The 72,089-nt window shown below is 35.2% G+C and overlaps 3 protein-coding genes and 1 long non-coding RNA gene across 5 annotated transcripts; 2 read left to right on the forward strand and 2 right to left on the reverse strand.

Annotated features, from left to right (window-relative positions):
• Nucleotides 1-12,003: 12,003 nt before the first annotated feature.
• On the reverse strand, nt 12,004-15,889 carry LOC112292689 (uncharacterized). The gene is made up of 3 exons (XM_024541434.3): nt 14,661-15,889; nt 13,523-13,731; nt 12,004-13,238 (listed from the first exon to the last, which is right to left on the reverse strand). The coding sequence occupies exons 1-3, from the start codon at nt 14,929-14,931 to the stop codon at nt 12,462-12,464; spliced, it is 1,257 nt and encodes a 418-aa protein (XP_024397202.1). The 5' UTR covers nt 14,932-15,889; the 3' UTR covers nt 12,004-12,461.
• A 6,822-nt stretch (nt 15,890-22,711) lies between these two features.
• On the reverse strand, nt 22,712-26,181 carry LOC112292572 (uncharacterized). Its single transcript, XM_024541175.3, has 3 exons — nt 25,454-26,181; nt 24,213-24,421; nt 22,712-23,928 (listed from the first exon to the last, which is right to left on the reverse strand). The coding sequence occupies exons 1-3, from the start codon at nt 25,722-25,724 to the stop codon at nt 23,152-23,154; spliced, it is 1,257 nt and encodes a 418-aa protein (XP_024396943.1). The 5' UTR covers nt 25,725-26,181; the 3' UTR covers nt 22,712-23,151.
• Nucleotides 26,182-53,795: 27,614 nt separating this feature from the next.
• LOC112292668 (protein RGF1 INDUCIBLE TRANSCRIPTION FACTOR 1) lies at nt 53,796-56,184 on the forward strand. Its single transcript, XM_024541393.3, has 2 exons — nt 53,796-55,286; nt 55,500-56,184. Exon 1 carries the CDS (start codon nt 54,221-54,223, stop codon nt 55,049-55,051), a length of 831 nt encoding a protein of 276 aa, XP_024397161.1. The 5' UTR covers nt 53,796-54,220; the 3' UTR covers nt 55,052-55,286; nt 55,500-56,184.
• Nucleotides 56,185-59,137: 2,953 nt separating this feature from the next.
• LOC112292233 (uncharacterized) lies at nt 59,138-61,984 on the forward strand. 2 transcript variants are annotated; one of them, XR_012219018.2, is made up of 3 exons: nt 59,249-59,730; nt 59,981-60,184; nt 60,413-61,984. It is a non-coding gene; the product is annotated as an uncharacterized LOC112292233 (long non-coding RNA). The 2 variants fall into 2 exon arrangements; XR_002972651.3 differs by having other exon boundaries at nt 59,138-60,184.
• Nucleotides 61,985-72,089: the final 10,105 nt, after the last annotated feature.

Below are 72,089 nucleotides of genomic sequence, written 5' to 3' on the forward strand. Positions count from 1 at the left end.
ACATTAGAGGCATCAACATAAACCTCAAAAGATTTTGTCCAACGAGGAGCAACCAATATTGGTGCAGAAACCAATTTTTGTTTTAATGTTTCAAACGCAACTGTACATTCCTTGGTCCAAATTGGTTCGAGGCTGTCCAGTAGTTGCTTTTTCAACAAATTTGTCAATAGAATACAGATAACAGCAAATAGATAAATAAAACGTCGATAATAGCTAATATGCCCAATAAAGGTGCGAACACCTGTCACTGTATCGGGTATTTGGAGTTCTAGTATAATTTTTATTTTATCCGGATCGGTGGCGATACCTGTTTCCGATACGATATGACCTAATAATTTTCCTGAGGGTACCCCAAATTTATATTTTTCTGAATTCAAAGAAATTCCAAATTTAGCACATTTACCTAAGCACCAGCCCAATTTGTCTAAGTGTTCTTCTCTGGTGCTGAATGTGCAGAAATTATCTAAAAAGATTTCCATTGAAACCCATAGCTCATCTTGGAATGCTTGCATCATCATCCTCTGAAATGTAGCTGGCGCATTACAAAGTCCGAAAGGCATGACCTTATAAGCAAAAGTTCTCCAATTCGTAGTAAACGTAGTCTTTAATTGATCCCCCTTTGCAATTTATACCTGATTATATCCGAAAAAACCATCAAGAAACGAATAACATTCGTGGCCTGCTACTACGTCTAAGATACTATCCGTAAATGATCAAAGAAAGTAATCCTTCTTTGTAGCAGCATTCAACTTTCGAAAATCTTGGCAAATTCAGACTTTCCCGTTCTTCTTGGGAACCATAACTATCGACGAAACCCATTCACTATGTGGTACAGGATATATAAATTCCACCTTCAGAAGCTTATCCAATTCCTCCTTTACCATCAACGAATATTTAGGATTCAGTTGATGTTGCCTTTGTCGTACTGGTGTAGCCGTGTCCTCCAATTTTATTCGATGCTTACAAACTTCAGCTGGAATACCCTTCAAATCTTTATAAAACCAAGCAAAAGCTGATTTATGTTTTATAAAATAATCTGTCCAAAGCTCTTTAGTTTTACCTATTATACCATCATAAATTTGAATCAATTTGGGATTATCCTTTGTGCCTAGATTTATTGATTGACACTTTGGTCCATTAAGAGCTTCAGCGGTAATCTTCTGCTCTGTTTCGGGATCTTTCATAAACTCGGACAAATTGGAGCTTTCCAATTCGAGATCTATAGTACCAACTTGATTAACATCTCTTCGCTGCATCCAGTGTGCAATCATATGATCTGAATCATCAATAACGTTTGGAGGAACAAAATATTCTCCTGGTCCTCCACAATGGTAAATATTCCTATTTTGTACTGCAACTTCCCGTGCCTCGACAGCCTTTGATTTGGAAACAACTAGTTCTTCTTCCGTATACTCCTGTTTGCAGTCCGATGTATATTCTAGACTGGTAATTTGAGTTTCTTCGTGATATTGGACAGGATACATTTGGAGCACTATTTTATCCTTACCCTTTCCAATTGTTAGCATTCCACGACCCCAATCGTTCCGAGCTTCAGCTTAATATAGCCACGGTCGACCCAACAAAATTGGATATGACAATACTGTGCTTTGCAATCGAAATACAATATAATCAATTGTGTATGTAATCCCCGCAACAACTGTATCAATTCCTCGTAAAGTACCCATAGGTCGGACTCGACTTGAATCTGTCATTCGCAAAACAACTGTAGTTGGTATTAATTGGTCCAATGCCAATTCTTCCATTGTATCTACATTCATGAGGTTAACGCTAGCCCCGCCATCCACTTGTACACCCTGAACTAATATTCCATCAATTGATACATCAATAGTCGGCGCGCCTAGATCCGGATTCAAACTTACTTCACGAATTTCTTTTTGACGAGTTCTTCGTCGAATCAAAGAAGAGTTTAAGGTGTTACGATATTTTGGTGCTACTGCTAATAATTACTTTATTGTGATTGTTGGTTGAATTGAACCTAAATCCTTCAGAATATCATAGGGTTCCATATTGGTCATGATTCCCAATGTCTTTTTTTTCTTACGGATTTCGGATCTCGGTCCCCATATATTGGTACTTCCAATATCAGGAATTGGTACTTCCACGATTTCTGGTTGCAACTGCTCCTTGAAAATTGGATCCTTTAACTGGTGCGACTGTCCACCGTATTGGTGTAATATTGGTACTTGTGAAATTAGTGGACGCACCAATATATTGGTCGAATTGGGTTGTGACGGTGACGCTTCGTCCAATAATGGAGCAGATTTTGGTATTGATCTGTTGACCAGGGCTGGTATCGATTTCTCCAATATTTGGATTGGTTCTTTGCCTTTTTGCTGATTTCTTGTCAATACTACGTGAATCGCTTCCATCCGATGTATCGGTGATTCCTGTGGTTTGTTTGTTTCTTCTATAATTTGCACTGTTGATGTCATGTGCTGGTCCCTACTATTTGGATTAAAAGGTACATTACATTAGTAGTGGTAATGACCAGATTGCTTACAATTTGTGTAAAGAGGTGCGTATTCTTCGATAAATCTTGGGTTGTTGCAATCACTTGCATAATGACCCAATTGGCGGCATCGAAAACAACGAACTGGTTTTTTTCTTATCCCGTCAGGTACATTGGGAGTCTCCGTTGGGACATACCTTCCAGGTCGGTTCCATGTTGGTACAGTAAAGGATCCAGGTTGACTAGTTGTCGCCATTGGTGAATTGGTCTGTTGTATTGGCATCGATGGTTGATTTCCCATTTGATTTTGGCCACCATTCTGCATATTGGTCCCATAGGGCTGATTATAGTTAGGATTTTGGAAATTTCTAAAACCACGATTTACTCTATTATTTCTATTTCCATTTCATCCACCCGTATTTCCTGTTTGCACTTGATTTACATCCCATACAATTGGTTGTATCATTGTTTGTTGTTTTGGTAAGTACCAACAATTGGCAGTGTTATGCTTTCCTCCACAATACATACACTGTCCCATCTTCTGATGAGCCAAGGGGCATTCCGTATCAAAGTGTCCCTGCCCTTTACAGTTGTTACACCATACATTAGGTCTCATATTAGAAGGTTTATGCCTTTTCTCTTTATCTTTAGTCATATGCACGGCTAATTCTTCCATTTTCTTCATTAGATTTAATAATAGAGCTTCGTTAGAATCGTTAATTGTTGCATTCATCGGTACTTCAGGTTGTCGATATGCCATCGGTGAAGGATAAGTTGCCACGGGTGATATCGCCTGCAAAGGAGTGGCATTAACTACTCCTTGAGAATTGGGATTTCCCATACTAGGCGCAATCATTCGTGGGTAGCTCCCTATCATCGTATTCGTCATTGGAACTTGATTTCCTATACTAGGAATCATTGTGGTTCCCACCATCAACAGTTGATCATAATGGCACTCCTCCCACACCTTTGCACGTGCTAAGGAGGCAGCTACCGTAACTGGTTGAGACTCCTTAACAAACATCTTCAATTCTGGGGGATGCAACCCATTCACTATTATTGACAATATAAACGCGTCTGGCATTTGATTGTTTGGCCATTTACGTAATATATCTGCAACTCGGCCATAATACGACTGCACCGATTCTCCCACAAATATTTTACTGTTCAGCAAATTTTCTCGAAGACGATCTTCGAATCCTATTGGTCGAAAATGAGTTAAGAAAGCATTTTTCAATGCTTCCCAATTAGGAAATTGTCCCACTGGTTGTCGAATATACCATTCAAACGCTGTATCTTTTAAGGTCACTGGTAGCCATCGCAACCAGACATATTCAGTTCTGCCATTATTAGCTACACACGCTGTCAAAAATTGGGACATGTGTTGATCGGGATCAGAACTTAGCCATCCATTAAACGTGGGTAATGGAGCCACGCTAGTGGTGCGATCTCCAATTGCTCCCATCTGTACCGCTATTGGCACTACGGGTGCTTCTTCTGCCATTGGTGCTTGCGCTGGTCTTCTTGCTATATTAATATGAATTCTTCTTTTTGTTCCAATTTGATATTTGTTCACTCTTCTTTCTTGTAAACTATCGCTATTATTCATTTCTTTTGTACTTAAACTTCTTATAATTACTGAACTTGACTCTGACGCTTCGTTACTCGCGGTATCCCCTACAAGCGCTCGCGGTAATTTCTCCAATGGTATATAATGGTGTAATATTGCACTTCTTTCAGAACTTGGATATGCTCGAATACTCGCACATGCATGCAGCCACGGCTTTATCCAACTCCATCGACGTTTCTTATGTTGAATCCCTTCTTGTTGTTGTCGTAATAAATTTCTGAAATAAAATCGCTCCTGTCTTTCTTTTACTTGTTGATTCCTTCTGTGATTATCATAGTCGTAATCACCACTCATACTCCTTCGATCTCGTCTTTTGTACCATCAATTCTTTAACATTTCATACTGTTGTCAATCCCCGGAAGCGGCGCCAAAAATGTAATTGTCGTTTGACTCGGACTCAAAACACCAAGATATTTGATCAGTATAGGTGGGTTCGATCTCGGGGAAAGACTCGTTGTATGAATTGGATATGTTATGTCACAATTGATTATGTATTAATTATCTAAAACTTCCAAAGTTCTCTTCCTCATCTCAATTCAATCCCTTCACAATCTCTACAATCGTTCACTGCCCTGCAGCTACTCAATATCACTGACATTCCTGACATCTACAGGATGCTTAATCTCTTTCCACAGTACTTCAATTCTCAATTCCTTTACTTTTATTCAATCTTCCAGTGCTACTATCACAATGCAATAATCTCTATTATCACAATCACACTTTCTTTCTCCAAATTAATTAATTCGAATTCATAATTTTCAATATCTCAATCACAGTTTCAGCAATCCTTTTCTTAAATCTAATACTAAAGAAAAACACAAAAACAAAGAAAACAAAAGGGTAGCTCCAAGCTTTACCCTAGCTCACGACTATCACAGTCTGGCCCCCATTCCTTCTTCCTCAACCTCTTTATCCTACCAAAATATGAATCGTCATTCAGCAGATTCCATAGATTGTAAAACTTTGGCTTCTTAACCGCATATGTTCCTAACTTCCTACTATTAACAACTAATCAAACTAACCATTCATCTAAATTCCAACATTACTACTATTTAATCGATAACGAACCAAAAAAGTTATTTATACATTCTACACCCACACGTAGAAAAACTTGCCTTGTAAGTCAAGGCATGTGCCCTACAAAGTCAACACATATTGGAGGTCCTATAGAACGTCGCCACGTAGCTCTTAGTTAGATAGTATATATAGAGACAAGAGTGAAGGCTTCTTCACTCTTGTCAACTCCTTTCTTGCTTCCAGTCTAGTTTCAAGGGTCTCTAGTTTTGTTGTCTTTTGGCAATAGCCATTCCAGTTTCTCTTTCAATATACATATTTGTTTATTTATATTTTTTTACCTTTTTTTTTGAGTGAAGGCTCACTTGTTTGAATTCCTTTTTCATCGAGTTCTTGTCCTTGACAGCACCTCCTCTTGCACATTTGACTTATAAAGACAAATTTGAGTGAAGTAATGAAGCCAAAATATTATTTGATGCTTTGAAGAAGGAATTTATTTATATACCAATCTATTATTGTGTCAACTTTTTGAAGGTATTTTTTATATAAATAAATGTATCAAACTTTATTTGAGATGTAGTATTGTCAAAATTGGGAGCATATCATAAATTCCATCTAATAGCTTTTTAATCCAAGAAATTTTCAGCAACAAAGATCAATTACAAAATCTATGATAAAAAACTTTCTGGAATTTTTGATTCTTTTAAAAATGGCATGATTATTTAAAAAGCACTTTTAATCTAATCACGATGTATACATATCATAAGAATTTCAAGTACTTTATATCAATACAACTCTTGAATTATACCTAGATTTGTTGCATCATGTCATTATCAATATTTTATTTTAAGATAACATATCAAGTTGAAAAACAACAAGGTTTATCAAATGCACTTTTTAAACATTCTTATTTTGTACCAAAAGAAAAAAAATGGAGCTTTTGATCAACAAAGAATATTTATCTTGAAGCTTGAGTAATTTCATCTCCAAATGATAAAATCAATATTGACTGTTGATTCAATCTTTATCAAGAAAATTCAATCAAGTATGTCCTTTAATCCTCTTGTTCATGATATCACAAATAGTTCTTCTAAGTCTCATGATACTTCCAAGTTAAAGTTTAAGAAAAACCTATTCTATTTCAAAGATCACCAATATATTCTAATAAGAGAAACATGTCTACGTGTTCTTCAATTAAGTCATAATTTTTTAGTAGCATGATATTTTGGATACAATAAGATTTTGGACCTTATATCTAGAGATTTTTGGTGGTTGCAAGTAAGGAAGGCAGTGAAATACTTTATATGGTCATGTGACATTTGTTCAAGATCAAAAATTCTTTGTCATTAATCCTATAGACTTCTCAAATCTTTGTGTCTATTGGAACAAGTATGGTCTTCTATTTCTATGGATTTTATTATAGATATTCTAAGTTTAAATTCATGTGACTTTATATTCGTAATTGTAGATTGCTTCACCTAAATAATAAATTTTGTATTATATACAAAATCTATTTCAAGTGAAGAAATAGTTAAGCTATTCTTTGATAATATCTATCACTATCATCAATTATCAAATGATATTATATCAATTAGAGAGATACAATTTATATGAAGATTTTGAAAAATTATTTTAAAAATATTAAAGGTAGACATAAAATTATCTTTGGCCTTTCATCCTAAAATTGATAAAAAAAAAACAAGATAGGTGAATCAAGTTCTAAAGCAATATTTAAAGTATACCATCAACTATCATCAAGATGTTTGAACAATTCTTTTGCCATTGGTAGACATTACATATAATAATTCGATACATTCTTCTACTCAATAAACACTTTTTTTTGCCAATTATGGTTATCATCTATGACTTCATACTTTTGACTTTTTAAATGTTAATAATCTTACAACAAAAGATTTCACAAATCATTTGTCAAAGCTACATGTAATAATGAAGGCGTAATTAAAAGAAGCTCAAGAATGACAAAAGATCAATGTGGATGCCTATTGCAAGGAGCAACCATAATTCAATGTAGATAACAAGATATGATTATTTTGTTGTAATATTAAGACTACTTATCTTTATGATAAGTTGAACTATCATAGGCTTAGACCTTTTTTTATTTGTGAATAAGTCAATTATGTTATTTATTAATTGTATCTACCAAAATCTATGAAAATCTATCCTATATTCTATATATTTCTTTTTGAGCCATATAAGATAGTAAATATGTCAAGAAGAAGACAAATGCCATCTCTTCTTACAAAAATGGATAACAATCAAGAATTTGATGTAGAAGAAGTCTTAGATTCAAGGTGCTACAAAAATAGATTAAAATATCTTATTCATTGGCACAAATATGAGTTTAATGAATGCACATGGGAGCCAACAAAGAATCTTCCAAATGCAGCAAAGAAAATTAAGACTTTTCATCGACAATCTATCAAAATCAAGTTAAAAATAATAAATTCTATAAAAGATGATAATTGCTCTTCATACAACTCGTTCCTAGAAGGAGAAGATAATATTACAAACATACATATTTATTCCAATAATTTCTTATATAACTATGTAGATATAAAATAAAATAAAAAATTCATAATATCGTCTAATAGAGCTTCCCAAAAGCTTCATAGATGCAATTTTGACTTTGCACTTCTTTGTAGTTGATTAGTAGGTTAGAAACTTGATCAATAAGTTAATCATGTGTGACACATATTCATAACTTATAGAATAAGCTAACTATGTAGCATACATATACAAAACTTGCCTTGCAAGCTATGATATGTATCTTACGAAGTCAACTTGTATTGGAGGTCCTATAGAACATTGCCACATAACTTTTAGTTAGATAGTATATATGGAGGCTAGAGTGAAGCCTCCTACACTCATGTCAATGTCTTTTTAGTTCTTAGTCTTATTTCAAGACTTTCTAGTCCTTTTGTTTTTGGCAACAATGATTCTAGTTCAATATATTACCATCTTTGAATGACACAAGAGTGTAGAGATTTTTCTTTTCTTTTTCTTTTTTTTTTTTTTTTTTTGAGATTCATGTCCTTGACAAGAGGACAAAGATGGAAATGGATGGAAGTAATCATTTTGGAGCAAGGGGGTGTGAAAAAATTGGGGGAAAAAAGAAGAAGAAAAGATCCCTTCTACATGTGCTAAAAATAAAATAAAATAAACAATAAATAATAATAATAATAAATATAAATAAAAAACAAGGTTATACAATACACTTGACTTCAGCCCATTGCAATAACAGGCACTAAGGGGAGTTCGAAGGACGAGCGATGCCAGCTCAGCAACCGAGTGCCAGCCTGGACAGAGTGACGTGTAAAGTGGCTGAGCTGGACCAAAAGGAGGAAGACCACAAGCCTCCTTTCTGACTCTCTGCAAAAGACAGCAGCGCGACAGCCACACGGAAAAGGTAAAGGAGAGGAGGAAGGATCAGGGAAGGCGGGAAAGGGAATTGGAAGGAAAGGCAAAAAGTGAAAGGAAGGGAGGGCAGGGGGGTCGGTTGCTTGGGATGCTGTTGTCAGAAGCCTGAACCTCCTTCCGTCAGTCCGTCCGTCCGTACGTCTATCCTTCCATCCGTCCATTTGTCCTTGTGTTCCGTCCATTCGTCCTTTTCGTCCGTCCATGAAATGCTACCTGCCCCTGTACTGCCCTCCCACCTTCCAGTTGGCCAGTACATGTGCTTTATCCGATGTCGTCATCCCCATCCATAATGTCCTCCTTCAGGTGTGAACATGCCAAAGGAAAACGTTTATCTTTTACTTTTACTTTTTTTAAAATCCATTTTCGATATTTCAATTGGCCTTCTAAATACATGAGTTGAGCAATATTTGGGGTGGGTATGGGTTCTATTTTTTTATACGGAAAAAAACATGGATTTCTTCTGAAGAGATTCATCCAACGGATGTCATCTTGGGTTTTCATCCATTTGTTTGTTTTTTTTTGTTTTTTTTTTTTTTAATATTAATTGAAGGCTTTGAACACATTTTTATATGTTTTTGGTGGGAATTGTGTCAATAGGCATTGTCCAATGAACATGTTTGACATGTGTTGATAGTTAAGTGTTAAGTGGCATTTATTCTTCAATTTAGTTTCAAAGCACAAACACACCTTATTTTAATATTTATTAAATATTGTTTCAAAAATTAATTTGTAGTTATGTTTTGGTTTGCATTGTGTGATGACACAGTTGTTTTAAAATTTAAATATATTGATATTTATTGGTATATATATATATATATATATATATATATATACATATATTATTATTATAGTGTGTATCATTTGAAAATGATTCATAGGAAACATTACCTTTTACACATGAATATATACACACAAAAAAATAAAATGCAATTATAGCACTAATTATTTTTTATTTCTTTGCATTGCTCAAGATGCATGTGGAAGTAAATAAATAAATGAGATTATTTCAGTTAATAGCATACAAATTGGATATATTTTGAACCACATAAAATTATAAAACAAAGATTGCTTGTATAATCTACACTATTTCTTATTTGTTATCCCATCATCATCCTTACTACTTTATTCTTGTAATCTGTTCAATAGTATATTTGAATTACAAATAATGATAATTTACACAAGAAAGAAAATACACAGTTTTTACTGTTAGCAACATAATGTGATGAACATTCCTATAAATCAATTGTTATAATGGCTAGCAATTCTAATATGTCAAGGAATTTTGTACAATATTCATGTTTACGGTGACTGTTTCATGTGTGTGTGTGGATATATATGTATGTATATATATATATATATATATATATATATAATTGTATTTAAGTATTGACTTTAATATTATTGATTGGTTGTTACAAAACTTCTAAAAATAATATTATATTTAAATATACAGAAAAAGATCATTAACATTATATAATTTGCAAAAGAACAGTGTATGCAATAGTGTAATTCTACACTTGCTTAAAGATTGTTAGAACCACAACATCCTACTTAAAGTATATTCCTACACATCGTAAAAGATGATTAGAGCCACAACAACATCCCATGTAAGAATATAATCTCACACACACTGGAAAAGAATTAAAACCGCAATAACATACTGCACAGTAATAAATCCTACACTCTCTAAAAGATGATTACATTAGCATCAACAACAAAAAAACAAAAACAAAAACAAACAAAAAAAAAACAAAAAACAAAAAACAAAAACAAACCAGACTTATACTAAGGGATTAAATTAAATTATATTAAATTAATAACTAGTACATCTACCTCAAAAATAAAGTAGATGTGCTTGTAACATTTAATAACCCATGCAGCATGTTTAACATCATACAGGCCAAATAATGAAAACAAATTAATGAAGAAATTTATAAGGAAAAGACATCGAAACTTAACAGAAGAAGCGGGGCCATGAACCTCACCGACAAACTTTTTGGCTCCACGAATACATGCAAACCATTTGCCGACTACCTGAGTCTTGTGCTTAGATCGCTCTCATCCCCATGGCCGCAATGCTCTGCCTCATTGCTTCCGATTGCAGCCAACCCATAATACCCAATTCTAGAATGCGACAGATATCGGTTCTGCAGCACTGAGTGACTGCACTGCAATCTACGACACAAAAGTGTCACATTTGCTGCAACTCGGCGCAATTGGAAGGGAACTGGCTGCCACCATGCATGCTTCGCAAGATGCGGAGTTCGGTGGTGTGTTCTTTGTGCTCGTGGACACCACGCTCATGAGCATCTATCTCTTCAAATTTTGGAACTCGAATTGAGGTGTGCTGATCGAGCAGTTAGTTGCTAATTTCTGAAGTTGGAGAAGACCGTGCTTTCGCTTCGAGATTCATGAGTAATAGCGTCTATTTGTATTGTTAGTGGGGTGCGAAGTATGCGATGGGAGAATCACCGAAATCGGGAGGATCCGCAACAACAGTGTTGGAAGGAATTGGTTTAAAGCGTCGGACACAACAAAGCCGATATCCGGGGTGTAATGTCCATGGTTTTAGCGACTGCACAACATAGCCAGTTGTCTAAATACATCTGATTAATATGTATACTCGGTGCTTCAAACTTTCTAAATACCGTCACTTCGTGTGCATTATCTTCGTGCTCAAATCAGCTAGAAATTTTCAGTGATGGCGATGTTATCTGAGTATTTAAGTCATTCTCACATTCCTAGACACACCTATTTGCCAGTTGGGTGGGTCCCGTATCTTTACCAGCGTTCCATCAACTGATCCATTTGGTTATTCCTCCCTAAATATGCTCATGAGCATTGTGAACGAATTTGAAGACGCATATTAACACCTGCAGATTGATTATAAGAGAGGAGATCTCTGATGGGGTAGTTCGACCATAAACTCCATATTCAGACACAAGTCACTACAAACTGTGGTTCTGAGCTCGACGGTTGGTAATCAACAGTGCGAAACGCCCAGCTCAGATGCCAAGTATTCAGACAACCAGCAAAACAGCAAAGAACTGATACCTTCTACAAGGGAGATTCAGCATCGCAAATAGGTCTTTCAATTCCCACACAATCCAGTCTACAACACAGGACATACCAAAAGACAATTGTGAAGACCAACATGTAAGACTTCAAAGCATCTATAAATTGGGTAAGAATTTTGCACGCTAACTAAAATATAACTTATCCTACCATCCCAAAATATCTATCACAATAAATGGTATTGACATCCAGACATCAGCTAATAACAACGTACTAAACTCACGTTGAAAGTCCCACAGAAAACTGTATCTTTCAATCCAAAGTAAGCAAATAACGAATTCTATTAACAAAGCACTCAAAGATCAATCCCACAACCAACAAAACTCCAGATGCACATTCATGAGAAACAAAAAACCAACCCACAGCACAAGAAATATAGAAACAAACAAAAAAAATCGCAAACTGCTAGAAAAAGCCAGTTCGACGTAATTCTCCAAAGCAACTTGGAAAACGTTCACACTTGTATACTCTCCACCACCGGACACATACTTCACCGCCCTTCGGGTTCACGGGTAATCCCCGTCTCCACCCCACCCTCTTCTCTCCTCTCTTCTCTTCTCTTCTCTTCTCATCTCATCTCCAACCATCTCCACGTTCATCGCCCGCGTCCCTCTCCCTCCTTTCCTCTCTAATTTACACCATCTCTGCTCCGCTCTGCTCTTTCTAGCCTTTGGCGCACAATCCAATGTAGCTATTTACAACAAAAGAATTAGTCTACACCCTCCTCGAATCCCACTCCTACTTCTTCTTCCTGCCCCCAACCCCCGCCTTCACCTCTCCCGCTTTCCCCTCCTCCTCCTACACCGCACCTACCCCTTTACCATCTCTGCCGCTTCACACCACGCTGATCGCGTTCACTCCTTGTTGTATGCTGCTCCCATCGAACGACGTGTTCACGTGGAACGCTGATGAATGCCTCGACGGCGCCTCCAACAGCTTTGCCGTCAACTGAGATGGCTCCGGCGGTGACAGCCCCAGCCTCAGCTGCGCTATGTCCCGACCATCCTCCTCCATCTTCGTCGCTGCGCTGCTCGCACCGCCCACCTTCGCCGTCGGTCTCACGATCGCCGGGTTCGCTCCGTATGACCCCCCTCCTCTGCTGCTCGATCCCTGCTGTGCCTGCCCCTGACCCGGCGCCTGCGCCGTCGACACCGAACCCACCCCTCCTCCACCCGACGACGTGAACGAGTACGGGATCCTTCCTGCTCCCGCTGACCCTCCCAGCGACAGACCCGCCCCTGCTGCTACCGCCACGCCCGCACCCCCTCTCTCCATTCCACTCCTCTCCATGCCGTAGCTCATCCCCGCCCCCTCCATTCCACTCCTCGCCAAATGCTCCACCTTGTACCCCATCCCCACCACCTCCGTCACCCCATCCGCGCCCATTCCCATCGCGTTTCCCACCGACATCAACGGTAACGCCATCGGAGGACTCATGTGCTTCGGCACCGCGAATCCTCCCACCGATACTCCGTATCCCGCCACCGAACTTGGCTCGTACAACACCCCCGACGGGTACATGCGGTTCTGCCCCAAGCTCAACTGGTGCAGTGGGTTCGTCTGCTCCTCGTCTCCCATGCATGTCGACTCTTCCGCAATCGAAGGAACGCCCTGCCATCGACCACAACCCTCCCCATCTCAGATCACATGTCCCACCTCCCACAACCATCCCATTCCATTCTCTACTGCACTTGCATCGCCTCTACCGTTGCACTGTGCCCCCCATCCTCCACTCAACACCCTCCGCCCACCTACCCAACGTCCCTAATCATATCCCACCCGACTTCTACTCGCATCCCCACGGACTGCGACCATCCTATCATCACCACGACACCGCCCCCCTCATTCGCCGCACGAACACACACACTCACACTCACACAATTGTATACACTTACCGACGTCGATACGATGTCGAAGAGGCTCGATCGCCTCTTCCGCTTGTTCATGTTGCTTTGTCGGATGAAGTACTTCTGGGCGTGACTAGCAACCTGTGTGGGCGTCCTGGTTGTCACGAAATTCCTCGAGATACCTCTCCAGTCACCTTTTCCGAGCTTTTGCAATCCCAGCAAGAACAAGCGATGCTCGTCTTCTGTCCACGGTACTCCTGCAACAGGGACAAACTATTTGTTATGAGCAACCGACTTTCAGAATGACTTGAGTGGATGAAACGCAACCAAATCAGCGCTTGGGTATGGAACAGTCAAAACAGTAATACCGAACTGATAACAATATTTGCAGTTTAGCAACGCATTCGAAACGGATGTGGATTTCATTGAATGCGAATCTACCGGACTACGACATTCTTTTGAAAGGCATTTTTCCTCACTACAGAAAAGTTTTCACGATAATTTAACACTACACACTTGGACAATCCACCTCATCATTTGTGAGTTTGGTTTGAAGTTTAGAGTAAACAGATCATTGATATGCATATCTGAAAAATCTCTGGAATTTGCAAGGTGGCTATTGAATTCTATTTTGAGGGTACTAAATGTAAAACAAGAGTATCTTCCTCTGGAATTCCTACCATAACATCATACTGAAAAGCAATTGAAAACCCAACCATGAACATTATGACTTGCTACTTACTAATCTCCACAGAAACACTAACAAAGACGTTCCAAAACTTGCATCTCAGATCATTGCCCATATGTGTAATCTATGAAACATGAAATGTCATCGCCAACAAAACCTAAAAGCTCACTGCTCTGAAATTTCCCATCCCATGGAACAACTAAGAAAACTGTTTCATTCGTCCAAACTTTCACAAAAATTTGGGTAAATGATCTGAGTTCAATTTTACAACTTAGATTTGGTATTTAAGCACGCTTCAGCTCACAATTCAAGCTACCCAAACAGATCCCATCTCCATAATACCAAACCTATTTCTAACATACAATACAAGCAATGTAGTTAAACGTCGGAAAGCCAATTTCCGTAATAGAGAAACTAAACGTTAAACATTAAGGTATTAAATAACTACATGTTGCTCTCCAGGTGTTGAAAACGACCAATTGAGCACCAAAAGCGTACCTTTCTTGCGCTCTCGAGCATTGTTCGACGTCTGCACCAGGCCATCCGACACATACCCGTCGGGAGCCGCTCCAGACTCTGAGTGCTCAGATGGTGACGGGGAGTTGTGCGTGCTCGTGTAGTGGCTCAGATTATTCATACTCACGCTCTTCCGCATGTTCATGCTGCTAATACCGTCCGTCAGCCGCACGCCAAACAGCCTCACCCCGCGGTCGGGACATGTCCGGCTGTTATGGCCATTCAGGCCGCAGTGCGAGCAGCGCCTGCTCATCTCGATATGTTCCAGGGCTGCCAGCTTGACCGCCTTGGAACACTATATTCCGATAAAGAAAAACAAGGGGGGTGGGGTGTGGTCCGAAACAAACGAAGATTTGATAAGATGACCCCACAAATTCCCCTACACTTGGCAAATGCGAGAGCCCGATAAGGAGCAGTAAGAGTCAACAATGCAAATCAGCTCGAGTTTGTGCTTGGCAATGCAGATAGCTGCACAGGAAGGATTAGGTTCTACTCTTGCAAAGCAAATTCAGGTCGCATCTAACGTTGAATGCGAGTTCGTTTCAGGTGAATGCTCTGCTCAACGCCCCTTTACCGCCTGGAATGCCTAATCAGCTGGCTATTTCACGGCAGTCTACGAACAATTACGAGAGCAGCGCCCAACAATACCACAGATCGACTCAAGCACGACACCTGCTCGAGCGAAACTCCACCCAATCTACTCTGGATGTGGATTATGACTATCCGCTACCAATAAATTCCGAGCTGTCGGACGAAGGAGACACCGAAACCTACCACGTCAAAAAGACAAAGGTCACGGCACTTGGCAGAATCGCCTGCTCTCCAACCTCACCTGGCTCTGTATCTCTGTATACCACCAATTTAACGATGCACCTTCGCCGGCCCTTTTGAGGAGGCTTACAATGAGGAGCAAAACAATGCATGAACTTACTGAACCGCACACCGAACCGCCCCTCGGCACCGGGTTCAACCACAACCCACCACACACGGACTTCCCGCACGGAATCTCAAACTACAGCGAGTGCCACTTCCGTTTCGCCAACTCTCAGCCCATCTAGTGGTCCCCCGTCGCCCCGACCCTCAGTCTGCCCTCTCATTCCACGGCGCTCTCTAAAAATAGGATGCTCCTACTGAGTCCTTCCCTGCCTCCACCAGCATCCTGCCACCACCACTCGGGGCGTGGCTTCGAAATCGGGATTTCAAACCTCCTCTCGGCCGATTTCTCTGCGAACTAGCCCCGACCCAATGCGCAGTAGCCCTTTCCACAGCGTGGTTCAGCACTACACCAACCCAGCAAAAACAATTACAATTTTAACAATTTAAAAAATAAAAAAATAAATAAAGCTTCGGAGAGCGCGACTACACAAGCTGGCGATGCGGACTTTTGACTTTCACGCACGATTTGCACACTGACGATGAGTAATCCGGACTCTCTCCCCCTCAATACCGCGAGCAATTTCCCCGCCGATCTTACCACCCCACCCACCTCAGCCAACCCCCCGCGAGCTTCTCTGTGCATCCATATTGGCATGTTTCATTCATATATTTTGTCTCATCGTTTGTTTTTGGATATGACGGCATGCATGTGGTTGGACAGGACGAAGCATCGGTGATTCTTAAGGCCGCGTGTGCCTTCACGGGTTTGGGTCCTCGCGGTGAGTCTGCTGGAAGTGACCTGCGCAGTACCAGTGGAGACCGGTCATGGGTTCCAAACGAAAACTTTCCATGACCGTGGCGTGGATGCCCATCACCCAAGTCCATGTTAACACAAACATTATTTTTAGCCTTTGTTTTAGGGTTTATAGGTATTGTTTTCTTCTCTTTTTTTGCCTTTTTGGTGGCCTATCACGTCCCATGCACATGGCCAACATGTCAACGCATGAATGGTTCCATATTGTGCATGAGTTTTTCTTTGCAATTTATGAAAAATTAATAAAATAATAAATTTGGGCCTACTTAGTGAATGATGTAGTTGATGCTCTATTGCCACAGTCCTATTTGGCTCACACAAAGGGTTTTATATGATTGCGGTTGCATCCATTTTTCCTATGGTCCTTTCATTTAGGATCCAGGTGGCCCATACCTAAATTTTCAAAAAAAAACTCAAGTTATGATTATTATAATTATTGTTGATGTTGTTGTCTTGGCCTTTGTCTCTCTCTAGTTCATCCTCAATAAAGTTATGATAAATGAATTGATTTTGAATGAACAGTCTTCCCCTTCTCTATGGTGGCATAAACAAATAAATAATGAATAAATAGTCTATGCTAGACAATTATTTGCTGAGCAGACTACACAACCTTAAACTTCATATTTCTCTAGTGTCCCTTCAAAGACCAGAATTCTTATAACATCCAATTATTTAAAATACTTTGGATCGTATCTGCTTTGACCTACAAAAGATATGTCATCTTTAAAACACCAATCACAAAGACTTGCAACAAGTTAAATGAAGTCCTTGAATTGATAGAAGGAGACATGGAAAATAAGCAAGAATTGCACTCTAAACATTATTTTTCTTAAATCAAATTTGGATTTTTGGAACCCCATATAAATTTGGAACAAGAATTTCCTCACATTTTTAACATTATAAAGATACTAAGATATTTGCTTCCAAACCCATCAAACCCACCCACAATTCAAACCTCCGCATGCAAATTATATCCACAGGAAGATTCAGATATGGTGGAGTCCACGACCAAAAATAGTTTATTCGATCTTGTAAAGAAAGCATTTTTAGGGTTTCTTCTTTTGGGTTTTTTCAATCTTAAAAAGATATGTCATCGAAATTGGATGTGTAGTACCTTACAAGTGGTGAGACGCTTGGATGACTTTGTGAATTTCATTTTTAAAGAACAATAATTTGCACTTTATAGATAAATATAGTAATATATGGATCTCGTTTTTATATGGCCAATGTAGCATTAAATGCTGATTCAGGAGCAGCAATGGTGAGCAGTTAAGCTAGTGGATTTGGAAATCATTGTACAGTTGGTATTAGTATATCTCTGGAATCATTATGATCGTTATTTATCATGCCAATTAAAAAAATTAAAAGTATAATTCTCTGTGTTCAGCTTGAAATATTTCTTAGCAAATGATGGAATGTGGGTGTTTGCGGATTTGATCATTAAAATGTATATTTTACTATCACACAGATGCTGGTAAAATGTCCAGTCATATCATTTATTTATTTTAAGGGTTTAGGGTTTAAGATTTATCATTTATTTTAGCATACAAATACCCATATTTCAACATAATTCTCAAAATCCATGTAATTTTTAACACTTTTACTTGAGTTTTAATACTATATACATTGTAGGCTACTGCAATAATTGTCAACTGGTATTTTAATGATAACTTTAATATTGAAAATAAAATTATTAAAAAATATATAAACTGCAATTACACAAATCTTTTAAATCTGATCTGAGGTTTATTTTCAAATTTTATGGATATAATAATTTTTATTTTCCTGTTTTTATTTTTTTCAAATTGATTATACTATGGAAAGAGAAATAATTATCAAGCATTTTATGTTCTCATTGAAGCGACAAAACATTAACATACCATGATGCACTAGTTAAGTTTTATAATTGTCTTAGTATTAGTAGTAGAATATAATCCAACACATAGCAAGGGGCTTCTCAAATCTAGAAGTCTGCTTTTGTAATGCTATGGTGAAGGAAATCCCTTCTTTAGAGGCCTTAGTTCTTGACCAAAATTTTAATTTAATTTTAAAAAAATCCCAAAAAAACCCAAAAACAAAAGAAAATCAAGTAGTCCAAACATTTCAAGATAATTAAAAACATTTTCATGTGGCTGCTTAAATAAAGAAATAATGAAGAATACATTTAAATAATTCAATTGCTTAAATTCCGTCGTAGCTCAAAAGTATATTTATAAGTAAAATGTTGATTTAGATACACATTTGAAGAAATATAATAAGTATACAGCATGATTATATTCTCTTTTTATTGCAGGCACACACGACCAACCACTCTTACAAAAGCCCGTCTAAAGGACTCCCAAGACCGTTGCTGACTCAGGAGAACAACACGCCGAGATGCCTAGTAGGCATAAAGCAAGTGGCCCCACCCCCCTGAAGGCCAATGCCACGTGAGACCTGCACATGACAGACGGGGTCCAGCGTGGCCAGAGCTAATGACACAACGACATGTCCCCCTGGCGGGAATCCCACGTCAAGCGCACGTGTCAGGCCGCTTACTTGTCACGCATGGAAGGGAACGAGGGGTGGATGGGACGAGCTGAGTTGGAATCGATCGGCCAATGGGTGACGAGCCCGCGTAGACATGCACCATCCAACGTCACGTTTCCTCCCTTGTTTTTATGATATTGTTTCATCCATGAGCATCCTGGTCGTATCATTCATCCACTTGTGAGTGGTCAATAGTTGGATTCATCAATTAATATCTTACGCTCAAGTGGACGGTCAGCGATGTTGCACTTGTCATAATATTATTCGTGGTATGATGTAAGCCTCCACCAGTCTGACGTACTTCCAAAGTGGGGCTGGGAGAAGGGCACGTGTCAAATTGCAGACAACGGGCTGCCGCTTTTCAACGAAAAGCTTCCATCAATTTTGGATGATCGGAGTTGCATGAGACTCGAAGTTCTCATCTTTACTTCCGTGGTTTAAGGGCTGGAAGTCATTACGCTTTTAGGCACCCGTGCCGGTATCTGCCTTAAATGTGGATGCACAGAGGCGCAGGGTGAACTTCAGTTATTCATCCGTTTGAGCGCGTTAGCGTTTTTCGGGACAGGCGTTGTTGCATTTGCAGGGCTTGTGGACGGCGATGGCGAGTTTAGAGCCACTGCAGGCTCTGCGAGTAATCGCAACAGAAGCTTCGGCTTTACGATGGCGCCTGGAAGTCAGTGTGAGAGTCGATGGAAACGTGCTCAGAATCATCTCTCCTCTGCTGGGAACGAGAAGATCGTGCCACCGACTTCGCGGTTGTGCGAGTAGAATGATGAAGCAGCCGGAAGCGACAATTCGTTTGAATTGAAGGCGTTGGATATTTGTCGATGTGACTGTGGGAAGCTGACAAAAGCAGGGGGGAGGGAGAAAAGAGATGCTGGGCTTTTGAAAATTTTGTGTAGAGGCCATGTGGGATGTGGGAGCACTTTTTTGTTGTTTTTCGCAGGGGATGCGTTTGTCTGGCATTTCCTGTCAGTGCGAGGAGCGGAGCGTGGATGGACGTCGTCGGATTGATGCTCACCACCTTTGCGATGCTATCTCGGCCGTCCCATGACGTTGCGTTGGTTTGTGGCTCTGTGAGAACCTGGAGTCCTTTCCGTTCCTCTCCTTCCTTTCCTTTCCGCCTCCAATCTTCTCCCTAGGATATATTCGAAGGCACCTTCCAACTTCCAGCCTAACCTCCACCTTACGTGTGCACCAGAGGAATACTTTCGCTCTACCAACCCCTCCTCCTCCCAACCCCTGCTTTCGTTGCGAGCTGGATCCCCATGTCCCCCTTTTCATAACCCTATTTCGCGCACTAGCGGGTTGTTCTACCTCAACGCCTGACTTAAGACCCTACATTTGCTCCCCCCCCCCCCCCCCCTTCTTTGTCGATAATGGAGTAAAGAATGAAGGAGCAAACCACGGCGATAGTCTTTCTCTATCTTCGGTGATACAACCCGTCCACGGCGCCTTTTACCGTATTTTCCAGGATTGTCGAGAGTAAGGTGGGCTAATTCTAGGGTTTGCAGCCAAGCTTAGCATGCGACTACCAAAATCTGCTCTCAACACAGCGTTTGATGATCCCTTTACTCGTTTCGCACATGTAGTGAGCGCCTCTCAGTAGGATCATTATCCATAACCTCACTCTATCTCTCAATTTCCTCATGTCGTTTGCATTTCGTTGCTCATCGGACTTGTGTGTCTAATTCCCACTCTTGCAGTTTAAACAATTCTCGTCTTTCTCGTGCATGCATCACTGCATGTATGTGGAGACATTGTCCAAAGACGGACCAACGGAAGACATTGGGTGGGCAGTGTTTAACTGGTTGCCTCATTAAGTGATTTCGCATGAAACTAATGCAAGAGTCAACCTGAATAAGTAAATGTGAAAAGAAATATACTGAAATAAATCTGCAGTGAGCACTGCCGTTTTGGTTTCAAGTTTTGAGAATATTGAAAATTCTATATTGAGAGCCATTGAAAAATGAATTCATTGGTCTCTTATGCTTCGGGAGATGTTTGTTGATTTACACAGATGTGGGATTAATACTGACTTTTACCTTTTATTCGGAAGAGTTGTATGGTTGATAAATGGAAGAAACCCATATTTAAGCAGACTGATAGAGGAGGAATTTTTACTGAAAATGAATGAATGTAAATTATGAAGGGGAAAAAGTTTAAGCAGAGTAAGAGTAAAGTTTGTTCTTATGTTGCACTGAAGTGTGAAAACAGGAATTGTAGAACTTTAAGGTAATGTTTTTTTCACATGAAAGTCAATCATGAAAAAACAAAATATTGGTTACCTTCATCTTTCCACATGATTTCTCTCAATTTTTATTTATTTTGGGTTGGACAAGATGAAATCTTTTACTGGCCACTCCAATTTGCCACTTTAGAAATAACAGTTCAAGGGAGAAAACAGTCGTTACATTCTCTTCAGCAACATCTCAAACCGTGGTTTTTTTTATTTTTTATTTTTATTTTTTATATATAAATAAAGTTTCCCTTGTAAGAACAGAAAGACAAACACACATGCAAACATGCAATTTTATTTTATTTATTATTATCATTTGTTTAACAAAATAAATCAAGCACTTCAAACATTTATTTTTATTTATCTTCATGTCCAAAGTTAGACCCACTCAAAGCTGCATAACAAATCATTTCAAAAGCATGGCCCAACACGTGAGGTCCCACAGTTCGGCAGAGTAAAAGTAACGAAGTCCATTGAGATCCCTCCCCACTGGCCTTACTATTTGCAAACAAGGCATGACAATGGGCTAGCATCATCCAAAAGCTACCACTGTACCTCTACGCCATTGGCCTACAACACAGTTTCCGCACTGTTTTCATATACTTAGAAGATGCTCATAGTTGACTCATAGCCTGCCAGTAATATCCAGAACTTCAGAAGCAGAAAATGGTGAAAAAGGACCCACAAAAGCAGAGGCAAAGACGGACTTTTTCCAGCTTCATCTCACAAAATACCAGTGAAGTAACGAAGTAGAGATTTGTACTTGCGGATCTTACTGAGCCTGGAATCATGGGATCGCGAAAACAAGGATAGATCAATAAGGTACTAATCCAAAGTTGTTGCGATCCCTGCAGTGGACCAGTGCCATCCACAAGTGAGTGTTGTAATGTTTTAGTTTTTAGTTTTTAATTTTTAATTTTTTCCATTTGGGGAAGACGATCTATTGTGCAGGAATAGTTCCAAGGAACTGACATGAGTTTTGTATGCACATAACTGCTCACAGTTGGATCTCCACTGTTGCTGAATCAACATGACGGGACTCGCCGTTTCAGAATGCGATTCCCATTCTGCTCACAGCCGTGGCTGCACGAAGGAACTGCAATGATGCACAACTTTGAGTGGAATCGCAGTAAACAATACAATGATGAAAAAGCAGTCATCTTTGGTACAACATCACGCTCAAATAATTGACCATACGACAGATAGACTGAAAAAAGGATCCACAAAATCCAGCAATGCTGACACGCCCCTTTCGCTGATCGTTGACTTTCCTTCCCCCAAACTGTACTCCAAAGATCCTCGGAACACATCCAAAAACATCCAATCAAGAGTGTTGTTCTCTATACTATACTACACTACTCTATGGAGCCGTGTACACGTTACTTTGAAAGTGCAACGCATTTCGCACCATCGTCACTGCACACAACCCAGACAGACAAAAAACAGTGGAACAAGGCCGTGGCTACAAGGTAAGAACCAAGGATGTCCACCATGCATGTTAACTTTTTGACTCTGAAACTTGTTGAAACAGAATTTGAGGACATCCGAATACAGATAACACACGACAAGGCAGTGTGCAAAAAGAGCTTAAGAAAAAAAACAGCATATTTCTCCAAAGCAACTTGGAAAACGTCCATAAACTTGCATACTCTACACCACCGGACACATACTTCACCGCCCTTCGGGTTCACGGGTAATCCCCGTCTCCACCCCACCCTCTTCTCTCCTCTCTTCTCTTCTCTTCTCTTCTCATCTCATCTCCAACCATCTCCACGTTCATCGCCCGCGTCCCTCTCCCTCCTTTCCTCTCTAATTTACACCATCTCTGCTCCGCTCTGCTCTTTCTAGCCTTTGGCGCACAATCCAATGTAGCTATTTACAACAAAAGAATTAGTCTACACCCTCCTCGAATCCCACTCCTACTTCTTCTTCCTGCCCCCAACCCCCGCCTTCACCTCTCCCGCTTTCCCCTCCTCCTCCTACACCGCACCTACCCCTTTACCATCTCTGCCGCTTCACACCACGCTGATCGCGTTCACTCCTTGTTGTATGCTGCTCCCATCGAACGACGTGTTCACGTGGAACGCTGATGAATGCCTCGACGGCGCCTCCAACAGCTTTGCCGTCAACTGAGATGGCTCCGGCGGTGACAGCCCCAGCCTCAGCTGCGCTATGTCCCGACCATCCTCCTCCATCTTCGTCGCTGCGCTGCTCGCACCGCCCACCTTCGCCGTCGGTCTCACGATCGCCGGGTTCGCTCCGTATGACCCCCCTCCTCTGCTGCTCGATCCCTGCTGTGCCTGCCCCTGACCCGGCGCCTGCGCCGTCGACACCGAACCCACCCCTCCTCCACCCGACGACGTGAACGAGTACGGGATCCTTCCTGCTCCCGCTGACCCTCCCAGCGACAGACCCGCCCCTGCTGCTACCGCCACGCCCGCACCCCCTCTCTCCATTCCACTCCTCTCCATGCCGTAGCTCATCCCCGCCCCCTCCATTCCACTCCTCGCCAAATGCTCCACCTTGTACCCCATCCCCACCACCTCCGTCACCCCATCCGCGCCCATTCCCATCGCGTTTCCCACCGACATCAACGGTAACGCCATCGGAGGACTCATGTGCTTCGGCACCGCGAATCCTCCCACCGATACTCCGTATCCCGCCACCGAACTTGGCTCGTACAACACCCCCGACGGGTACATGCGGTTCTGCCCCAAGCTCAACTGGTGCAGTGGGTTCGTCTGCTCCTCGTCTCCCATGCATGTCGACTCTTCCGCAATCGAAGGAACGCCCTGCCATCGACCACAACCCTCCCCATCTCAGATCACATGTCCCACCTCCCACAACCATCCCATTCCATTCTCTACTGCACTTGCATCGCCTCTACCGTTGCACTGTGCCCCCCATCCTCCACTCAACACCCTCCGCCCACCTACCCAACGTCCCTAATCATATCCCACCCGACTTCTACTCGCATCCCCACGGACTGCGACCATCCTATCATCACCACGACACCGCCCCCCTCATTCGCCGCACGAACACACACACTCACACTCACACAATTGTATACACTTACCGACGTCGATACGATGTCGAAGAGGCTCGATCGCCTCTTCCGCTTGTTCATGTTGCTTTGTCGGATGAAGTACTTCTGGGCGTGACTAGCAACCTGTGTGGGCGTCCTGGTTGTCACGAAATTCCTCGAGATACCTCTCCAGTCACCTTTTCCGAGCTTTTGCAATCCCAGCAAGAACAAGCGATGCTCGTCTTCTGTCCACGGCACTCCTGCAACAGCGTCAACCCACCCGTTAATTCAACATTTCTTGTCTTCAGTAGTTATTTGAAGCCAAGTAGCCAGACAACACTTTTATTCAAAAGTTATGACCTTGACATACGAATTTTGCGCATAGCAGCGGAAAAGTTTCTACATATTGAGTCAAAGGAATCAAGATTGAATGAACAGTGTTACAAACGCTGTTACGTTAGAACCCGTGTGACAAAGAAGCCCCATTTCTTATCTCAACCCACTCCAGTGGTCATCGGTTCTACATAAGTATGAAATCATGATGCAGACCCTCAACACGGCATACCAACAACCACCACATCTGCCATTGTTTACAGTTAGAATCTAACAAATTCAATTTTTGCATGGAGAAAGAGAAAATATGCACGAGCATACGGAAGATGTTGAGGTTAAGATACAATGAGAATCATTATGCTGAAGAATCCAAATTTAATGCATTCTGGACAGGAAACATAGAACTGAACAAGAATAGTGGTACTTGCAAACTATGAAGTCTAATTAAACACAAGGCTAGCACCTGTGTAGAATGTATCACAATTACAAACGAAATAAATAAATAAGTAAATAAATAAAAACCGCTTATTTGGAGGAACGGAAAGAGAAAGTTAAGGCACTACCATCTCAAAAAATTTGAACGATTTCACATTCTCTCTTCGGAATTTTAGGATTGACCATTTTCATACCGACAGAATGATTAGGGATGTTCCCGTGAGTCTGAACCCGCCTTTTCACTTGTGAACATTTTTGACCTAAATGAATTATTTTTCGAAATGATGCACATAGAAAGGCTGTACAGTTTCGACCCAAGTGAATTCAAATCTAGAACTCAACTGTATTATCTAATTAAATCATTCGTCAAAATATTGAAACTTATTCAATCGATAGAATATCGATCTCTGTTTTCAAATGCAGTGCATATAAAACCATTTTGCTATCACAACGCCAGTACAGGAAGAAGAAGGAAATGTAGCTCCTGGATGGGTTTGAAGTCTCAATGGGAATGCAATGTTTACCTTTTTTGCGCTCTCGGGCATTGTTTGACGTTTGCACGAGACCATCTGATACATATCCATCAGGAGCCGCTCCGGACTCTGAGTGCTCAGGAGGCGAAGGAGGGTTGTGCGCGCTCGTGTAGTGACTCAGATTATTCATACTCACACTTTTCCGCATGTTCATGCTGCTGACGCTGTCTGTCAGCCGCACTCCAAATAGACGCACCCCCCGGTCGGAGCACGTCCGGCTATTGTGGCCATTCAAGTTGCAGTGCGAGCACCGCCTGCTCATCTCGTGCTCCTCCAGGGCTGCCAGCTTGACGACCTTGGGATACTACCCTTCTAAGAGAGGGTAACACTTGACACGAGGGACGAAACCAGCGAAATTCAAAGCGCACACGTGAATCACTCGGAAACCTTCGAAATGAGAAGGTCCGATGTAGAGCAGAGAGAGGACAATACTGCGATGTTTCGAGCTCGTGGTTAGCGAAACTAGTAGCTCGGGAAGAAGGTTGCTGTACACGCTCGCGCATAAGCCCAGAGTCCAAACAAAGCTATTGTGTGCACAACAAGATTAAAATGTATGCCTCCTGCCTTGGGTGCGAAAACTAACCAGCACTTCACAGCAGCCCAAAATTTTAAAACAAGAGCGGTATAGGATCAGAAAGCGGCGCAGATCTACGTAGACTCGAGCCAACACAAACCAAACTCCACACACTGGAGAAAAAGATTCTCAAAGATTGAAATCAACGACCCTCGGAATACTACAGAAAGGAAGCAGGAGAATCCACGGCATAATATACCCCACCAACGCACCGTAAAACCCACCACGACACGATCACAACCCCTACAGAATCATGCGCGACCCAAACTTGCAGCGGAAACGCTAATTCCGCGACAAACCCTCAATTTCCAGCACAGAAGCAAAACCCACAACTTGATCGAACTCTCCCTTGTCACCGCAATGCTCAGTCCCGCCCTGAGCCTCCACGGAGTTGGTGCCGATCCCCCCTTCGACTCCACCGGCGCGCTCAAACCACCGGGTGGAGCTCCAGAAATCGACCCTTTGAAACCTAAATCCGACGCTTTTTCCCAGAATTCGCCTCGACCCAATGCGCATCACCACCCAATCCTTTTCCTGCGCCTTTGAACGGGAGCTTGTAACCCGTCTACAGCGAGCAAATCGGACAACGAGGCGGAGAGTGGGGGGGGGGGGTGGAAAATGCTTGATGCGACGACTCACACTTATGTTGCCTCCTGTTGCGTGGAACCACCGATCGCTGCTCATTCTTCATCCAACATTATTCGTCTAATTGGATGAAATGATTCGTTCAGTTGGATATTACAGCAACCATAAAATCAGAGGGTGAAGCATATTTTGGGGGTTGTGGCTTTGGTATCAGTCCCCACAATCGCCCACGTTACCAGCGGCATTTAGAAATATAGAAATAAATTTTAAATTTAAAAGAGCTGGAATTGGGCCATGGGGTTCTGGAAAAAGTAGGCCACGCTCCTTTGCTTACTTATCTTACTTTTTCGTTTTGAAAGGGTTTTGTAGGCTTTATATTTGACTCCCATTATTATGAGCCTCTCTCTCTCCCCCTAGCCCTAAATATGCGACCCATCAACTTTGAAAAATCGAATGTTGGTTCTCAATGTCACAGATTATGTAACATTTCAAAAGATGGAGCATTTTAAAATTTCAAATGTTACAGATCATTTAGCATAATAATTAAAATTTTCACAAAATACGTAATAGGTATTAAGAAGAGCACACACACAAAAAAAAATACAAATACAAAAAAAATATAAAAAAAGGCAGTATGCATGGCAAAATAAATAAATAAACAAACACATTGAGAATACAGTTCCAATCTTAAATTGGTGTTTATGAAGTAAAACACATATAAAGAAATAAACTTTCAGTTAATATGAATATATATATATATATATATATATTTATATATTCAAATAGAGATGATGAATTTCCGCTTGTTGATGTTTGAAGTGATAATAGATATGCTAAAGTAAACAACATCAAATCAGGAGATTTTTTAAAAGTAAAAACAGGTTGAGTTGTGCTAGTAAGTGACCAAAATAACATTTGGCCCTAAAATATATTTTAAAGATTATCACAAAAGCATATATGTATATATATGTGTCCCTTTTTTATATTAAAAAAACCTACTTTGAAGCATGTAAATGTCTTTTCAATGAGAACTATACATTTATGAAGGATCTTAAAAAACAAGCTTTACTCAAATTATTGAGGTTTTGGGTTGGAATAACAATAAAGAAGCATATGTTAATATAAATTCAATTAAATTGGTCAAGATTGTTGTTGTTTGGACTTTTTTAAAAGTGCAAAGTGCTTGTTCTTACATGCATAGATTCTGTTTGTACAATGAATACAAGTAGTTGTTACAAAACTAGATGTCCTTATGCAGAATTTTATCATATTTTTAGAAGTAGTTCGTAAGTTAAAAATAAATAAATATATATATTTATTTATTTATTTATTTATATCAAGGTATGATAAAATGTACGTGTTAAGTTTGAGAATAGAAGCAGTAATCAAATCATCCATAATTTTTCATTTGAAGAATAACATACCAATATTTTTGAACTACATTCAAAATATTGATTAATTGTTTCCAAGAAGTTGGAAAATAGTTTACTATATAAGAAAAATGCTGTAAATTTTTTCAAAAGATTAAAAGTAGAAATAATGAAATATTATAGTGAGTCAAATTTTATTTGATGAGACAAAACCAAACATAGAGACGCTGCAATTGATTTTATGAGTATTGACAATGCATCAGTTTAATCAGACCTATTATTTTATACCATTGTTATAATGAAATTTCCATTACAGTGAAAGAAATTATCTACATATTTATAAATATTGAACAAAGTTTTAATGAGAAACAATGAACTATTATGTACCTTCCATTCATTTGATTATAAAATACTAAAAACAAAGTTTTCTCGAAGTTGTATATAAATGAAACAATTGAACTTCCAAGTGGTCTACAACAAGAGGTCTATAAGGCCTTCATAAGTTTCTCAATTTTTAAAGTCTTAAAGATTTTTTTTTTCCAGGATCCCATTACATACTCTTAAAACAACTATTGAGATAATATTTGGTATTATCTAAGCATATGATCTCAAGGCACAACAAGAAATATTTGGACATGTCCTGCTGTTTTTCTAAAAATAGAAACATTGTCTTATGAGTTTTGAGAAAATATATCAAATACTTAAAAGTTGTATTTAACAAGATCTTAAGCAATAAAACAAGTTCAAAGGAAACCACAAAAACTAGTAATGTTTTCATATCCACAACAAAGTATTGTTCATGTAGAAATACAAAAATGTATAAATTTAAGTTATTACTAATGTCACCACAACTTGCCACTCACTTGGCATTCTTTTTATGTTTTGTTATTTCAATAAAAATTCAAATAATTAATATTTCCAATGTATGTATTAAATTATAAAGAAATGCTCATGGGGGCTATTATAATTTTTATAATAATAATAAATTAAATTTAAAATATGTAATTTAGTGTATCAACATGATATATGAGCATGTGTATGACATGTAAATGTTGATCTAAAACAATACTCAAAATGATTTTAAATAGTTGAAAAAAAAGGCCTTTGATGCAAGAATCACCAAATTTTGCAAGCTTATATATCAGTAGCTTCTTTCAAACAACTTAAGTTCTACATGGAGTGAAAACCATCAAACACTATATTCTAGTTTTAAAAATTAATATTAACTTTTGAAACATAACAATATTTATTTTTTAATCATTGATTTTATAATATTACTATTTTCACTAATCACTATCCCCAATTTATATATATATATGTAATAAAGGTAATATGGTCTGTAATGTACAACCATCTAAAGTGTCATCCATTTATCTAAACATCCATCCATGTCAAACAAGTATTAAAACAAAAATGATGTTGTAGTTGCAAGTGTGAATGCTATTCATTACCATTACTTGCCACAAATTGTTACCAACAAATGTAATAATTTACAATTCAAACTATACAACCAAAAACCACACATGAGTATTAGAAAAAAAGCAAAAATAAAAAATGTCACGTTATTATAATTCAAAAAAAACCTACAATAAAAATATTGAACAAAAATATCAACAATAGATTCTAGTGCAAAAAGTTGATAATGTTGTTTTTAAAACAGGAAATTGATGTGGTATGTCAATGATTTGGTTTCAAATATCACTCTTCAAACAAAACAAGAGGTTCCAATTTTGGTGTAAATGCTTGTTTATATATATATATATATATTTATATGTCTATTAATAATTATATATATATATATATGAACACATGCAAAAAACTAATCTAGGAACGACATGATGTTTGGAACCACCCATGCAAGGCCCGAATGAACAGACAAGGAATGTCACCCCCCAGAGTTTCTACCGTCTCGTCTTTGCTGATGTGGCACAAAACCGCCCAGTCCACCATTTCTATACGGAACGCGACAACTTGCCACCTCAGATCGCGCAGTTCCAATGGACTTGGAGAACACGGCCCCGACCCAAGTTCCATACGTGACGGTGATCTTCGCCTGAAAGAAATCAGCGAAAAAGCACAACATATTTTAACGTATAAGAAAGTTTCGTGGTGAGGAAAAGACCTCGCGACGCAGACGATTACGTTCTTTAAATGAAAAGCCAGATGGAACGTAAAGAAGCATGTCGGAAAGACAAGGTTGGAGAAAGACAAGGAGATATTAACAGATGGATGAGGAACGGAAGAACAGATCATGGGACGGTCAGAGATGAACCAGATGGGGAGGGGGAATCCAATCGCGCCACGTATGAATAGAGACCAGAAACGTGATGATGTGGACTTCTTTGACGTTGGACCAATCAGCGACTAGAAGAATTTCGAATCTCAGAATGCTTCTAGAAGGTTAAACTGGGAACGAGCTAGTTGGGAACGTGGTTACTTATGTGTTCTCTTTGGCGTGGTTGCGTTTTGATCCACCCAATGGTCACAGAGAATCTGGGACTTGATTCCAAGCGTGGCACGTGCCAATACCAGCCAATGTTTTAACGCGATATTTTAACGTCAAAAGCCGTAAGAAGTTCATGTTTCACTTTTTTTATATATGTAGAATGGTTTCTATATATATATATATATATATAATGGTTTTTTTGCATGTCCTATGTAATGGTTGTGGTTTATTTTCATAGTAGTGCATATTTTTTAAATGTAAGAATCATTTTTGTGTTAATTTATGAGAATTATCATGATAAATTTTAGAAAGTCAATAGAAATCATGTGAACAACTAATATATATACATATATATATATATATATATATATTTATGTTTGCATGATATGGGTTCTACCATTATTCAAAAATAAAATAAATTAAAATATTCTGACGCGTATTTAATATATTATAATGTTATAAACTTATATTTTTCAATAATTGACAATGGGTTATTTCTTTATTTTTTAAATTTTGTTTTATATGGTGTAATCACATAGGTTGAAACTTGTTGGTGTATTACAGAATGTGCAATTTTCTGTAGGAGTGTGTGTAATTGTAATAATTATCTAGCATTTTTCCTTTAAAAATAAAACAAAATGTGCATTGATAAGTGTAATTTTCTGTAGGAGTTTTTGTTAAATTATACTTATTAATGCACATTTTGTTTTATTTTTAAAGGAAAAATGCTAGATAATTATTACAATTACAGAACCCTAAACTTCTCTCTTGAGCATAAAATTGTTATATTATGCTTGAAGAATTTAATATTAAGTTTATTCTTCAAAAAAAAAAATCGAAATAACTGTATAATTACAATCAATTAGAGCAGCTGTTTTTTTAATAATGCTTCTGATGCATTATACAGAATCAAACTGCTATTCATCAAATCTGAAAGATTTATTTTTTTCACCCGAATTTCAAGCTTGAATAAATCAGTATTATCCCGAATTTGCAGACACTTTTGAATAAGATTGATTGATTATTCTGTATACACCATACTTGAAAAATACCATTTAAAGCCATGATGAACTTGGAATTGCCATCAACTGTGCCTTTGTTTCCGACAAACACACATCTATCAGTGAATATGTTTACTTTTTAAAAGAAAAAACCATAACCAAATAAAACGACCTTGTTTTATATTCATATATATATATATATATATATATATTCACATATGATTCTTGCATAATTACAACATATCAGTTTGATTCTAAAACCAGACAAGTTGCTCGTTTTACAGATTTTTATCCTCCTAAAATTGTGTTACACACATGCAACAAAGTAGAAAATAAGATTATAACTTTACCTGATCATTCTACTTACCAATTAAATGAATGCAACATTTATCCAGTAGAATTGGTTTGATTTGATTTTATTTGTGTTTCCATTGTTTCCACACTGCACACTTTCTCTATCAAAAGCATGAGTTGAACAGAACTGTTCATGCTATTGAGAATCGCATACTTAAAATAGACAACTATATTAGATTCCATTAGATTGTTTTGATAGCCATCTCATGTGATTTCTTGTATCATAGTACATTTTGTTTTTTGAAGATACAATTTATTTTTATCTATTGTGATATATTGGATTAGATAGCACAAAAAATCATCTTGTTTGGATACAACAAACTTGTGTTCCCCATCTTTATGTTCATCCACCAACAAACAAAGCACATATACCCACATTGATCAATTGAGTTAAAAGTCAACTACTATCCATGACCTTTTCCATCATTAATTCTATCTATCTGCTCCTTGTGTTATAAATTTTGGGCAGTGGATTTTATTTCAGAATGTGCTTCGACACATAAAACAAGGAAATGACAATGGTTTTATCACAAATTAGTGGGATTAGATCTCTCACATGAATCCCTATAATAAATTTTGGCATGTTTTACAATGGATACACACAAAAATAATTATGCAAATATATATATATATATATATATATATATTCGTGTGATTGTGTGTATATTTGTATATAATTATCCATCCAACAAGATTAAAAGAATACTAAATCAAATAGGTGGTTTTTCTTGAGAACAACCCACTTCGATCAGGGTTTTGCTTTGGACTTGCTGCAATGATTGCCCAGTAATTTTAAAATAGACGTAGCTTTTTATTCATTAGTTGTGTTTAGGGTTGTCCAGGTTACTTGTCTGTAAGGGCAACTTGCATGGTGTCTCAACCCAAGCACGATGAAACCATGAATCTGCTTCACACATGCAAAGCGTGCAGTCATTCTCTGCTAAAAGGACAAAATAATCAGGTCTAATTGCTCCTTTGAACAAGCAATATTACAGACATGATAGCTGAAAGCTGTGGCAAGTGTTGTGGAAGGCAGTTGCATGTTTGTTTACCTTTTCATGCAGAAGCTCTGGATTCAAGCTTGCAACTGTGTCAGCATGAGGATGAACCAGCTTGGAGGGTGTGCAATATCATGTGAAAGTTGATCACTGTCCAGTGTAGATTCCAAGACAATCTGTTTATTTGGTGTACCTGGAGCCATTGTTCAAATCCTGGGATCATTGGATGATGCTTGTACCACAAAATTAAAATGAGCCATCTATACTTCCTATCCAACATGCATTCCTGTAGATTGCCATTTTGTTTACCATTTTATATCATTAGAGTACTCCTTTGAGTGCCCAGGAAAGATTCTATAGATTTGATGATTCAAGATAGTTATGCAGAAATTGTTCCTTTTAGATTTTCTTTTTTAATTGCTTGTTTAGTTAAAGATGCATTCTAGTCTGGTTACGTTGTCTGCGAAATCCACTAGGTTGTGCACATGTGCAATTCGGTATGTTTCATGAAATATGTGTGTGTGGAACATGGAAGTGAGGGATGATGACTATCCATAAATCAGAATGTGACGAGGAATGTCCACAGTGGCCATCGAGCTCACATGCCGCGCTCACATATACGAAGATGAGAATTCGACGAAAATTTAAGGTTGTGCCAGAAGGACGTCGAAGTAATTCGACGATAGAAGTCCTGAGGCTCGGCAACATCAGTCGACTTTAGGGTTTGCACAAACACAAACGCCTGGAAGTCAAGTAAGTCAGCACCAGGATCTCGAAACGAACTCCAACATGCGAGAGAAATCTTACGCGCAAGGATAGTATAAGTTCCAATCGACAATAGATGCACCCTAATCTCGATACCTACGACGGCATAACCACCATGATCGCTTCCAAGCTGTGCGACACGGTCACCGCACCACTTCACGCAATTCGCTGAAACCCATCATCCAAAGTCGACCTGCTCTACAACCCAATCTCAAAACACACTCTCTCTCTCTCTGCATCAAAATTCGTGTTTGCGTCGAATTAGTTGGACAATTTTACCCACACGATCGACCGTCGCCCGCGACATGCATCGCAGCACCCGAGGTCGACAGGTGGAATTGGGCTTGATCGGGTGAGACGAGGTGCGAAATTGGCAACGGCGGCTGCGAAAAGGACGACGAGATGTTCGATCCGCGACCCAATCGACTTCATTTTGAATGCGTCGATCGCTTTGGTGATCAATAAAGACCCCTACTTCCAACCACGCGAAGCAAGGCTTCGTCCTAACCGAGGCCGAGTCTCTCACTAAATTTTTTGAATGCAGGCCGCCAGCTCGTCCCTCCAAAGATTCGCGTGGGAAAAAAGCTGGCCATGCTTTCGTGGTCTAACTTTTCTTTTTTCCTTTATACTTTTTTCCTTTCGTTTTACTACTTTTGTGTAATTTTTATTCTTTCATTTAAAAACATGAATATTTAAAAATTAAAATTATGATATAGTGTCCCATTTTTTTATACTAAAGTGGCCCACTCTATCTTAATCATCATTGCACCCTTGTATCTTCCATCCATGTTCCCAACTGTTCCCCATTCTCAACCATTGTTAATGACAAAGGTGGAGATTAGAAACATCAAGAATAGGGGCTATGGTTGAGAGTAGGGGAACAACTAGGAATGAGGATGGGATTGAAAAGGTACAATGATTATTTAAACATGTGGATCAATTTAGTAAAAATTTAAGTCACTTTATTATTTTCTTATATTTATTATAATTTATTGTAATTAGTAATATTTTAAAATTTTGAGAAAGATAATTTATAATTTGATTTTAAAATATGCGCCACATGACCAATTTATTGGTCAAATTTTTGATCTATTAATCACCTATAAACATGGATAAAGTCAAATCCAATCAACAAATCTTTTGAAAGTATTGTACTAAAATTTAATAGTTTAACTTACTTCTAATTAAATTTTAATATTTAACAAAGTAAATATATAAGTAATGATAGGTGATTATGACATTACCTTTCTTCTAAGCAACATATTTCACATTGAACTACTAAATTGCAATATAGGTTGATAAAGTCTAAGATTTGTTGAATAATATTATCAACAAATTTTGTTCTTTATTTTGCACAAAGGTAATTAATGGATTCTTTTAACTATCAATAATATTGCATACTATAGTAAAAAAACCACCTAATTAATTCATCATTGTTAAGATCTTCATAACTACTTTTAATAACATATTTTAAATTTTATTAGATACAATATCACCTTTAAATAATATTTTAAAGTATTCAAAGTCTCTTTTAAAATCATAATATCACAAACATTGTATCTATTCATCTATCCAAAGAAGAAAATGTCTTTTTTTGAGGATCTTAGTTATGGTTGCAAATTTGACTAGGTAGAGACAATTTAAATTTTTTATCTAAATAATTTGTAAAAAAATCAAATCTACTTGCTATTGATTTTTTATGTTGGTTCTTTAAGTTTGCAAAAAAGTTTTATAAGTTGATTCTTGGACTTGTTCTTTTGTCATTTTATACCATCTCATTTTCAATAGCTAATCCTAAATTTTAAAGGATATCATTGATAGAAAGAAATATCAAGTTGTAATGCATTTTTTAGATATTCATCTGGATCCATGTGCATTGACTAATATCATTTCTATACCAATGTCTAAGATATTCTAATTTATTTTGGAACTACCTTGTATCAAAAATATTAACATTGATATTAATAATTAGATACAAAGAAGAATTTGATATAAGTAGAAATAAATATATTAAAATTATCTATTATAATAATGAAACAAAATCAAATTATAAATGATATAATTAATAAAAATAAAAATAAAAATATTAAAAATCTTCACAAGTTTATTAATACTTCTAGGATAGATATTTTATATATTACAAATGCTATCTATAAAAGTAAAATTCTTAGGTTTATGCAAGAAGTCAATAATAACTTTCAATGTCTATATCAAAAAATTATATAATTATGAGAAAAAAACATATTATCTTTAAAAGTAAATCCAAAAAGCTTTACTAATAAAAATATGAAAGATAAAATGACTAATATGTCATAAAAGTTTCATAGAAAAATATAAAAATTTAAAGATTTCTACAAGAATTCAAGTTTAATTTAAGGTTACATCTCCCTTAACATCTTAATAGACTTATTTAAGTTGAATTTATAGATGCATTCCTATCTACAAGTGCTCTCTCTTAGTTTTTATCTTTGATGAAAAAAGAATTATGATTCTTATATAATCTAAAATTTTACGCAATTATATGCAACAATCAATTCTTTGATAGGCATCAAAGACAAAGATCTAATTAGAGAAAAACAAGTTAAGTCAGGATAATAATTCTTAATTTTTAACAATTTATTTATTATGATTGGAATCTATGCAATTTATACAACATGTTATAAACTTTTCACTAAGAAAAAAACGACTTGACTTTGTCAAAAAAATTGTGCTTAAATTACAAAAAATCTAAATACATTGCTCAATATTTTTAAAAAGAAATAATACAACAACAAAATAAAGACTATGATTATTAATAAAGACAACATGTCAAAAAAAAAGTTATCCACCTATAATAAGAATAATGTGAATGGAATCTTATACCACACTTAGTAAAGGTAATATTCTCTTCTCAAATCTTCACTTTGTTTAACAAAAGATGTTTCTTTAAGACCTTAAAATTACAAAGCCTTTGTTAAAAGTTATAGTATATCTTTTATTAAAAAAAGAAGTCTATGCATGTAAAAGTTACAAATGATCATATTTTGTCTTTTAGATATATTATTAATGAAACTAACCTTAAATAAATAAAAATAAAATGGTCATAAAAATTTAATAATATTTAATATTATTGATTTTTTTTCTAATATAATCATTTTATTCTAATGATGGCTAAAAAAATATAACCATATGATATATTGGATTTCTTAATATCTCAAATTTTTCTATGGCATAATCAAGACTTTTGCTCATTGAATAGAAAATTATAAATTTATAATAATCTAATCTTAATTTGTGAATAAAAAATCTATACAAAATATATAAAAGATATATATATATATATATACATGTCTTTTATATATGCCACAACCATTTTTAATGGATGAAAGACCTCAAACAAAATTCTAAGCAAATATAAAGATTATCAAGAATTTTTTAAATAATATATATATATATTTATATATGTTTCTAAAATATAAATAATTTTTTATATATTTATTTTTTAAATATATAAATATAAAATATTTATATATTTATATATTTATAAAATTTTTATATTTATTTTTTATTTTAAAAAAATTCATATATTTATTTATTTATATATATATATATATATATATTTATATTTATATATTTATAAAAGTTTTATATTTATTTTTTATTTTAAAAAAATTCATATATTTATTTTTATATATATATATATATATATATATATATATATATATATTTATATTTATATATTTCTAAAATATTATTTCTATGATTAATTAATTGATCTTTAAAAAAGTGCTCAACCACCATTTGGACTAATATGTAGCTTATGACAAAATGAGTGGACCTTGCATAAAGAACATATTGATGAGAACTTGGCCAAAGACTTGATTTTCCATTCAAAATCTTGAATTGGAGACTTTAGCTTGTTTATGAAGAAAAAAGATAGATCATTGTAAATATGTGTATTATTAAAGATTTGATAAGATTACCACTAAAAAAAGGTACTATTTATTTTTAATATAAATTCTTTTTTATCAATTTAATCAAGCAACGATCTATATCAAAATAGATCTAAAAGAAGCATAGTATTTAGTGCACATAAAAAAAAGATAAATCAAAGACTATGATTCAAATTTAAAATAGATATTTGAATATAAAATCATATTTTTAGATTTACAAATGTAGTAGTTCTTTTTCAACATCTAATGACTTATATTTTATGGATTTTTTTAATGATTTTGTAATTTTTTCTTTGTCAAAATTTTAATCTCATCTAAGAACACAAAAAAACATAAATTTTATGTTTTTATATTTTAAAAAAACTTAAAGATGAAAAAATATATGTTATGATGGATAAGTGTATATTTCATACAATTCAAGTTAATTTCTTGGGATATATTATTTCAAATAATGGTGTAAAGATAAATAATAAGAAAATAAAAATTATTACAAACTAGAATACTTCAATGATAATAAGAGGTGTTCAATATTTTTTTAAAAAATTCAATTATTATTGAATTTTTATCAAGAATATTTTTCATATTATAGGACAAATTTTACCTTTGATTTGTTAAGACAAACTTGAGAGGAATAAAGAAACCTAAAATTTATTTGAAGCCTTAAAGATAATTTTTACTACAACACCAATTTTGTATTGCATTGAATTTTTAAAGCATTTTTTTTTATAGAAACAAATGCATCAAGCTTTGCCTTGAAAGCGAAATTGTTACAAATGTGAACAAAAAACTTTACTATGTAGCTTTTGATTAAGAAATTTATCTAACAATCAAGATATATTAAAAAATCTACAACAAAGAGTTTTTTGTAATTGTAGAATCATTTTTAGAATATGTCATTGTTTGGAAGGTGCTTCTAGTTAAATGATTATTTATAAAAATCACAAGAAACTTAAGTATTATATATAAATATACATTTTGAATTATTAAAAATGTCTTTATTATATATATATATATATATATATATATATATATATATATTGATTTATAAGAAATATAAATATTTTTAGATTCATCTATCAATATCAAAAAATATATATAACTTTTAATCAATAATAACTAATTCTTTCAAAGCGAAAGCAATTTCATCTTTAAACATTAAAATTGATATCAAAAATTGATTCAAAATTTTTTAATTAAATTTAATCAAATGTGTCTTTTGGTCCTCTTATGAAATATATCAAAAATAACTCTTTAAAAACTAAAGGTACTTTTGAGTTTGAATTAACGGACAATATTTTACATTTTAAGATATACTTGTATATTTTTTAAAAAGAAGCACAATCATATTGTAGTATTACATGTTGGCTTATCTAAGATTGCATTGGATTTTTGGTTGTAGAATATAACTTGTATTTTGCAACAATAAAGAATTTTATATTCTCGACAAAATATCAAATTAAATCGAATTAAACTTTAATATTTTAAAATAAACCTCAGTGAAATCCTAAAGAGAATCATTAAATAAATTATAAAAAAACATCAATATTATCATAATAATTCTTAAGAAAATATAAAAAGAACTGTAAAAACATCATAAAGAAATTTAAAAGATATCTTTAAAAAATTAATTCTAAAACTAAATTTAAATTGTTTTAAAGAATTTTTTAAAAAATTCTTAGTAAATCTTTAAAATCTCAATAAATCCTCATAAATAATTAAGTCCTTAAAAACTTAGAAAAAATCTAAATAAATTGCAAAAAAATAATAATAAAATTCTTACTAATTCTAATGGAATTCTAACCAAAACATGTAATAAGTTTGGAAACTGAGAGATTTTTAATAAAATTTTAATTTTACTTTTATTTTTTTATAAAATCTAATTTACTTCTTAAAATGAAGTATTTTTTATTTTAAAGAAAAATCCAACTTATTAATTGGAGGATAAAGCTAAAAATTTACTCATTTATAACTTATCTTTTTTTTTTACATCCTTCATGGTTATTCCAATAATTTTACCTCGTATTTGCATTATAAAATTACTTTTAATTTTTATAGAAAGAATGAATGTTAAATTAATAATAAATTCAAAAAATATATTTTAATTAAAGTAGCAAATTAGAGAAGATTAAAGAAAACTTCATTGACTTTTGATATCTAAAGTTTGAGATCTCAAGCCAATTAAATTTTAAAATCCTTCAATATAATCATTTGATTCATCTCAAATTCAAAAAATACATCTAAAACAAGTAATTTCAAAACCCTAAAAATTTTCTTTAGTTATTTTATTATAATACTTAAAAAAATATTAAATACATATAATCTTTTTTATTTTTGAAAACTCCCAATTACTTAAAACACCTCTAAAGTTGAAAGGTCCTTATCAACTTATGTTTAATCTAAAACACTAAAAATAAATTCCTCAAAAAATCCTATAAAGTTTGCCTTCTATTCTTCTTCTTTGATCAACAAAAGAAATTTTTAACTATTAAAAGTATGTAGTGTTGTATTACATGAAGTTTGCTTGAGAATGCAATGGACATATTATTGTGGAAGGTAAAATAGAAATTGCAACAATAAGGTCCTAAAATTCTTATAGAATCTTAAATTAAATCTAATTAAAACTTAATTTTTTTAGTCAAATTTAATGAAAATCTTTAAAAAATTATAAAGACTTTTAAAAATATTAAATTAAATAAAAATTAATTTCAAAGAAATATTGAAATTAATTCTTTTAAAAATACTAAAAATAAAAATCTTAAAAAAATCCTATAAAATCCTAAACAAATCCTAATTTAATCCTAAATTTTAAAAAATCCAAAAATAATCTTAAATCCTAAACCAAATTCTAACCAAATCTTAATCAAATCTTAATTGAGTTTAAAAACAAAAATCCTAATCAAATCCTAATCAAATTATAAATCCTAAATAAAACCTTAATATAAATCCTATTTAAACCTTAAACCTTAAACAAACTTTTAATCAATCTTGTAACAAAATGAAATCTCAATATTTAATGATTCAACTATAGATTTTGACTCTAAATCTATACATATTTTAATTATTAAATTGAAAAAAAGTATATTTTTTTTGAAGAAGATTGAATTTATTAAATAGAAGATAAATCCTAAAATCCACTTAGAAATTGGCTAAGATCCTTTAATCTTGATGCCAGTCTTTCAAAGCTAATATCTCTTAATTATAATAATCAATGGCTATTAAACTTTGCGACATTCTTTGAAATAAAGTCTACTACAATCATGTAAAATTTTAACTCAGTTCAATTATGAAATTGCTGTAAAAATTATAAATCTTTATTGGTCTTCTAAACTCCAATTCCCAAGATTCTAATATATTTGAATTTCAATAATCTTTAAAAAAATGGTTAGATCAAGCTTAAATTTACAAAAAAAAATCAATACAACATCAATCATCTAATCAAAATAATTCATCAATATAGATCATTAATTAGTATTATAAAATTCTCCAAAATATAAACTTTTTATAATTCTCAAAATCAAAGTAACCATACAATAATCTTGAATTCTTAAAGCCTTTACAAAATGAATACAAACTCAAATTATTTGAGATTTTAATGCTTAAAGATCTTTCACAAGGTTTCTTTCATAATCCACTCTTTCAACAACCAAAAAACCTCAAGTTTGCCATAGGCATATGGTTTTGTGCCTTAAGGTCTGGTTTTGACCCTAATTCACAACTAACCTTTTTTAAGTATTAATTCTTGATTTCTTCAGATAATTTTTGTTTCAAGATTATTTTTATTTTAATTTAAATATTCCTATATTAATTATTTATCTTATCTACTTTGATTTGCCTCGTTTATGATCCTACAAAGTAAATAAAAATTCTTTTTATAAAAATACAATATAACCATTTATTAATATTTACTACCTTCTTGTCTATTATCTATATTTTAAAGATAATTTGCTACTATATTTTCATTTAAGCTCTTTTATAATATAATTCTTATTTTTTTTTCTTTCATCTAATGGTTGTATTAGAATACAACAATGGTTTTGTGTTACATAGTCTAATTTCAATCTTAGTTCACAAATTAATCTTCTCTAGGTATTATTTTTTGGCTTTTCAAGGAAAATTTTGTTAAAAAAAATTCTTTATTTTTTCCTACAAAATTCTAATTATTTATTATTTACTTTTCTAATCTCCTTTATTTTTTCTTATTTGTGATTCTAAAAAATAATTAGGGTTATATTTTTTCAACCATAATGGATTTAAAATAATTTGATTAATGTAAGATCTAATGATATTAAATATTACTAATTTTAACATAAACTTTTATCACAATGTCTATAAAAATATTTTAATGAATAATATCTTTAAAAGATAAGAACAAACCTTCCATGATTTTTACATGTATTGATTTATTTGTTTTTTTATTAATAGTATTTTAAGATTTTAAAAAAATTCATCATTCAAAAAATAATTTGAGACTCTTAAATTCAATTAGACAAAGTTTTTTCATCTTTAGATCTCAAATAAGTATCTATTATTAAAAAAATTAAAAAAAATAAAGAAATAAAATAAAATTGAAGAAAGAATAAGAACTTCAAAAGTTGCTTCATACAAATGCAAATACATAATTTCTATTATGATTGAACAAACTTGTTTTCCAATACATTGGCTTCTTTAAAAATCATAGTACTCATTTTAGTGGTTGTGTTATTTTTTAGGATAAAGTCAAGTAATGTGTTTGAGTTAACCACAATTTATTCAAAATCATTCTTGTTAATGCTATGATTTTTATTGTTTTGTAAGAAGTTAGAAGTATATTGCATGAATTTGTATATCCACCACTTTAGAATTTATTTTTTGAAAAATTATTGGAATAAAAAACAAATAATAAAGATATAGTAGCATACTTATATTATTTTGAGATCAGTACTTAAAATGTTAATTATCATCATTTGAAGCAAATTCAATTGTTTAGATGAATGTTTGAAGATTACATAAGTTTGACTTAAATTTGTTTTTACCTTATATAATAATTCATAGAAAAATTGGATAATAAAAATAAAATTTTACAAGATGCTCTATTATATGAAAAGCTACTAATACAAGTGTAGATATTGAAGTAGCTCCAAAAATTTCTACATCTTTATTTTTGACCAATCTTTATGTGGTAATGAAGTAAGCTATTGCTTACTAAATATTAATTCTTTAATTTGTTCTTATATTTGTACTATTCCTCTATTCATTTCTTATTATCAATTTTTATTTTTTTTTAATCAAAAAAGATAAAGCTTTTATATAGTAAGTATATTCTACAAGAAAAATAAACTAATATTATTCATATATTCAATTTTTTTCTATCTTTTATTATAAGTAATAGAAGATTAGAGATTCTTGAAACTAAACTAAAAGCTAGAAAGGAATTGAAAGGAGCAAAGAAGTCCTCATTTTTGCCTTGTTATTTACTACCTACTTAGGAACTACATGGCAACACCTTATAAGCCATATTACACATATCCAACTTACAAGACATATGACTAACTTATGAAATAAGTTTTTAATATGTGCTCCATGTGGCCAACTTGTTAGCCAAGTTTTTAATCTAATATATCAATGACCTACAAACATGTATAAAGTCAAATCTACATAAAAATATAAAAATACATAAAAAAATAAAAAAATAAAAAATAAACTTTTGAAAAGCATTATAACGAGAATTTAAGAATTTAACTTACTTCTATATAATTCTATTTTTTAACTTCGTAAATATACTAATATTTATGTATGTGTATATATATATATATATATATATATGGCAATAGACTAACTAAAATTTTATTGTATGTATAAGAATCTAAAAAATAAAATAAAATAATTAATAAATAAAAAATATCTTATAGACTATTTAATATTCTATATTAATTTTCTATATCATTTTTTTAATATATTATCATTTTATTTTTACAAAATTCAAAGTTTTATAATCTCCTCTCATGTAAAGGAATTTGAAGTGGAGTAATAAAATAATATTGCCTAGTAATTTAGAAAGTAATATTCATTCATATACATTGAGTTTTTTAAGGTTAAAAAAGCTTTCAAAGTCTAGATGCTTATGCTTTATGTTCTTGAAATTGAAGCTATTATATAGATTTAAGGATTATAAATTCTTTAATTTTACAAGTGACTTTTGAAAGGAACAAGCTTCTTTAAGCTTTGTATATTAAGATATTTTAAAAAATATATATTATATCATCTTTCAACTTTGGCAAAGGTACAACTTTATTACATCAAATCAACTTGATGTTCTTGAGAGCTAAAATTTCATCTTTTCTACCAAAGTAAATTTGGTAGAATCTTCAAGACATGACATTCAATGGACATCAAAATTACTATATTTAGAAGAAAATTTAGAGCTTGAAGAGAAGCTAATATTGTACAACATGCTATAAAGATCATTAAAAGCAAGAAAGAGCACAAAGAGTTTAGTTAAGAAGCAAGTCCTTTACATTTAAGCTCAAGGCATTTTAATAGTTGTATGTTATTAGGCCTTAACTTTGAGATTTCTCTAAGTTTTCAATTCCTCCAAAACCCCAATATCTAGAATCTTTCTAATGTTTCTAATAATTCAATTGATATTAATAGTTTGAAAGAATTATCAAAGAGATACAAATGTTTTAAACCAACCAAAGCAATAAGATCTTGTAATAAAAATTTATTTTTGAACACCTCTTAAAATCCTCTCTACAAATACTTTTTAGAATTCACATACTATTCTTTGTTTTTTTTCTTAAAACCAAGTTTGAAGGATTAAATTGAATGAAACATTATTTAAATGTTTATTTTATTTTGAATTTTTTTCAAAATTTAGAGCTTATATTGCATTATAAAATTTCTAATTAAATATAAATGTATAAGTACATGTTTATTTATTTATAAAAATACAAGAGTTTATTCTCTTTCAAAACTATTTTTGTGTAGTTTTACAAAAAAATATTAATTGAATTTCTTGGCTTTTTATTATTAATATTAATTCTATATTATAATTTATTATTATTTTGTGTATTATTGTACATCATAAACTTAATTAAATGCTCTTTCTCCAAAGCAAGGGCTCAATGCTTACAACTATTTGTTGTACTAGGTAAACAGGCCTTGATTTCTTTGTTTGATAATCTAAGTTAATTTGTGAAGTATTATTATTTTTTTGTATGAACAATAATTATAGTTTTTTGTTGATGTGTACAATATTTATTTCTTATGTAGAATTCAAGCACTTTAAGAATAATAAACATCATATGTAAAATAAATTAAAATAAATCTACATATAAATGTAAGTAAGTGTACAATGTTAAAATTTACCCCAAAGACCTTATTAAGAAGTGACCTGATTAAAAGACAGTCAAATGATCACAACTTGAAATAATTTGTTTCACAACACCATGTCTGTAATTAGTTCAGTTTTTAGAAAATATATATATATATATATATATATATATATATATGTAATTTATTTGAATAATTATCCAACAAAATTTGTGTATTTTTTTTTACATTTCATTAAATTTATATCATAAGTTTAGAAACTTGTAAAAAATTAGTATCATTTTTTTTTTTTTCATAAATTAATGTGCATTTGTGTGTGTGTGTGTGTGTGTGTATATATATATATATATATATATATAGATTGTTTTACATGTTTATTCTTTATTTGGTTTGTGTCTAGGTTTCCACCACTAACCATGTCGATAATATAAAAATGCTACATAATTATGTTGGTCTTCAATGTTTTCAAGAAGAAATCATCATGATTGATTTGCTCAAACTTAAAAAGAGATTTTTGCTCTGTTGATCCTCTTTTCCAGTGATTATTTCTTTGACTTAACCGTACATGTCTGAAATAAAAGTCTCCATTGATCAAGTTCTCTCACACTATTTTCAGTTGGAGGATAAGTTGATCATTTGAAAGAAATACTATTTTCAATGTTCTTACCGACTAATCATCACCTACATTATTATTCCTTTATACCCAAAGTATCAAGCTTCACATGTTTAAATAGAATATATATATATATATATATATATATATATAGCAACAATTATAAATAATAAAAACATCCAAACATTATTGAGAGACCATCATTAAGTGTACAGCACAGAGATCTCAATTATGAAAATAGTCCAACAGTTGTTTGTATGGGACGAAAGCACTTGTAAAGAACACATCTTGTTCTCTTGAAAAAGCTTATTTGTACATGACCAAGTATTATTGTTTAAACAGGGCACAAATAGAGTGGTTTTAGATTGAAAAATTACAAAAGGCGATGAGCTCAACAAAATGGGTGTTTGTGTGTGTGTGTGTGTCATTATTTGAGTTCATCAACCATCACAAGAAGGGATATGAACAATTGCAAAAATAATAACAATAGAAACTATTTTTTTTATATAAAATGCTTGAACTTGTGAAGACATACTTGTGGGTTACACATGGGTTGCCTTCAACACATTATCAAATCCCTTTTGCAAACAAAGCGCACGTTCACAAAGAGAGAGAGAGATAATGACCAGGCTCTTGCCACGGAGAGTCCCTCCCAACCAATCAAGCCAAGAAAGTGAGTTCACGGTGTGTGTTAAAACAATCCAACAGTGTGAACAGAGACGAGGCTTGTGGACGTAGTTGGTGGATGTAAAGAGAAGAAGGGCCAGCAAATCTAACTCTCCACGTTGGCACCAAATGGCGGTCACTGATAGGCCCCCACCCATTCACCCATGTGGGACGCGGTTGGAGCGGTGAAGGGGTCCATGTCGGATTCTTATGCCAATGATCTTGCGACATTTGGCAGAGTGAGGGTCTTGTTGGGTCTGGATCATGCCACTTGTGTGATATGGAACCTTGCCACACACTTCAACTTCCACTTCTTAAAAGGCAAAGAGATTGCACAACACCAAGGATCACACAACTCATACCTAGCATGCATGTGTTTGTAGTAATCTCTCTCTCTCTCTCTCTCTCTCTCTCTCTCTATATATATATATATATATATATGTGTGTGTGAGAGTAAAGATATGTATTAATGTAGGTATGTATGTCTATGCATATTTGGTGTGTATAGTTTAGAGATAATGTTATCACCAAGTTTTTATTGCAAAAAATATTTATTCTTATTAAAAACAATAATAATGTGGGGACAATGTGGGAATAACATAGGATAAGATTCAATGATGTGTGTGTGGATAACTGTATGCATGCATATGTGTATGTATATATATGTATATATATAGAAGGGAATGTTAAGGGGATGTTAAAAAGACCAGGTTTTTATTAAATCAATGTACCCATGATGAAGAATATGATAATGAGGATGTATGTGGTTGGTTTTCATTGGTTTTAGATCCAACAGTAGAGAAATGTATTTAAAAGTCATTTGTTTTCTTTTCTTTTTGTGATGGTTAGGATGGGTGGGTTAATATAAAAAAAAGCTTGGTTTTATTTAACATTCCCTTATATTTTTATATATATATATATATATATGAAGAATATTGGAGAAGTCTTCATAAGGAAAAAGATTCCAGTTGTGTTGTAGATAATTGACAATCAAATGCATATTACTCTGCACTGCATTGATGTTAGTTTATTACAGAGATTTGTATGGTGAAAAATTAAACAAATTATGGAGTTATCAAAGAGAAATCATAAGAATTGTATGGAACTAGATTGATAATATTAACTTGAAGTTCATTATGAGTTCCTAATGCAAGGGAATAGTGATCTTACAGAAACCAGATAACATTTTTGCAATAAGTTTTATAATATGAATATTTTCTCCATATAAAAAAGTTTCATGACATGTATTGGGTTTTGTTATCAAACATCATTAATTTGCCTCATAAAACTACCTTGATGATTCTTAATTTGCTAATTTTTGAGTTAACATGTCTATTTAAAACCATTTCATCTACCTTCATTCTCTCTATTGTAGTAGTAGCATCTCAGCACAACAAACGCACATGATAAAAATACGCAACACAATATTAACATTAAATGGTTTAGATGTACAGCAATCAAAATATAATTTTTACATTTTATACAAATAGAAGAATGTCACACTCATGTTTGTGTGTGTGTGTGTATATATATATATATATATATGTATGTATGTATGTATGCAGTTTGTTGAGCTGTGTTCACAGCATGTGCTGAAAGATCCTTTGAACTTATCAAACAGAAAGTGCATATCTGAATTAAGGATACAATTTGTTGTGAATTTGGACAAATGATGCAAAATTTTGAAGAATTTTTTAAATGCTAATGAAACATCATTTTTTCTTTCATATCTATCAATCACTCATTTGGTGATTCAGGATACCCTCACAACCTTTTGGTTCAAGTAGGAAATAATAAATTAATAAATAAAAGCAATGATCACAAATAGTTTATTTTCTTTTCTACCTAAAAAATCAGAATTATGAACAGAATAAATGATTTAAACTGAACATGTACACGTTAAGATATTGTTTCTTTTACCTAACAAAGACAGTGGAGACCAACATGTATTTTATGTATATGTCTCTAAAAAGAAAATACCATCAAGTAAATACATAAGATGTTATTAATACCACAACAGCTTTTATTTTGTTTTTATTATCAAAGTTGAAATTATTTTAAATACTTATTATATATATATATATATATATATATAAATGAATGTTACAACATTCTGAATCCTCTTGTAATACACAACAACCTAGTCACAGAATGTGGACCAATATTTAAGTATAAACATTCACACACATGTTACCTGGATTCTGTAGGTTTCATGGACAAACTCACTCCAGAATTTTAAAACCCATGTTGCAGTCATGATGTGGAGATGGGGTCAGGCTGACACACTCCCATGCAAAAGAAAGAGAGCAAGTCAGCAATTAGGGCTTTGACCACCAAATGAACCCATGCCCTAGCTCCTTGCTTCCACATTCAGGCCCATATCCCCAAGTGTGGTTTTTATCTGCAACTCCATGGGCCATAGCAGCAAATGGGAGCCATGCTGGCAAATCTGACCAAGTTGCATGGCTTGTGGGCTAAAATCACTTTACATTCTGTGACTGTGTCTACCTCTTGGCTGTTCCACCTCTCTCAATCATTGGAATTGATGATAAGTTCAGAAGCCCACTGAAGCAAGATTCAGTACTCTACTTCAGTTTTAACCCCATCTCTGAGATTTTATTAGGTTACCACCTAATTCTCACATGAGTTTGCACATGACAAAATGCTCCAGAATAGTATGCCATATGTGTAATGTCCCAGAGCCATTATTACATCAGCAGGTTCCTTTCCTGGTTATTAAACATGGCATGAAATTCAGGCGAGTTTGAGTTCCAATTATTTGCAATGGCCACTCTGTCTGCAGGCACCCCTTCCTGCTGAGATGGAATCAGACAAGTGTCCAAAGGAACTGCATTATATGCTCTCCCAGAAGCTTGTTCTCACTGCTACAGCAGTCTTGTCAGTTCAGGAGCAAGAACTGATTGTATTTTACAACTGGAGATGCAGTCATCACAATCAAGGATTCTGGTTTGAAAGGTGGGGTGCAAGAAGCAGCACAAGAAGAGAAATTATGTACATCACCCAACTCAATCTTTTTGTCATGTTGACACTCTGGCCAACGCATCCGGATGTCCCTCACATTATTGGAGATTAGGTCAGTGGGGGTGTAGGGGCTTTTATATGATGTACCTGCAAACTGTACGAGGAAACACGCAGGGGTAAAAAAACACCAGATACGGCGCCGCTTGTTGGATTTTCCAAGCTGCGAAGCGGCAGAGTCCGTTTTTAAGTTCTCTATCTAAAGTTGTCGAACACTAGGATTCTCTAACCAGAAAACGAGATGCGTCGGCGGATACAAGTTGATGATTAGACATCCATACAGATTTTTGTAGACGATGATTGACTTGATCAAAACCCATCACTTTAATAAGAATACGGTTGCTTTTGGAGTTTTCGGACGAAAGCTGGTGTTTCGGAGGTTTGTCCAACTTCACGCCTGGCTTCAGGGACCCTACAACCGCGAGAGTCTTGCCAAGCAAGGAAGAGAATGACATTAAACAAACAAACGGCTGGATATTAAGTTCACCTTTTACCTGCACAGCACGCCGCCGGGCTGCTGCCGTCGGATCCTATCCACCAATCCAACCTTGTCGATCGACGCTCCTGCAGGCATCGGGTAATAGCGGTGGAGTGGAACATGCCGCAACTACCATGCGGGGTGAAGGAGTTGGCCACGCCAGAGAGAATGTACCGCGAGATCAGAATCTGCCACCCATCCTTACGAAAAGGATAAGATGGAAAGCAAGACGCCACCTCACATGGATAACTCTCATGCACTTCGCTGTCGTAATTTTCTAAATGAACATTCACTACTTAAAAGAAAGGCCCCAACTATTGGAATTAGTGAACACGTGGCCGCGCACCCCACTTGTGAACGCTGGTGGAAACACTTGGGAGGTTACAGCTACCCATGAATCGTCACTTGGGAGAATATGGTACCATTCCGCACGGAAGCCCTGCTCGGTAGGCTCCGGTGTTGGGTGATAACCTGGTAGACTTGCAAGAGTGGTCCAATGACCACCCAAGAGTACCTACCTCTGTATATGGTTTGTCGCGTCTGCACATAATCCGTCGTGTCGGAGACTGGGTTCCGGTGACGTCGGATATGGCTCTTGCAATTTGTAATAAACTTGTCACGTTTTTTTAATAGCTTGCGCGAAATCTGAGGTTGCAAAAGAAACACAATGTTGCCGTTTCGTGGATGAACCCCTCTATTCATTCTACCGTTGTTATAATTTCCATATATACATATATGTATATATATTTATAGGCGAAGAAAAAAACTTACCGCTGATGAAATGAATTGTCTGCTTTTTTTCCGGATATATATATATATATATATATATATCAACTGGCCTGTGTTTGCACTTTCTGTTGTGGGGCTGTTGTCGTTTTTAATGAATGATTCGTCTTTAAGGTACAGAAATCGCACTTTGGAAAAGGATTGCTGATCAATGTGGGTGCAGGACACTCTTGTGATTGTTGAGGTACAAATTCAGACAATGGATGCATCAGCAGTTAACATTTGGGATGAACTCCTTCTTACTCTGATAAGCTGTGACATGTTCTGCTGAGTGTAGTACCTGAAGTCTCTGGGAAGCATTAGAGGCATCACCAACATCAAAATGTGAATCATTCAGTCGATCTGTTCACATCAAGCCAGTCATGCACTCCACATTGTTGGTCTCCCTGACAATTTTAGTTCCAACTATTGGACACAGGTTTATATTTATATTCTTATGTGTGTTTTTTTTGAAATGACAAAACAAAACACAAAAGGACCCAGTCAGCGCAAGGAACTTGGTCACAGCGACTACCACATCGCAAATCCACGTTGTAACCTCTCACTTGGGAACACCACTGTCTGCATAACAGGCAGTGGCTTGCATCGTACACTAGAAGAACGAGAAAGACAGCATGAGAGAGAGAGAGCGCGAGAGAGAATTAATAAGAAATGGTAAAGAAGAAGAAGGCGAACCCAACATTCCAGTTTACACGAACTTCGCATCTACCCACATCACGATTGCCTTCGCCCGGAATGGAAATAAGCTTATCTGTGCTTCTTCGATACCTTGAACCGGATGTTTGTTAAACGGCTCGTCGGCGCTTCAGATTCACGACACCAAAAACCGCGATTCGTTCCAGTCGGCCCTGTCAAGCGAGCTTATATTCCCCCAACAGGAAATTCGGGAGCATGATTGATCGCGAAGCACACCAATCCTTCGGGATTCCACAGCGAATTCCTGGTTGCATCGTCGGATTCCTCCAGATTCGCCAGCATCGTAGTAAGCTAGGAGGATCCGAGGAGGGCAGGTCACGGGATCCGGAACCCGAGGAATATCCCGTTGCATGCAGACAACCGCGCGGTTTCTTACCGAGGACGAAGCAGTGGCAGTCGGGAACACGTCAGGGGCACAGAAATCGGGAACAGAGAACGAACCCGGAGGCGGCACAGTCAACACGGGATCGCAACGCTGGCCGGGAGGGGTAAAAGGGGGACCAACATCAGAGGTGCCGAACGGGTCAACCTAGTCGTCGCGGGATCCTCCAGCCTTTCATTGACCCGGCCGGTCCCCGTTTGAACCCCCAATCATACTGACTGTCTGTATCCATTGTTTCTACTTCCCCCGCCAAAATTCCGTCCTCACTCTCCCATGTGGACAAATAAAGGTGTCCTTCCAATCACCCCTGGCCACATCATCGGCCACGTGGTCCATCGTGCGCCTTACCGTGTGAACGGGACCTTGCTTCCTCTCCAAGCTGCGGTAGCCGTCTGAACCCTTTGCCCCCACGAGTTTAGCCTCCGAATCACCCTTCATCGCTTTCTCGTGATTAACTGAAGTTTTTTTGAAGGCTTCGTGGCCATGCTTGTAACCGAGCTTTTGGGTAGAGTAACCTGCAAGAGTTCTCTTTGTTGGGTCTGATCTACAGGTGGCTTCAGTATCAAAATGCATTGTCAACTTTCCAATCTTCACACAGTTTTGTGCCTGTGGTTTTTTCTTCACAGGAGCAGTTGCATTACTGAAGTCAATATAGTGTTCTTATCATTAGTACAAATTTTAATTCACTATTATGATTTGATTATTTTTTGTTTAAAGTAGATATTGGGTGTTGAAACAATGGCATGGTGAAATTCAATTCTCTACAAAGCTAACATCAGTGTTCTTATTATTATTAATTACATTATTTATTTCAGTTCTCCACTTTCATGAGTTGATACAAAAAGGATTTTAAATAGTGGTTGCTAAAAGGCATTCAAAGAGGGATGTATGTTGGGAGGTGTTGAGATAGTTATGCATGGAGAATTATTTGTGACATGTAGATAATTATATATTGTCTGTGAATCACAAATGGAACCTTTATTCATGAGAGATGTGGATGAGATATCAGTGACAGTGATGCGTGCACATGGATCTCAACGTGCATTCTAACATCATTTCTACTAATATAGTGAATTTGGCATGGTTTTTACTGAGCTACTGTACAGTTTTGTGATTTGGGCTTCCAGAAACTTTTTTCCATTTGGATAAAGAGAGATAGTTCTTTCATTTATTTGTGTATCTTGCTGTGATTCTGGACGTGCAATGGGTCAACCAAGAATGCACAAAATTTGCAAATCTTTCACCCTATCACTTGTCTTCACCTTAATGCTTCCTTTTCTCATCTTAGAATTTAAAAAAAAGTTTCAAATTTTCAGGCAAAATTTTGTATTAAAGTGGCACTTCAATAATGTGCCTCCAAGTATGAACACAATCATTGCTATCTCAACATCAGTGACATGTGGTTTTCCAGTCTTTCAATTCCAAGTACATGCAAAATTTCACATCCCATCTTTACAATCACCCCTTGAGAGCATTGCTTCCAAAACATGCAGGTTGGACATTCCAGAAACTTGGATGGCCTTGCCATTCTGCCAGCATTTCAGAGACGAATTCCCATGCAGGGAATTGTTCTGGTACAATGCACACTCAGATGAGGAAATGAATCCTATGTCAGCAATGTCAAAATTCCATGCAATCCTCATCACACACACACAAATCAAGCTCAGGCAGAAAAGTAACACATTAAAAATAAAAATAAATCTCTCAACAAAAGGTACAAATACAAAGGTTCAATCCCAAGTACAAAAAAATAAAATATGAGTAATGGGTGGAATGTATGGAGCGGGAGTAGGGGGAAAGTAGACGGAGGGTACTTTTACTTTTTTGCCTCGCCACAAAGAGGGAGAATCGTGAGTCACCTCCACGTCCCGGTGGGGGGACTCGGCGAGCAGGGCTGGCAGGGGGAGCAAGCCCACGTGGCTGCCCACGCGGACCCCGAAATAGGGGTCCAGTTGGGGATGTGGATGGGGACGTGGACGAGGCCGCCACTGCCATCATCCAGCGCTAACTCTTTCCAACTCTAACTCTAACTCCCTTTGTGGCTGCCCGCGGGGAGTCCCGTGGCCCGCGCAAAGGGAGGCAGGCAGGGTGGCTGCTGCCACCAAGCGTCGCCGCTGCGTGGATGCTTCGGCTCGCCGACGCTGCGTCGCGCTGCGCTGCGCTGGACTTCGATTACCACCACCACCGCAGACGGATGGGATGGACCATGACCGGCTGTTTGTCTGCCTTGCCTGCTACTTTCCGTGCCAGCTTCTCGCCCACTTTCCTCGCCCCCACCTCTCACTTCCCTTCCCCCATACCAATACCCACCCTTCTTCTCCCATCCCACTCCCGTTTTTCAACTATTTCCTGTCACGCCGCCTCGAGCAGCAAACAGACCTCTTTTTTTTTCTTCTTCTTCTTCTTCTTCTTCTCTCTCTCTCACTCACTTTCTCTTTCTTTGTTGGGGTCTGGAATCCTTTAAAAGCCATCAGTGCCTTCTCGTACAATAGCGCCTACAGTCACTTGACTTACCGCATTGTGGGTAGTGGAGCTTCGGCAAGTTTTTATCTCGCTTGGGAGAACGTGGCAGTGTGTTTGAGTGAATTTGAGGGATTCAGCGAGTGTTGTTGTGGTTTTTTGAGTGCGTGTGCGTGCATTGCGTGGAGGGGTGGTGAATTGGGTGCGCATTGCGTTTCGAGGATCATTGTGAGTTTTGTGGAGGAAAGAGTTGGGTTGTGGAGGAAGCGGTAGTGGTGAAGGAAGCAGAGGAACGAGATACAATGGTGATGGGTGGAACTTTTATGAATCGTGAGGGGCCGTCGTGGTTGCCGGCGTTGGTGAAGTGCGATGATTTCTTCTCGCATTGCAACCACCACACTTCAGGGAAGAATGAGAGAAACCAGTTTTGCTTCGATTGCCCGCAGGAAGGACCATTGTGTCCGGAAGAGCTGACGGTGTCGCACAGGGGGTTGGGACACGCCACCATTCAAATCCGGAGGGCGTCGCACAGGGACGTGGTGCGCATTGCCGACATCCAGAAGTATGTCGATCTGACCAACATTCAGCCGTATACCATCAACAGCGCAAAGATTGTGTTTTTGCAGTCGAAGCCGCAACCCAAGATTGTCAAGGGCGCGGCGCATTACTGCGAGCGGTGCCAGCGCAGCATTGCAGACCCTGTCCGGTTTTGCTCCATCTCATGCAAGTTGGAAGGAATTCAATTGGATCCCCACGACTTTACTCTCACCCTTACGGTCTTCTCAAAGTCGGGCCCGGGATTCTTTAGCAAGGGAGGCACAGATAATGTTGGCGCAGCATCTCCGGAACACAGCGTGCACAGCCATGGTTCAGGAGTCACGGATTTCAGTCCCGAGACTCCCAAGAAGATCTCGAAGCGCAGTTTGAAGGAGACCCCGTCGCCATTTTCGAAGAAGGCGAAGTCTGCATTGTCTGCAGCCCCTGTTTTTGGATTGTTGGTCCATCTCCCCCGGGACGACGGGATGGGATTGACACTGACAAGCCCCATGGCCCCTCCCACGCCGACCTACGAGTCGGGTCCCAAGGTCCACCACAGGAAACAAGTGCGTCCTCACAGGGCGCCAATGTTTTGAGAAGAAATTGACGCTTGGGTAGTGGGAGGACGAGGCATACAACTCGCTCTTACCGTAAATAGTCGAAGCAAGCGAGTTAACTTGGTTTGCACGAAAGAATGGAGGAGGAGGAGGAGATTTGTCGACACCTCGAGCTCAGCGGTGGTGGAAAGTAAAATGTGGCGGTTCTGCAACGAGGCCAGCCTCACAGCCCTTGAGCGCAGCAACGTTGCCTCTCTAGAAGGAAGAGAACAAGGTAATTTCACGTTCTTTGTTTCTTAGCATCGATCGATTGGGTTCTTCTTTCTAGATTATTGATTTAGTCTTCTGATTTATTGGATTCAAAGGCTTTTTCGCTATGCAATATATATGACGCATTATCGGTTGCAAAGGTTTTTATTTTATTTTTGTATTTTTTATTGTGTTCCGAGTGCTGATCGGTGTTTTTTTCTTTCTTTCTTATGAACAGGGTATTACACTCGTGTATCCATGAATGTAGAGCGAAGGGCTGTTGCAAGATAATGGGAAGGGACCAAAGCTCGGACGTCGACAGGGACTTAGAGGAAATGGAGCGGAGCTTGTTGTATGATTAACTTATAATTATAGAGAGGTTTTCAAAAGACAGGCAGCAGAATAACACGCCAATGGCTGGAGTCCGAACTGTGGCTCTACGTGTGGAAGGAAACTCTCCCATTGCTGCTTATTGGAGATGACCTCAGCAGAAACTAACAGTCTGGTTGAGAACGAGGCTCATGTGTCAACGGAGATCTTGCAATGGCATTGTCTTACGAGTTGGATGCAAACGCAGTGAACCCTTGTTCACGGCTTCGTGAATTAGACGTGGAGGAAGTTTTTCTTTAGCAAGTTAGACCCTGACATATGATAGTGTACAGACTCGAATCCCGGAAAGTTTCTCGCTAATTTTCATACTATAGTCTGAAATGCATTCAATTTGAATGCGTACAATGTAAACTAACAGGGTGGATGTGTGGCCAGTCGAAGCTAAACTGACGACACTGCCATGTAACATAGAAGGATCGTCAAGTCTTTGTGCAACTTCGTAGTTTGCTTCGTTGCGATGATACTCCACTGTATAGTTATGAAAGGAAAGAGTGTAAATTTGAGTATTTTTTTAACACAATAATCTTAATGGATTGCTTGAGTGTGATACGAAGGTTTTTTTTTTTTTTTTTTTTTTTTTGCTTCATGCTTGACTGTTTGGTGGCAACGGATCATCTTCCAGCAATGTAATGGTTGTGTTAGCTGCGTTGATACATTGAGCGAATGCTTCCATGCAATGTGCGTGATTTAGATTGTGAGTTCAAGCTCATCATCGTACTGCCTGTTCGACAGTATTTGTTTGTTGATATGACTATGGTTTTCTAAGTTCACTGAGATATCATTCTAAGTCAATCGCGCTGTTTCAGCATTGCTCAACAAACTATGCCCGTATCAGTGGTGCTTCCGTGGTGCTTAGATCACAGGTGAATACTGCCCGACCATGAGGAAGTTACATCGGTGATCGTCACAAGCTCCCGAGTCATTGTGCTGCTTAATTACGACGATCAAACCAGCTACTTTCATGTCAGTCTTGATTTTTTGCATGCTAGAGAAACATGGCGATATGGGCAACCTGAATGATAATTGCTCGTGAAGTTGATGGAAATGGTAGAGTGGTGGTGATGATAAGTGTCGGTCTGCACGCAGAGTCCGCTAATCAAGTCCTCCAGAACCTAGAGAATGATCATGGTAAAGCTCTGGTGCCCTAATCAGCATAAAGTTACCGCTCATTAGGAGGCTGTAAGCTGTCGTTTAAGGCTGATACCCAGTACTACATAGAAAAATGAGAATTAAGGCCGAATGGGGGGGGGGCTGTCCCGAGTCCCGGGGGCCAAGACCGTCGCCAAGTTGACGAAGCATCTATCCACTAGCATTCACCACGTTGATAGGGACAGAGAAAAAGAGATAAATACAGCAAGTGGACACCGGAGGCTCACAAACATAGAAAGTCCTCATGAGGTGGGTATGTGGGCTCATGGGGTAGCGCCGCCTGTTCCTTGTTGCCCAAGCCAGCTCTTGTCTTCCACGCCAATTTTCTCTTTCTCCACCACCTTCCTCTTCAGATTTTTTATTTTATTTTTATTTTTTGGGTCTCACAGGTACGTGAATCTTCGAGGCTGGAACCTTCAGCGTTTGTGTCTACAATGTGAAACGAACGCACAACACACGGACTTTTTCCCAAACTCGTATCCCTGATGATCCACAACACGATATCGAAAATACGGTGGCATGATCTGGCTTAAGAAATCGCCTGAACAGTAACCCAAAAAGGTTGTATTCTAATATTGCTCCATAAATCCAAGCCTCGGCGAGCATATGTTGCTTGCCGCAAAGAGCTGGGTCGAGGTGGATTGATTCTGCTTCGGTTGGATCACTTAAGTACCGGTCGTATAAAACAACCGAGAGTTTGTTTGAAAAATTGGTACAGTCTCGGCAGAAACACATGGCAGTTCATGGGGGAGGTGCTGATGATTCTGTTATTGCTGCTTCTGCTACTGCAGCCACCTCCAGCGTCGTCATTACAAAACAGGGCTGTGGCGAGGATGATGGTTCAAGCTTGGCAGCTTGCGATGATTTCACAGCAGTGCTGCTGTCAGCCTGGAACAGGTCAAATGCTCTGCCGGCAGCAGGATCATCCGAGCCTTCCCCCTAGAGACCCACGTTGCGAGCATTTGACGCCAAAAGCCCAACTTCCTCAATCGCAACCTCACAACACCGAAGATGTCGACGACGGCGACCATGAACGAAAAATAAGTCAGTCAGCGGTGCGACGGTGGCGGGGCTCCTTTCACGACGGACGGTGACGCCGTCGTCAGTACTGTGACCCTCCCATCATGAAAAAATATTATGATTTTTGGATTCATTTCTCTATTATTAGACATTCCATTTAAAAACTAACCACATTCATCATGATTGCCATATTCTTCATCAAGGGTGGGTCTATTTAGTAAAAACATGGGTCTATTTAACATTCCCCTATATGTATTGTGTCAAATTTGTTATTATTATGATATGAAGCTATAGGAGTTTGTTTATTTTCTATTAATAATACGTTTGGTTACATTTTTTTTATTATTATTTATTTATTTAGTGTTGAGAATTATTGGTTGTTCTTGTGGTTGATTAATATGTTCAAGGTTGGAAGGAGGAATTTTTTAGGAGATTTGGGAGTTATTTCTATCTCAAATAATACTGTATACAATCTTTATATTGTTAATTTGGTCTTACAAAGTATCGAGTTTGATATAATGTTCTTTATTAGAGTGTAAAGATTTGAAATTAGTATATGTTAGTGTTAGATGATTATGCTCTTTCATCAATATTTGTGATGACTCTTATGAATTAAACTTATAGAAGCTTATTCACAACATATCCTCTTGAATGTTTATGTCAACTTTGTGAAAGTTTAAAGATTGTAGCAATAATTTTTATTTATTTTTATGAGTTACATCAAAATTTAAAATTGAAGTTCTTTTTGCTTTAATAAATCCAAAGTTTATATTTTTTTAATAATATTTATTTCTCTCTCTTGCTATATATTTATGTTTTAAGAATCATACATCAAATCATATATAATATTTTTTTCACCAATTTTATTTTTATAATTTTTATTATGTACAATTAAATGTCCTATAATAACATTGATAATCAAATTTGTTTACAAAAAAAAAAAAATCATTTTTTCTTTATTACCATTGCATTAATTTTTTTGTTTAATCCTACTAATTATAAGTACATAAAAATAATAATAACATCTTTCTTTGCTGTTAAAATACAACAATAATTTTTTTATAAAAATGTTTTGATGATAATTAATCCTCCAAAACTAATAACTCACAATAATCAATCAAAATTTTAGAAACCAACTCTAGCTAGAATATAGGTATTTAATGGTATGTATTTTTTTGCTAATAAATAAATTTTGGTAATTTACATATATATATATATATATAAATATATAAATATAGATATAAATATAGATATAAATATATATATGTCTGTTTTTTTTTGCAATGCATGATATTAATTAGCAAGGAACAACTATTCAATACTTTAACTCCAAAGAACTTTTTGCGTGCAACCCAATTATTTAAAAAAAGAAAAATCATATACAGATATTCCATTTGTTTGGAAATTTCATAGTTTGTATTAATCACAATCACATTAATTATTACTATTATCAATAAGTAATATTTATAATCAGTTTGCAAAGCATAGCCTTCAAAATAGAAAATATCACTAAAGCATTGCCTTATTCCTACCACAAACTAAAAAGCATGTTATAAAAGCCATCTGCATAGTTGTTTACAACCTCTCAAAATCTAAAACACAATCTTACCAAAACTCAATCAACCCTAAATGAAACCTATCTTGACGTTTATTTCAAATTATACTTCTAAGAATGTACATAAAGCTATAGGTTTATCCAATCCCACTGTCAATCCTAACCCAAAAACGTCAGCTCAAATCCTTACACTAAATCCCAAAACCTAAAAATATGATTCTAAACCTTCCACCACAGCTCTGGCCGCCAACACCATCTATGTGTGTGTGCACGATTTTGCGCTGCATGTTTGTTCGTGGTTTTGCGGCTCAAGTAGGGGTGGTGGCTAATGGCAACAATGAAGTCATCAACTCTTGTAACATGTCATACAAAATCCTAAAATCGCTTATTCCAGGATCCCTACTTGGTTACTGCAACCACTATTGTCTGGCACTTGAAACCCTAAACTGAAGAAAGTCTGAGGAAATCGTCATCTTCTTCCTCATTCTCGAACGGAATTGACATGTAGTTGCGAAGAGGGTCAGTGGGGGTTTTACTTGTTTTTGTTTTTGTTTTTTTTCTTTTTCCTCTCTCTCAATGAATCTGAAGCTTGGAAGGCTTGTCAGAAACGTGGGTCCTGCGCCCACTCATGTGCAACATGACAAGGGAGGGTTTGATGGAGGCAGTTGTGCGCATGACAATGCAACTCACTGCAAAAAGGACAGCATCTTGCAGAGAAGCTAAAAAAAACAAAAAACAGGGGTTAGTCCACACAATCCACCCCATGAGCACCTGCATGAGTGCTGCAGTGGGATGCCTCTCTCGTCCATGTAAGTGCCCCTTCATTGATTGTCCATGTGTATTGCTGTGCAAGTTTTGAGAGAAAGTTAGGAATGATTGGGCGCAGCTGGCTTTCCTCAGTTGCTGTCAGGTTGTCCATGCTTGGGTTAGTTACTTTGATGACCACTGTGTTGATCCAGCATTGCTCTTTGTGAACGACATGTTTGCTTGAAAGTGTTAAGTTAAGTTGGTTTCATCTGGCTTGCGATTGATTGCAGCCATGTTTCCGAGGAGCGGGCTGCCGCGCGCGCTGAAGACTGTCGATTGTTACCGATATCATTGCTATTGTTGTAAAGATCCATTGAATTGAAAGTTCGAAGTTGGTGACCTGAAACCAAGAGCTAGGTTCTTTTGCATTTACGGGTTGTCCGCTGTTTCTTGCTGTGTCCTGCATGGGTATTTAGTCGGCTTTCGAGCAGGGTACCTTGATTGAATGTTTGCTTGAATCATGTTGGTCGACTGAGCCTTGATCATAGCCATGACTGTGTGTGAGTGGATTTTTTTAACAATTGACATTTTGTGAGCAGTTGGACAGTCTCTTTGAATCTGTAACGAGTTATTTATTTGATAGAGTACAGGTACCAGAGTCTTCGCTAAAGGTTTTCTGCAATGAAGGTAGTTTTTTTGTCGTTCTTTGTGATGGATAGAGTCATGGTCATAATCTAAACCCACTTCACTTGCAACTTGAGACAACTGCACTGGACGAAGTTTGAAGGAACTGCAATTGCGAATGTTTAGTCTACTGAAAAATTTCGATTTTTCTGTTAGTGAATCATGTATTTCTAGCTAGATTTTTCTTGCAGTGAGCTTTAGATTCTCTTGTTGCAGGAGTGTGTTAAACATCGATATGTCCCGACCGCAAAACATGCCATAGTGATCAAGTTTGTAATCTCGAATGGTTGAATATAAGCGGGTGGGTTTTATGATTGTGTTGAACCTTGCAGTTGAGCATTCACAAAATTCTTGCCTCATGCACTGATATTGAGATGATGTTGATGACAATTAAAAATATAGCTTAAAAACTAAGGTTGTAGAGAACCGTTGGTCTTGATTCGTTACTAATACTCTTTTGTGTCATTTGCTTGGTCTATGTGTGCATAATGTTCTCCATATTGCAAGCCATTGGACTCAAACCTTACCAGATCCTTCATTATGGGAGCGGTAACTGCGATTGGTTCGATTCGTGGGGTATCTTCGGAAAGACAGTTGTTCAGCGCTGAGGAAATGGAAGAGTATTTTTTTCGCTGTTCACCAAGCATATTTCTCGCTGGAATGACTCCATTCAAATCAGCGATCGAACATCATTTCTGGAAAACCTCAACTTCAAGCTTGCCAAATTAAGGCTATGGTGGACATTGGATATATTAATTTCTTTGAGCTACATTACAATGAACAAGAGCAGGTCATGAACAACGAGGGAGTGGTCAGGGTTTGGTGCACGATGTGCAACCTCAACTCTTCGAAATCTCCTGCAAAGATTACTATGGCTAACAACTACAATTCTCCGGACTGTATTTTCATAGCTACCGACACTCGCTACCTCTCAGACATCATGAAAACCTTGTCTCTCGGCTTTGGCAGCAACTTAAGGGGTACGTCCTTCCAGACTTAAGTCTTTGTTGTTGAGTTCAACTTGTTCTAAATTATAGGCTGTGGAAACCCTGCTTACGTCATTAACAAGATGTCTTTTAGGTTTATCACTTAATATTATTATTCAGTGAGTCCCTTTTTGGGTTGAATTTTGTATTATAAAAGGATTATTCTTGATTCTTGTTACAAATGATATTTTACACATTTGTATGCAACAAAGAGAGAATCAAGTTCAAAAGTTTCTAATGGACAGATTCAAACACCAAGTTCAATAGTATCAGGTTTTGCAAATTCTAATTCATTGATACAAATCTTAACCAACATCACGGTTCATAACAATAAATCTTGTAAGATAGGAGAATCAAACAAACTCTTAGGAATTTAAAATTTCAATGTTTGGTTTATGAAAATAGAAGAATTCTTTGTAGAGAGAGATTGTGGTGGCTTATTCAAACCAAATGTACTAATACAACTTTTCCAAAAGCAATTAATGAAGTCACTTTTAGTGCAAAAAAAGTTCAAATTTGAAGAAAAGGTAGCAAAGACAACCATATAGACATATAAGGCATCTTATGTTGACTCTACATTAGAAGAAACCAACAACATATTTTATTTCTAAAAAACAAGTTGTACAATATAATGCTTTAAGAAAAAATAAAAATACAAATATGAAAAGATATTTGATGAAAGTAATCAACATCCAAAATTACCTTCAAATTCTTAGTGAAATAGTCTTGGATAAACAATTTATAATTATAGTTTTGAACAATTTATCTTACTTTTTTGAGTTGATAATTTATGATACTTCTTATATACAAAATTTGACTTTTCAAGACATTATAGGCATGATTTTAACAAAATCTCATCATATGGCTATTTAAAATAAAAAATTTAGAGAAGAAAAAGTCTTATCACTTCAATTTCATAAAAATTGATACATCTATAATTTTCTTTGAAGAAGATGATGCTGAGGTTGAAGTTTCTTCTCACAACCTCATGAATTTTATTCTTAAGTACTAACTATTTTTTCAAGAAATTTTAAATTACAAACTTAAATGCTTCAAAAATAGTTTTCAACAATTAGATATCATAGACATACATATTTATTTTAATCTTTATTTCTATAATTAAATAGAAGTAGGTAAAAGTAGAATTATTTCATGATATTTTTTAAAATAGCTTTTTAGAAGCTTTATAGATATTGTTTTCACTTTATATGTATTTGTAGTTGGTTGATAGGTTAGAAACTTGATCAAGAAGTTAACCACATATTGGTAGCTTGCGGAAGAAGCTAACTATGTGGTATACATATAGAAAACTTAGCTTGCAAGTTAAGATATGTGTTTTGCAAAGTCAAGACATTTTTTGAAGTCCTGTAGAATATTGCCACGTAGCTCTTAGTTAAGAGTATATATGGAGGCAAGAGTGAAGCTTTCTTCACTCTTCTCAAAGCTTTTTTAGTTCTTAGACTTATTTCAAGACTTTTTAGTCTTCTAGTCTTTGACAATACTCATTCTAGTTTAATACTATATCATTTTTGAATGAATTTTAGTCTTTTGAGTGACTTAAGAATATATTGAGGTTTTCTATCTTCAAAATTCATGACCTTTATAGTTTGACAAGAGTCCTAACTTATTGTTCTTATCTTATTTTAGAAGTGAATAGATTACTCCACTTCTATTGTTGTATTTTGAAGGTTGTGAATTACCTACCTTTAAATAAATTGTTTAGATTTTTAATATTAATTTTTTTCTTAAAAAAATAGATTATCCCTCTTTGTAGAAATTTTTATCTAATATTAGAGATTGTAAATTTTCTTCTTCTAATTTGACTTATGGATTTGTCAAGTTGTTTGAAATAGAAGGAAAAATTATAGATGTTATACTTGACAAAAGTAAGAATAGATTTACAACTATTGTAGATCTTCACGAACTTATCAAAATTCTTAGGATGGAAATTTTATTCATTTTTCAAAGATATGAACCTCAAGGAATTAAAATATCAATACACTCTTGTATCATTCAAAAAGATTAAAAAATCACTCAAAGATGATATAGTATTAAATTAGAATGACTATTGCCAAAGACAAGAAGATTTAGAAAGTCTTGAGACAAGCCTAAGGACTAGAAAGGCTTTGATAAGAGTGAAGAAGGCTTCACTTTTGCTTCCATATATACTCTCAATTAAGAGCTACGTGGCAATATCCTATAGGACCTCTAAAATGTGTTGATTTTGCAAGACATATATTTTAACTTGTAAGGCAAGTTTTTTACATGTATGCCACTTAATTAGCTTTTTTTCCAAGCTACCAACATGTGGTTAACTTATTGACCAAGTTTCTAACATACTAATTAATTAGAAACACATATAAAGTGAAAGCAATGTTTATAAATCTTCTAAGAAGCTTCTCAAGAAAATATTATGAAATAAATTTATTTTTATCTACTTCTACTTAATCATATAAATAAAAATTAGAATAAATATGTATGTCCATGACATTATCCATCCTTTTAAGGATGAGTTTCACAATGAGCTGTCATCATATGTTGAAGAAATCTAAGATGCAGCCAATTGTATTTGCCACATACTTTGATCTTTGTTCTTTTCAAAGATGGTTTAGTTTAGATTCTCAACCATCAATAGTATCCCATATCAGGACGTAAAGACCACCCTATTTTTTTATGATTTTTGAAGCCTTTGTAATTCTTTTCAAATAAAGTATTTAAAATACCATTGTTGTATTAAGTGAAGTCTTGCTTGAGAATGCACTAGGCACTTGGCTATGAAAGTTAAAAAGAATTTGCAATAACAAGTCATAATCACTCTAATAAAATCATGTATAAATAGCTATAGAAGCTTAATAAACACAATCAAGTATCAATTAAGTCTAATTATTATTATTATTATTATTATCATTTATTTTAAAAATAAATTATAAAATAATATAAAAAAATCTTAAAGAAATCTTAAGAATCCTAAAAAAATCCTAAAAAAATTCAAAAAAATCCGCAAAAAATCTTAAAATAATCTTAAAGAATCTTGAAGAAATCTTAAAGAATCCTAAAGAAATCTTAAAGAAATCATAAAGAAATACTAAAGAAATCCTAAAAAAATCCAAACCAAATTCTAAATCAAATCAAATCTTAATTCTAATCCTAACCAAAACCTAAATCCTAACCAAATCATAATCCTAATTAAATCTAATCAATTTTTTAAAATCTCAAACAAATTTTTAACAATCATATAAAAAATTTTGAAGTTCAATAATTAATATTTGAAGTATTGATTTAAATTCAAAGTTTTTAAATTTTTTTAGTAATTAAGTTAAAAATAAATACAAAAAAATTAAAAAAGGTTGGAATTACCAAATAGATGATAATCTCAAAAATGTGCTCAGGTGTTAGTTGGCTTTCTTCTCCGACCTTGATGCCAATCTCCTAGAGCTAATTACTCCTGCTTGAACTATTACTTTGCTTTCGAACTTTGCATACTTGTTAGAAATTAAGTTAACTACCTCTTTGAAAAGTTTTGCTTCAATCTAATTAGCAAATTAAGAGATATCTAAGAAAACCTAACTGGTCCTTAAAACCTATAATTCTAAGTTCATAATCCACAAAAAATTTCATGCTTTTCAATCTAATTATTTGATCAACCTCAAATTTATAGTACACATCTAGCACAACTACATCTACAAATCCTAAAAAATTTACTTATAGATCTATTACCAAACTCTTGAAATTGCCTAAAATATTAATCCTATTTTATTTTCTAAAAACCTAGAGTCACTAAAAACAACATTGACTTTGTAAAGCTCTTACAAAGTCATTATCTACCCAAAATCCTCAAAATTAATATCTTATTAAGTTTGCTCTTTAGTTCCATTTTTTGATCAACCAAAGAATCCTAGAACTACCATAGGAACTCAGTTTTGTGCCATGGGGTTTGATTTCGACATAGGTTTATAACCGATTCTCTTCGAGTATCAATTCTTAGGTTTCTTAAGTAATTTTTGCTACGAGCTACTTTTAAATTCTTTCCAAAGTTACCTATACTATTTATTTTTCTAATCTACCTTATTTTGTTCTATTTGTGGTTCTATAAAGTGAGTAGAAGTCTATTTTATAAAAAAATATCCTATTTTAAAAATAAGCTTCTACTCACTTTGAATTAAAGATACTTTTAATTTTTCTATCCTTTGATTATTATATATTTTTTCAACGTAATTTGTTATAATATATTTGAAATAAGATCTTCAAAAATATGATATTTTCTTCATTCTTTCACATATTAGCTGTTTTATATTATGACGCCATTAAAAATTATTTTTATCTCTAATAAAATCACCAAACATTAAGAGTCTCTTCTAAGGTTGTGATATCAAACACATTATATCTCGCCATTTATTTAAAGAAAGACATCTTATTCTTAAGGATCTTCATCTTAATTATGTTATTTTGAAGGTTGTGACAATTACAATGTCTTGTCTGATAAATTAGCAAGTAATAGCTTTTTAGTTGAACATGCTAATTGTTGATTGTCCATCTTTTTAGCATCACAAATACACAAAAGTTATAAATAAAAGTAGCAGGTAGAATGTTATCTTTCTTAGATCTTATTTCTTTTATAGTAAAGATATGCTATTCTTCATCTTGATTTTGATGAATGTCATCAATAAAAATCTTCAACCTTTTATGTTGCATTTACAAGATTCTTTGCTGGCTTTTATAGACATTCACTAATATCATATCCGCACTAATGAACAAGATAGTCTAATGTATTTTGGCACTGCCTTAAATCTAAGATTTCTTCCACTTTTAACTCTTGATTATTATCCATTTTTATAGTAAGAAGTAGCATTTTTCTTCTTGAAATATTCACTATCTTATATGGTTTAAGAAGAAATATATGGAATATAAAATGGATCTTCATAGGCTCCAATAGATGTAATCAATAAGTAAAAAGATTGACTTATTTATTTATAGAAAAAGGTCCAAGCTTATAATAGTCTAACTTATGATAATGACAAATAATCTTGATATTATGATAAAATAGCCATATCTTGTCACCTACATTGAATTGTAGTTGTTTCTTATCATAGGCATCCACATTGATCTTTTATTATTTTTGAGCTTCATTTAATTATGTCTTTATTGTTATATGTAGCTTTAACAAACAATTCATCAAATCTTCTATTCTAAGATTATCAACTTTTAAAAAGTCAAAAGTATCAAATTATAAATAATAACCATAATTGAAAAAAAAAAGTATTTGTTATATAGGAGAATATACAAAATTATTATATGCAAACTTTGCCAATGGCAAAAAAATTATCCAATCATCTTAATGATAATCGATGATACATGTCAAATACTACTCCAAAACTTGATTTACTTGTTTTATTTTATTATCAATTTGAAGAATAAAAGCCAAAAAGAGCTTTATATCCACCTTTAAAATCTTAAAAAGAATTATTCAAAATCTTGATATAAATTGAGTCTTCTTATCTAATATAATATCAAAGAAAAATCCATAATAATATTAGATATTAAGAAAAAACTTAGTCGTTTGTTTACTTATGATAGATTTTGTATAAAATATGCCATCTTAATAAAACAATCTATTATTACAGATATAGAATCATTTAAACTAAATATTAAAATATTTGTGATAAAATCCATAGAAATAAAAGACCATGATTTTTTTAGAATAGATAATAGGTGAAAAAGTCCATAAGGTCGATGGCAAGGAGTTTTGGATCTTGAACAAATATCATATGATTGTACAAAGTCTTTGACTACCTCTTATATTTGAGGCCACTAAAAATATTTAGATATTATCTCTAAAGTCTTATTGTATTCAAAATGTCTAATTCTTAGAAAATTATGACGAGCTTGAAGAATACATAATTATGCTTTGTTTTTTGAAATATATAATCATCCCTCAAAGTATAGTAGATTATTCTTGAACTTGAAATTAGAAGTATTATGAGACTTAGAAGAAATATTTTTGATATGATAAACAAGAGGATCAAAAGACATACTTGATTAAATTTATTTGACAAAGATTGAAACAACAATCAATGTTGATTTTATTGCTCAAAGATGAAAATGCTCTGGCTTCAAGAGAATTATTCATTGTTGATCAAAAGCTACATTTCTTTCTTTTGATATAAGATAAGAACGTCTAGAAATAGCATCTGACAAACCTTGTTATTTTTTGAGTCTATAGGTGATGTTGAAATCAAATCTTAATAAAGACATACTCCAGTGGACTTAGAAAAAATTTAAAACTCATGCTGACATGAAGTATTCAAGGTTCTTGTGATCAGTATACACAAAAACTAGACAAGAATTGTTTTTTAGATAATAACCCCATTCTTAAAATTGTACATTTCTAACTATTTTTGGAATCTTCCAATCTATGATAGTTTGAACTTTCTTAAGATTGATTATTAATCTTTTGTTGGAAATGATGTATCTAAAGAAATCAACTTGAATAATATAGAATACACACTTTTTCATCTTTTCATATAATCTTGCATTTCTTAGTTTTTGTAATACTCATTGAATATGAAGTTCATGTTCTTTTATATTCTTAGAATAGATTAGAATATTATTTAAATAATAGATAATAAAATCATCAAGATATTCACAAAAGAAATCATTCATGAAATACAAAAAAGTAACTAGTATATTTGTAAGTCCAAAAGATGTGACATTATATTTAAAATGTCTATATCTAGTTTGAAAAGTAGTCTTCTATTCATCTCTTTCTTTCATATAGACTAGATTGTATGCTCTTTGTAGATCTATATTTTTTTTTGTAGATCTTTGCTTCATTGAATTATTTAAAAAATCCTAAAATCAAAGGTAGGAAATACCTATTCTTGATTATAATCTTATTAAGTTCTCGATAGTTTATACACATTGAAAAAGATTCATTTTTTTTTTTTACAAATAAATTAGAGACTTATGCTAGTAATTTTAAATGGCATATAAAGTTCTTAAACAAGTTTTTGTCAATGTCTTTATATAGTATAGCCAACTTATTTTATAATAAGCTGTAGATCAGTTCAAATGGTAGTTGAGCTCCTTCTTATAAATTAATTGTACAATTATAGAGTTGATGCTCTAGAAGAATATCTGCATTTTATTTTCAAAAATATTCCAAAAATCTTAATATTGGCTAGGAATACCACTTAATGTCTTTCTACCATCAAAAATAGGTATGGCATTTATAGCAAAAGATGACCCTTTTTATGTCGCATGTATGAAAGTTCTTGTATCTACCAATAAGAATTTGGATGTACTAGGCTTCTCTATTTCTACTTCACTATTGAGATTTTAGATTAAACTAAAAAAAAATTAAGGTTACAAGAAATTCAATCTATTTGAGGGTTATATTTTTTTAACCATGATAATCCTAAAATAAATAGATTAGAAAGAGATCTTATAACATTAAATACTACTATACTATTATGATCTTTAATTTCTATATTTAAAAGAATAGTATCATGAATAATATCTCTAGAAGATAATAAATGACCATCTATGACTTCTACATGTATAAGTTTAGTTTTCATTACTAAAGATATTTCTTATTTCTTATCAAAGTCTTTGTTTATAAAATAAATTAAGGTTCATAAATCAAATAATACAAAGATTTTATAATTTTAGAGTCCTAAACACACATCTATTATAAAACAAGGTGAAGGATCTAAAGAGAAAATAGAACCTTTATTAGATGTTATACATGATTCGATACAATTTCTATTATAGTTGAAAAAACTTGTTTTTTGCCACATTATTTTCTTTGGCAATTGTGCTCATCATTTTGTGATTGCATTGTTTCTTTGGACAATAGTGAATAATGTGTTTAGCTTCTCCATAATATAAGCATAAATTCTCTTGAAAACATTAAGTCTTTTTTTACTTAGTGAGAAATTTAAAATATTTTGTATCAATTTACATTGGTATTGGGCTTGATAAATAAGTTTCTAAAAATTTGAAAATTATCATTATTGCTTGACTTATTCTTCTTCAACCAAAACTTTGTTCTTGATGCCTTTTAAATAATTGATTGTTCCATGCAATAGCTTGAGCAATAAATTATTTTAAAGATTTTACTTTTGGCATTATCAATACAAAATCTTTGACAATGTTCTTCAACCCATATTAAAATTGAATGATTTGGGCTTTGTTATTCTAGTCTACATCACAAGCAAGGTGTTATAGACATACATAGGTATTCTAATAAAAATCTATAGGATTAGGTAGAAATAGATAAACAGAAATAAAAATAGATTAATTTCATAAGACCTTTTAGACAAGCTTTCTAGAAGCTTCATAGATGTTGTTTGACTTTACATATGTTTGTAGTTGATTGATAGGTTAGAAACTTGGTCAACAAGTTAACCACATATTGGTAGCTTACAAAATAAGCTAATTATATTGCGCACATATAGAAAACTTGCCTTGTAAGTTAAGATACGTGTCTTATAAAGTCAACATGTTTAGGAGGTCCTACAAGACATCACGACATAGTTCCTACTTAAAAGTATATATGGAGATGAGAATGAAGCCTTCTTCACTATTGTCAACACCTTTCTAGTCCTTAGTCTCATTCTAAGACTTTCTGTTAGGGACATAGTCCTTAGAACCTTCTAGAGACAAGTTTCTAGAACCTTCTAGAAGCAAGTCTCTGGAACCTTCTAGAAGCTTCTTAGTTGGTAGAAGATGTTAGGGACATAGTCCTTAGAACCTTCTAGAGACAAGTTTCTAGAACCTTCTAGAAGCAAATCTCTGGAACCTTCTAGAAGCTTCCTAGTTAGTAGAAGTTGCTTGAGAAGCTTACTAAATAGGAGTATATATTGGAATCGAGGCTGAAAAGTTCTTCAGTCTCGACAACATATCTCTTGGAGCTCTAGCTCACCTCTCTAGTGTTGTTCTTGTATTCATCTGATTAATCTAGTTCTTGGGAGTTCTTTTTGAACTTCTTGTTAGATCTCGAGTCTGTATTTCTATGTCCGTGACAGTTTGTCGAGACTCCACTCATCTCAGATATCAGAGCTAGTTTCTTCCTCGTTAGAGTGTGGATTATCCCTCTGTTTGGAAGTGTACTAGCATTTTAGAAGTTGCGGATTACCCTCCTCTAAATTGATACTTCTTTTGTTACAATATTGGAGTCTTATTCTTCTTGGAGAGAGTGGATTATGCCTTTTCTTGAAGCTCTTAAGGCATTTTAGAGGTTGCGGAGTACCCTCCTTTAAACCAATATTATCTTCTTGTACAGTCATTTCTGTCCTTCTCTTAGAATGGCCAGAGATCAAAACATTAGTATGACAAAAAGTTCAGAGTCCAAGTTGGATGCTATCATGAATGCCCTCGCTACGTTATCGCAAAGAACTGCAGAGATTGAAGGAGTCATGGCAAGACTTCATAATGATGGAGCATCTGGGATGGCCCAATCTAGGTTGCATCAGCCTCAAACTTATGTACTTGGAGAAGCAACTTTGCCTCAGGTTCGACAAGCACCGCTGGTTCTACAAGATAAGGAGCCCCGAGTTAGCCTTCCAGACAAGTTTGATGGTACGTGTTCCAAGTTTCAAGGATTCGTCAACCAAATCAGGTTGATAACAGTTTTACAGCCCGAATGCTATCCAACGGAGGAGTCACGTGTTGGTCTTGTTGGAACCTTACTTACAGGGCAAGCTCTATCATGGTTTGCTCCTTTGTTTGAGAAACGATCATCCATACTAAACAACTTTGAAACCTTTTTGGAGGCGTTTATGAAAGCATTTGGTGAACACGATAAGATTTGATGGACTACAATAAAGATCCGGTCACTATGACAAGAGATGCGCTCTACATCAGTCTATGCATCAGACTTCAGGCAATTAGCATGCAACATCAATTGGGATGAAGAAGCATTGATGGGTCAATTCTATTGGGGTTTAAGGGATAATGTGAAGGATTTGCTATTAACTCTTCTTGATCCGTAAATGCTCAACGAAACTATTAGTCAAGCTATGAAGTACGATAACCGCCTATTCCATTGCTGCCAAGATCAATGTTCAAAACAACATACGGTTTGCCACGCCCCAACTTTATCAACAAGCAGCGTGAATTCACATTCAGAGATAGAAGACATGCAAATTCATGCGATACGTGTCAAATTCCTTACTCTAGAAGAAAAAAAGCAGCGTATGGAGGAAGGTCTATGCTTGTATTGCGGTGAAGAAGGCCACAAAGTTGGAAACTGTCCCAAGAAGTAAAATCGACGTATTGTCAGGACTAGGGGTGCATT

Source organism: Physcomitrium patens, chromosome 15, assembly GCF_059467195.1.
Source record: "Physcomitrium patens ecotype Gransden chromosome 15, ASM5946719v1, whole genome shotgun sequence".
Classification (NCBI taxonomy): Eukaryota; Viridiplantae; Streptophyta; class Bryopsida; order Funariales; family Funariaceae; genus Physcomitrium; species Physcomitrium patens.

Excerpts from the sequence above, each read along its gene's own strand:
- LOC112292572 (XM_024541175.3), bottom strand. The coding sequence starts at position 25,724 with ATGAGCAGGCGGTGCTCGCACTGCAACTTGAATGGCCACAATAGCCGG. Across the intron at positions 24,422-25,453 it reads TGCCCGAGAGCGCAAAAAAG|GAGTGCCGTGGACAGAAGAC; the intron begins GTAAACATTGCA and ends ACGCTGTTGCAG. Across the intron at positions 23,929-24,212 it reads TCGACATCGTATCGACGTCG|GGCGTTCCTTCGATTGCGGA; the intron begins GTAAGTGTATAC and ends GGTCGATGGCAG.
- LOC112292689 (XM_024541434.3), bottom strand. The coding sequence starts at position 14,931 with ATGAGCAGGCGCTGCTCGCACTGCGGCCTGAATGGCCATAACAGCCGG. Across the intron at positions 13,732-14,660 it reads TGCTCGAGAGCGCAAGAAAG|GAGTACCGTGGACAGAAGAC; the intron begins GTACGCTTTTGG and ends TCCCTGTTGCAG. Across the intron at positions 13,239-13,522 it reads TCGACATCGTATCGACGTCG|GGCGTTCCTTCGATTGCGGA; the intron begins GTAAGTGTATAC and ends GGTCGATGGCAG.
- LOC112292668 (XM_024541393.3), top strand. The coding sequence starts at position 54,221 with ATGGTGATGGGTGGAACTTTTATGAATCGTGAGGGGCCGTCGTGGTTG.